General features: G+C 34.1%; 3 protein-coding genes and 1 long non-coding RNA gene across 7 annotated transcripts; 3 read left to right on the top strand and 1 right to left on the bottom strand.

Moving 5' to 3' along the window:
• The first annotated feature begins 4154 nt into the window (after nucleotides 1-4154).
• On the top strand, nucleotides 4155-8480 carry LOC131620398 (zinc finger BED domain-containing protein RICESLEEPER 1-like). Its single transcript, XM_058891467.1, has 4 exons — nucleotides 4155-4380; nucleotides 5699-7690; nucleotides 7778-7843; nucleotides 7937-8480. Exons 2-3 carry the CDS (start codon nucleotides 5725-5727, stop codon nucleotides 7831-7833), a joined length of 2022 nt encoding a protein of 673 aa, XP_058747450.1. The 5' UTR covers nucleotides 4155-4380; nucleotides 5699-5724; the 3' UTR covers nucleotides 7834-7843; nucleotides 7937-8480.
• Nucleotides 8481-15275: 6795 nt separating this feature from the next.
• Nucleotides 15276-30161, top strand: LOC131620399 (alpha,alpha-trehalose-phosphate synthase [UDP-forming] 1-like). 4 transcript variants are annotated; one of them, XM_058891470.1, is made up of 19 exons: nucleotides 15285-15370; nucleotides 21046-21309; nucleotides 24495-24843; nucleotides 25024-25121; nucleotides 25257-25645; nucleotides 25754-25868; nucleotides 26067-26168; nucleotides 26303-26453; nucleotides 26656-26744; nucleotides 27117-27165; nucleotides 27366-27466; nucleotides 27592-27779; nucleotides 28123-28240; nucleotides 28358-28525; nucleotides 28602-28724; nucleotides 28812-28905; nucleotides 28996-29126; nucleotides 29217-29315; nucleotides 29409-30160. In XM_058891470.1, exons 3-19 carry the CDS (start codon nucleotides 24504-24506, stop codon nucleotides 29814-29816), a joined length of 2763 nt encoding a protein of 920 aa, XP_058747453.1. In that variant the 5' UTR covers nucleotides 15285-15370; nucleotides 21046-21309; nucleotides 24495-24503; the 3' UTR covers nucleotides 29817-30160. The 4 variants fall into 4 exon arrangements, with proteins under 4 accessions (XP_058747452.1, XP_058747453.1, XP_058747454.1 ...); XM_058891471.1 differs by lacking the exon at nucleotides 21046-21309 and adding an exon at nucleotides 17801-17945 and having other exon boundaries at nucleotides 15315-15370; XM_058891469.1 differs by lacking the exon at nucleotides 21046-21309 and having other exon boundaries at nucleotides 15276-15370.
• Nucleotides 30162-34622: 4461 nt separating this feature from the next.
• Nucleotides 34623-39125, bottom strand: LOC131617039 (uncharacterized). The gene is made up of 7 exons (XR_009288400.1): nucleotides 38609-39125; nucleotides 38396-38475; nucleotides 38220-38282; nucleotides 37913-38081; nucleotides 37718-37808; nucleotides 36155-37222; nucleotides 34623-35662 (listed from the first exon to the last, which is right to left on the bottom strand). It is a non-coding gene; the product is annotated as an uncharacterized LOC131617039 (long non-coding RNA).
• Nucleotides 39126-40825: 1700 nt separating this feature from the next.
• Nucleotides 40826-42133, top strand: LOC131618774 (uncharacterized). The gene has a single exon (XM_058889935.1). It carries the CDS (start codon nucleotides 40826-40828, stop codon nucleotides 42131-42133), a length of 1308 nt encoding a protein of 435 aa, XP_058745918.1.
• Nucleotides 42134-72089: the final 29956 nt, after the last annotated feature.

Raw genomic sequence — 72089 nt, forward strand, 5'->3', positions numbered from 1 at the left:
ATAATCCACATCACCACGCCATAACACTGAAATTCTTCCAATCATGTTATAACAATATATAACAATATATATATATATATATATATATATATATATATATATATATATATATATATATATATATATATATATATAGATGCACTAACACTATGTATGTGGTACCAATCATGGGATTAATCCATCTCACCGATTCAAACACCACCAGGATACGGCTACCGCCAACTCACCAATTTTACATAATTAGAATTAGCTACTGCTGATCCAAACACCACCAGGATACAACCCCAAAATGATTATAAATGCACGCACCACCTATAGCATGCTAATCACCAACACCGATTAAATGAACATCATTATCATAATCCAACTCACCGAAACAACACCGAATAATGCATCCATATTTCAACACCGTTCAACAAATCATATTATGCATAAATAGCATCGAATACAACATCAATAGAGCAAATACATTGCCACAACACCACCACATCATTACATTTATCACTTATGCATACAATGTACAATTCACCATCATAAATTAAAAATCCGAGTTTTCAAAATAACATCGAGCTACTGCCCGTCACACCATTTAATTATATAGAATATTTAATTAACTTTACAATGCCCAAAATGGCGCTTAAAACGAATATACAGTTTGAAAGATATGAATTTTTAAATAATTTTTTAAAATGCATCAGGTGTAACCGGTTACAGCAGGGAGCGTACCCGATTACGCCTTTACCTAACTCTATTCGCTATTTTCAAAACTCAGTTGTAATCGGTTACTGCATGGAGGGTAACCGGTTATAGTACCTAAAAATGCCCAGATTCCTTATTTTTCAACGCGGTAACAGGTTACAGCCCCATTGTTACCCTGTTACAGCATACCCAGTAGCAGAAAATCATGTTTTTTACAGCACTTTCTCATTCCAATTCCAAACCAATTCGTACCAAACTCAAGACTTCACCAAAACAGAACCAATTTATACTTTCTAACACATTTCTAACATGATTAGGGATCAATTAGCATCAACCATGTTCCATAATTATTCAGATTCATCAATTTCATCCAAATTCAACTCTACATCCCAAAATTCCTAAATCTAACATACATCCAATTGAACTAACAACCTACATACTCAATTCTATCATCATTAAACTGATAATATAGGCTAATTAGATCAGTCATCCCTTACCTTAGCCAAATTCTTGAGAGCTTCCTCTCCCCCTTCCTCTGATTTCACGTACTCTTGATTCTTCCCCTTTCTCCTCTTTGCTTTCTCTCTTCTTTTCCTTTCTAATTTCCTTTAGTTATGAAAAATAAAATTAATTTAGTAAGACCCTTGCATACACGTCCCTTTTACTAACTATCACACTAGGCCCAATTAGTTTATATTTCATAATTTTCCAATAAATCATCAAAACTCCGATTAATCCAAATAAATAATTTAAATTTCAATTAAATTAAATAATGGAAATTATGGGATGTTACACCTAGAATCCAAAAATGCATCTACGGACGCTCCCCAAACACGCACAACCCATTCGTTTTTTAGTCATGCCCAAAATATTTGAGTGAATTCAATCAGGAAATGTATATCCGTAAACCTTACAGAGGTGTATTTTCGGAACATACTGAACCAAAAATAGACACAGAAACAAAAAGATGCAAAATGAAGATAAATTAACATATTAAAAAACGAAACATTACACAGTTAATCGTTAACATAAATCGAACATTACATTTCAACATCTAGACGAGCACTCCAACATTTTCATAATATCTTTGATCGATCTCGCAATCGTAGCATACAACTCGATCAAACATTTATTATGTAACAGAAAAATGTATTCCATATAATCCTCAAATATGTACCCGTATTCAGCTTAAAGTTACTGAACTCAATTTTCTCTTCGTTGTCAATTGAGGGTGAATGATACCCGAGCTTCACAATTTATTGATTGTCGGAGTATGGTAGGTTATTCTCAAGTATGAATTTCAGATCTACAAGGGAGTGTACTCATTGAACTTAAATTTAATTGAAGGTTTTGCCCTATTGAAGTAGACATATGCGACATGCCAATTGATGTTCATTATGGTATAATGTGATTTGGTAAAGAATATGAGATGAGAGCCTCATACTTATACAAGTTCTAGAATAATATGGACCTTAAAAATTCTATCTTATACCAAGGGAATTTTCAGAAGTGCATTTTCAGAACCAACCCATCCTGCGATTACGGATATGCATTTTTGGAACCACACAACAAAGAAGCAATTTCAAAAAAAATTAGAAACATAACCTATTTTAGATTGAAAAATGGAGAAATTTTTTAGAAACTTAAACTTGTATTGAAATCTTTTTAAAGTTTATATATTTTATATTATTAATATTAATTCAAGATTATATACAAAACATGTCTAACCACATAAGTACATCGTTGAATAAAAACTAAAATGAATCAAAACATGTTTCATCGGCTAAATCTATATCTATGAGTGATAACGCCTTTGACTTTTATTTATTTGATTCTCTTTCAATCTCGCTCTTGGTGAACTCTCGCATCCTTTCCAAAAAATGATCCGACCAAGTCTCAGCTTTTGTTGATGAATGAGTTGTCCACTCTAATGATGTGAGTGGTATATGGTATCCCGATTTCAAATAAACTTGAATAAAGCGTCGCATTTTCGAAAGTCACCCAATATATATAATACGATCATTTCAATTTGGAGGTGGGACAATGCACACTGGATTTTTTTTTTCCGAGAAACAATATCTTGTCAGATTAATACACACTCTTTCATATAGGGGTATTCGCGGTGCGGTTTGGTTCGGTTTGAGCATAAAAGTCATCCTAACCGCGAGATAAAAATGCATGCGGTTCGGTTTGGTTCGGTTAATTTTTAAAAAGTCATCCAAACCAAACCAAACCAAACCAATGCGGTTACGATCGGTTCAGTGGGCTGCGGTTTACACCATAAAATAAAAATGTACAGAAATAAAAAAAGGAAAATAATTCATTCTTTCATACATATATTACAGTACCATTAAAAAGAAGTTTTTCATACTAATTACCCCAAAATAATTCATTCTTCCATACATGTATTTTACACCAAAATTACTACCATATAAGTGTATCATGTATTTTACAGTACCATACTATGTATTTTACATATACTACATACTAAATTACTAATATATCTTCAGTTATTCATACTACATACTATATACAGTTTTTCATACAAATAAACTGCATACTAACTAATAAACTACATACTACATATACAAGTATCATATAACTTCAGTTCTAAATATTAATACAACATTACAACTTCAGGACTAAATATTATCAGTACTACATATACACCAAATGCTTCTCTAGAATGAGTGAGAGAGAAATCAGAGAATAAAGTTGAAATGTTGAATAGGAAGAAGAATGAAAGAATAGTGAGTCACGTGACGTGAGTGTACAATATTGCAATTGGATTGGAAATATAATAAATTAATTATATAAATTCAAAAGTTTAGTTAAATATGCGGTTCGGTTCGGTTTGGTTTGGTTTTGCAAACCGAACCGAACCGTGCGGTTCGGCCCAAAAATCATCCAAAACCATCCAAAACAAACGCGGTTTTTGCGGTTTTCGGTTCGGATTGGTTTGGTTTGCGATTTTCCGTTTGGATTGGTTCGGATACGATCACCCCTACTTTCATATGTACTTGCTATAAGATGATCTGTTTTCGAAAAACACATCCATTTATCATCCAGTGCCATCCATTAATGCCGGTCTGTAGGAATTCATACAAAATCCAGAAATTCATTTTTGGACACAACATAACTTTTATAGCTCAAAAACAAAATTAACGTGAGTAACGGAGAATGAAATAAATGATCTTTACCTTGAACTTCAATGTATTTTACTCTTTTAATATGATGAAACACAAGACAAATTTTTGTGTGGATATCTTGACTGAGAATGAAAGAAATTTTTTGATACGAAGAGAGCCTTGTTGTGAAATTTTTTTGGTAAACTTTATTCATTAAAAACGGTAAAGGTTAGAGAAAAAAAAAAAGTGTTGTTTGTAATAAAAAAGAATTCAATATGAACCAAGCGAGACATTCTTTATTTATTTTATTTTTTAAAAAGGCCAAACCCACAACCGAAACCGAATCCCAATTAATGGAACCATGTTTCTGATGCTCCGACCCGTTTTCCCCTTTCCCTTCAACAACACCAGCCCTATTCTAATCGGGTCCAACCCAGATTCCACCGCACCATAATCGGGTCGTCTCTGTCTCCCTCTCTCCACCTCTCAAAACCCTATCGTTTTCTTCCGGATCATCCGATCGGACCCAACCACCGTTCTTCCCTCGATCTAAGTAAGACTCCCTCTCTCTCTTTCTTCAATTCATCTTTCTCTTTTGCAATTGCATCATTTCGTTGTTAAATTTACGATAACTACTGAAACAGTATTTTAAATTGCAACAGTTGTATAATAACATGTGTTACAAATTTTTATTTTTGTTTTTGGTTTTTCTGTTATCTTTTTTTCTTGTAGATTGAGATTTTTTTGATGAACCTTTTCAGTTCTTGGTTTTAATTTGCAGGCATACGCAGTTTTTTTTTTTTTTTTTTGTAATGTCTATGTACCGTAATTGAGGATTATTGTGTTATTTTTGTTCAATTATTACTTGTACATTTTTTATCTGTTGAAATATTTGTAAGATTTTAAATTGAGGTTACTCTGGTGGTGATATTGTCCACAATTTCGGCTTTGTGGAGTTGTGGCATCCACGGCAATTAACAACATGGCTGTTACATTACAGTTGCATCATATGTTCTTGATTTGTAGTTTGCTTAGGTTTAATGTCTTCTTCATGGTGTGGTTCTTTTATTTTTGTATGGGTTTAGTTGACAAGGTTTCCCTAACCCCAAGGATTGGTCTGTTGGTGAAGACTTGGGTCTTGAGAGTATGCTTCTTTTAAGGTCTCAAGTTGGAATCCCACTCATGCTAACAATATTTGTGTTGGGCCAGTAACTACCGAGCTTTGCTCTGGCTTTAAAGGGGTCTCTGCCAGTGGACAATGAGATTGGTCCCCTTGGAATAGTCAGCCTCAAGGCCGGATACTAAGTTTAAAAAAAAAAACAGGGTATCCTTAGCTTCTGAGTTGATTACGTGGGTCTAGACTTTAAAGTTTAGTTAGTTTCAATCTAGATATGTCTAGTTGGTTCTTGCCATGTAAGGACTATGCTATCATTAATTCGATCTCTCACTTTTGAGTTGTGTTTTAAATTTCTGCCCACAATGTCAATGTTAAGTTTTCACAAGTTTCTTCTATTGTAATTGTATACACATTAGTCATATTTCCCCCTATTTTCTATGATTTCAAGGCTAATGGAACTGTGACTTGAATTTAAAATCTTTCTTTTGAGTGATGTGATGTAACTGGGTCAGCTTTTTAGTATCTTAATTCAGTGATTTTGACGGAATTAACTTAAAATTGGCTTATCACTTTATGTCTCCGTTTTCTCCCCTTCATTATTCACCAAAGGCTGACAAGCACTTGACTTTTTTTACTGGGTTCCATATACCATTTTTGTTTAATCCTTTGCTACTGCATTTTATTTTCAATTTGAGTTATTTCTTGTATAACTTTTTCTGTTTTGACGTGTCACTTTGTTTTGTATGACATGCAGATTAAGTGTACTCTCAAGCCTATCTGATGGAGGTATCAAATGATTCAGGCACTAAGAAACCAAAAAGATTGACGTCTGTTGTCTGGAATCACTTTGAAAGGATTCGAAAGGCTGATATATGTTATGCTGTTTGCCTACATTGCAACAAGAGACTTAGTGGATCAAGTAACAGTGGAACCACTCATCTAAGAAATCACTTGATGCGGTGTCTGAAAAGATCAAACTTTGACGTTTCTCAACTACTTACAGTAAAGAGAAGGAAAAAAGATAATACTGTCAGCCTAGCAAACATCAGTTTTGATGAAGGTCAGAGGAAAGAAGAATATATAAAGCCAGCATTCGTCAAGTTTGAACAGGAACATAAGAAAGATGAAATCATTAACTTTGTAAGTAGTAAATTTGATCAGGATAGGAGTCAACATGATCTTGCTCGTATGATCATATTACATGGATACCCATTGACTTTGGTTGAACAAGTAGGATTCAAAGTCTTTGTCAAGAACCTCCAGCCTCTCTTTGAGTTCTTGCCAAATAGCAACTTAGAGGTTTCTTGTATAGAAATCTACAGGAGGGAGAAAGAGAAAGTGAGTGAGATGATAAACAAATTATGTGGCAGGATTAATCTCTCAATCGAAATGTGGACTTCGGCAGAAAACACCTCATTTTTGTGTCTATCTGTGCATTATATTGATGAGAAATGGACATTGCAGAAGAAAATTTTGAACTTTCTTACACTTGAATCTTCTTACACTGAAGACTTGCTTCCTGAAGTGATTATCAAATGCCTTGATGAATGGGATATTGACTGCAAGCTATTTGCGTTGACTCTTGATGATTGCTCTGTTGACGATGACATCACTCTCCGAATCAAAGAGCGTGTTTCCGAGAAAAGGCCTTTCTTTAGTACTCGACAAATACTTGATGTACGCTCTGCAGCACATCTCATAATTTCCATCGTTCAGGATGCCATGGATGCATTGCATGAGTTGATCCAAAAGATTCGAGAGAGCATCAGATACATTAAAAGTTCTCAAGAGGTTCAAGGAAAATTTAATGAGATTTCTCAACGTGCTGGGATCAATTCTCCAAAGGTCTTAACTCTTGATAATCCATTACAATGGAATTCTACATATATCATGCTTGAAACTGCACTCGAATACAGGGGTGCTTTTTCACTCCTCCAAGAACATGATCTCTCCTACTCATCAAATCTATCCGATGAAGAGTGGGAATGGGCTAATTCTGTTGCTGGATATTTAAAACTCCTTGTTGAAATCATGAATATCTTCTCAAGCAACAGATTTCCTACAGCGAACATATTCTTCCCTGAGATCTGTGACATTCATATTCAATTAATTGACTGGAGCAGAAGCTCTGACAATTTTCTTAGTCCCATGGCTTTGAAGATGAAAGCCAAATTCGATAAGTACTGGAGCAAGTGCAGTTTGGCTTTAGCTTTAGCTGCAGTCCTAGATCCCCGGTTTAAAATGAAGTTGGTCGAGTACTACTACTCCTTGATATATGGAAGCACTGCTTTGGATCGTATCAAGGAAGTTTCTGACGGTATCAAAGAGCTTTTCAATGCATATTCTATATGTTCGACAATGGTTGATCAAGGCTCAGCCTTGCCTGGAAGTAGCTTACCAAGCACCAGTACTGGTGCCAGGGATAGACTAAAAGGCTTTGACAGATTCCTCGAGACATCACAGAGTCAGTCAATGACATCAGACTTGGACAAGTATTTAGAGGAACCGATATTTCCTCGTAATTCTGAGTTTAGCATCTTGAACTGGTGGAAAGTCCACATGCCCAGATACCCGATTTTGTCTATGATGGCACGAGATGTTCTTGGGACTCCAATGACAACTTTGGCACCTGAATTGGCATTTAACACAGGAGGCAGAGTGCTTGATTCTTCTCGCAGTTTGCTGAACCCAGATACACGAGAGGCTTTAGTATGCGCACAAGATTGGATCCGAAATGAATCAGGAGGTATGTTCTGCACCCGTAGAATAATCCTAAATTCCTAATTCATAGCTTATGTCTTATGCATTTGTGCTGTTTCTGACATCTTATCAGATTTTAATCCAACCCCACTCCATTCTGCTCCACCTCTTCTCCTTGAATCAAGTTAATGTTTCCGAGGTACTCTTCTGTGAAACTTGTATCATATGATTGAATCTCTCCACTTTCCGTTGTTAAACATTAATATTTCTACTTATTTATGATCAATGTCAGGAGGTACCAAAGAAGCTATCTTAGAATTGTTAACAGTACTGTTGTTCTCCTATGTCATTTCTTGCTTGGAGGTGATATACTATGTAAGAAGCAATGTATATTCTTAGAATAACCTAGTTTTTTTTATCGGAGTTTCATTCAGATGAATCCCATTTTGTATAGAGGGTTGCATACCCTTTTGTTATCAAAGTCTTCCCATGAATGCTTCATTGTTCCTGCAATAACGCTGCTTAAAGTGAATGATCTTAATGAATGAGATCTTCAACAATTGCATTATGGCATAGTAGTTCCATCTACTACTCTATTTACTCAAGTTAAACTTATATGCATTATGGCATAGTTCCTACAATAGGGCTGAAGCAAAATTATGTGTATATCATTGTTCAAAAATTAAGATTTTTTCTTTACCCACCTCCCTATGGGGGTCACCCCCAGCGAAAACTCCATTTTACCCTACTTCGAAAATGCATTTCCGAAATATTTTTTTTTAAAAATTTTTCCAGACTTCGGAAGTGCATTTCCGAAAAAATCCCAAAAATTGAGATTTTGACTAATTCGGAGATGCATCTCCGAAACAATAAAAAAAAAATCTAAAAAAATCCCAAAAATTAATTTTTAGAATATTAATTAATTCACATATCATAAATTTGATATAATTTATGAGTAATGAATAATAATAATTATATATTTTGATATAATTTATGAGTTATGAATAATAGCTATTATATATTTCTATCCTGATTCATATTTTAAAATTTAAAATAATTTTAATTAAAAAATTAAAATAATTTCACTTACAAAATATGTTATAATTTTTTATTTATATATTTATAATAATTGTTATATATTTATAAAAAAAATGAGTGTTTTAATTTATAATAATATATTAGTAATTTATCCTGTTTTTTGAATTAATATATCAGTAATTTGATTCAAAAAAAAAATTATAATAATTATTATATATTTATAAAAATTATTATATATTTATATATTTATATAATAATTATTATATATTAATTAAAAATATATTTATATATTTATATAATAATTATAAAAATTAAAAAAATGAGTGTTTTAATTTATAATAATTATTATATATTTATATATTTATATATTAATTATTACATATTTATATATTTATATATTAATTATTATATATTTATATATTATATATTTATATAAGTTAAAAATTATTTTTAACTTTAAAATTGTTTAGGAAATTTTGATTCACCTTGATTTTATTGATTAACCTTCATTTTATTGATTCACCTTGATTTTATACCTATTAATTGTATTGATTCACCCTGATTTTAATTTTTTAATAATTATTGAATTCTTTCGGAAGTGTATATCCGAAACATTCCAAGACCAATTTGGTCTGGGAATATTTCGGATATGCATCTCCGAAGACACCCCCTCCCAAAACTCCCAAAAGAAAAAGGTGTTTTCGGAAATGCATCTCCGAAAACCCAAAAAAGAAGTGTTTTCGGAAATGCATCTCCGAAAACACCTTTTTTTCGTGTTTTCGGAAGTGCATTTCCGAAATAAAACAAATTTTGAAAAAAAAAAAGCGATTCGGAAATGCATTTCCGAAGTGAGGGTATTTTGGGTTTTTCACCGGAGGTGATCTAGAAAAGAGGGAGGTAGGGAAAGAAATTTCCAAAATTAAATCAATCATGACTTTTAACTTGATTAATATTTTAATTATTTTTTTTTAGATTTACACACTTTTTAATCAAGCTGAATAAGTACTATATCGAGCGTTTGATTTGCTAAAAAATAGGTACTGGACATGACAATTTTTTTTGTACGCTGTTTGATGCAGAAATTAATCATGGTACTGAACATAGACAAAACCATGAATTCTTATCCCCCACTAAATCATGGAACAACTTTTTGTCCCAAGAAAAAATTATCAAAAAACTATCAAAATATTATTTTTTACTCTCTTTCTCATTTAATATTTTAATTCGAATATTAACATTTTATATATCAATAAAGAATATCATAATAAAAATTAAATAATTTTAATTCAATTCATCCACATATCAAACAAAATAGAGAAAAAAAATCTCTATTTATCTTTTATCCTCTCTTATTATTTAATATTTTGATTCATAAATATCAACATTTAATATATTAATAAAAAATTAGAATAAAAATTATATTATTGTGTCTACTGCAATAACATGTTAAACAAAGTGTGTAAAAAAATTATCTCTTCATCTTTTTTCCTCCTTATCATTATTTAATATTTTAATTTATAAATATTAATATTTTATATATTAATAAATAATATTATAATAAAAATTATATTATTTTATCTGGTGCATAGATATATTAAGCAAAATTGAAAAAAAAAATTATCTAGTACTTTAACCATCAAATACATGACAATACAAAATATTGTCTTGTACTATTCTGTACAGTCTAGTACTGTTCTGTTCGGTATTTCTTATTTTACAAATCAAACAAACCCTATAATCTTTATTGATTTTGTAATATTTAGACATTAATTTATATTCTAGATTAATATTAGACCAAGGCGACCCTACCAGCAAAAGTCAGTTACTTTAATAGGCCCAACGGCCCAATGTTACCCATTCCACATTTCTTATAAAAAGTGTTTTTTTTTTCTTAGAATTCACTTTTGCATAGATAAAAAGTGTTTTTTCTTCTTGAAATACTCATTTGGATAGGAAAAAACGTTATTCTTTTCATGTATACTTCCAAGTAATAGTGTAGGGTGAGAAAATTTGGACCTTTTTATAAGAGAAACTAGTTAGAGACCCGTGCTGTCGCCCGGGTGCATTATTTATGGTGTTGTATTTTTGACCGAATTGTATATGTAAAATAAAAATTAACCATTTAAAAAAATTTTTACTAATAAAATATTAATAGTGTGAAAATTAGTTTAATTTAAAATAATGATCCACAAAAAAATTTTAAGATATGTCAAGTAATGAAGAGCAAGGGAATCTATAAGAGAAATGCTAGAATGACACAAAAACCTACAACTACACTGTATATATCTACTTTTCAGCATATTTTTTTGTATTTTTTAATAATATTTTTGTTGCTTTGGTTTTTGTGTCATGGTAAAATAGTTTGAAATAATTGAGGTGTAGAGATTTCAAGTGTCAACGTAACAGATCTATTTTTATAATATTTAAAAATAATTTATAATATAAGAAAATTAATGGCTTTGGAAAAGTCTACAATACTCTTATTTGATTTTTTGCCACCACATTAAAATTGTCTTTATTTGGTCTTTGCATCATAAAGTTCTTAATTTTATTATTAAAATAATGCAACCCTTATATTTTATCAAACTTAACAAATCTCTTTCTATTCTCTAATTTTTTTTCTCCTTCATACTTTCTCACTTCTTTCCTCCACACAAATTTTTCTATTATTGATCTATATTTTTTTATATACGAAATATGATATTTATAATCCAAATATTTTATATTAAAAAATGGAATACAGATAAAATTTATTCAAAAAATTTATTATTGATCTAAATATTTTCATATACGAAAAATTTAATATTGATCCAAAACCCTAAACAACATAATAAGAGTATACGAAAAAAAATTTATTATTTACGGAAAATTGTATTTATGATCGAAATATTTTTTATTCAAAAATGGTATACGGGAAAAAATTTACTATTGATCTAAATAGTTTTATATACGAAATTTACTATTGATCCAAATATTTTTGTAAATGATACCTAAACAAAAATGGAGTCTATATACAAGAAAACAATATATTATTGATCTAAATATTTTTATATACAAAAAATGTTATTTATGATCCAAATATTTTTTATTCAAAAATGGCATAGGCCAAAAAATCTATTATTGATCTAAATATTCTTATATACGGAAATTTAATATTGATCAAAATATTTTTGTAAAAGATACCTAAACAAAAATAATATTTGTATACAGAATATAATCTATTATTTAAGAAAAATGATATTTATGATCCAAATTTTTTTTATACAAAAATGGTATACGAGAAAAAAAATCTACTATTGATCTAAATATTTTTATATACGAAATTTACTATTGATCCAAATACTTTTGTATATGATACCTAAACAAAAATAAAGTCTGTATATGAGAAAAATCTATTATTAATCTGAATATTTTTATATACGAGAAATGGTATTTATGATCAAATATTTTTGATTCAAAAATGGTATACGGGAAAAAATCTATTATTGATAAAAATATTTTAACATACGAAAATTTAATATTGATCCAAATACTTTTGAAAATAATACCTATACAAAACTAATATTTGTATACGGAAAAAATTCTATTATTTACGAAAAATGGTATTTATGATTAAAGTATTTTTTATTTAAAAATGGTATATAAAAAGTGGTATACGGGAAAAAATCTACTATTGATCTAAATATATTTATATATGAAATTTACTATTGATTCAAATATTTTTGTAAATGATACCTAAACAAAAATTAAGTCAATATACAGGAAAAAAATCTAATATTGATATAAATATTTTTATATACGGGAAATAGTATTTATGATGAAATATTTTTATATACGAAAAATGATATTTATAAGCTAAATATTTTTTATTCAAATATGGTATATAAAAAAAATTATTCCAAAAATCTATTATTGATATAAATATTTTTATGAACAAAAAAAATGAAGTTTGTATATGGGAAAAAAATCTATTATTGATCTAAATATTTTTATATACGAGAAATGGTATTTATGATAAAATATTTTTGATCCAAAAATGGTATACGGGAAAAAATCTATTATTGATCTAAATATTTTTATATACGAAAATTTAATATTGATCCAAATATTTTTGTAAATAATACCTAAAAAAAATAATATTTGTATATAGAAAAGAAATATATTATTTATGAAAAATAGTATTTATGATAAAAATATTTTTTATTCAAAAATGGTATATCAAAAATGGTATACGGAAAAAAATCTACTAATTTTTATATATGAAATTTACTATTGATTCAAATAATTTTGTAAATGAAACCTAAACAAAAATGAAGTTTGTATACGGAAATTTTTTTTATTATTGATGTAAATATTTTTATATACGAGAAATGGAATTTTCGATCAAATATATTTGATTAAAAAATGATAGATGGGGATAAATCTATTATTAATCTAAATATTTTTATATACGAAATAATCAATTATCTAAATATTTTTTTCTTTTTTAAGATTTTATTTAAAATAAATGATATATCCAAATGCGCATAACAGAACAGAACCCGTGCGTATGCACGGGTTTGTTACTAGTTTGTGATATGATGAATATTGTAAAAATAATAAAGTGAAATGGAGTGAAGCAGAATGAAATATAACGAAACAAAATATAATGAAATTAATATCTTATTTTATTGTTTGAGTATTTTATGGTAGAATAAACCAATTCTGTCATTTCGTTTGTATCAGATAATACAAAAAAATGATAGAAAATGATAGAATGAGATGAAATGCATTCAATGAGTTCTCCTCCATTTTATTTTTTAGTTAATTCAAACAATATAAGATAAGTTCATACTATTCTATCAATTCAAACATAACTTCGATCACCAAAATCACCTTGGACAATCACAAAACAAATATTTTAAAAAAATTACTAGAAAATATAGAAAAATTCTTCACCCACCTCCTAACCTTCTTGCCCACCCCTGGTGAATTTACCACACAACCCCTTGTTTCGGAAGTTCATTTCCGAAAAGGTACTTTTTTTTGTTATCCGAAAACGTGTTTTTTTTAATATAAAATATTGATTTCGGAGATGCATCTCCGAAATAAAGTTACTTTTCAAAAAATGTGGTGTTTTCGGAAGTTCATCTCCCAAGGCACCCCCTTGGAGGAATTCGGAAATGAACTTCCGAAATATTCAAAGAGCAAATTGGTCTTTGAATGTTTCGGATATACACTTCCGAAATAATTAATAATTATTAAAAAAATTAAAATCAAAGTGAATCAATACAATTAATAGGTATAAAATCAAGGTGAATCAATAAAATGAAGGTGAATCAATAAAATCAAGGTGAATCAAAACATCCTAAACTATTTGAAAGTTAAAAATTATTTTACTAACTTATATAAATCAAAAACATTTTAATTCCATAAGTAAATTTTGAATTATATAGAATTAAATATAAAATTTATTCATTAAATAAAATTAAGACAAATTTTTTTTTAATTTTTTTAAACTAAATAAAAAATTATCTCATTTTTAATTATGAATCAGAATAGAAATATATAAATATATAATAATAATTATTAATTTTGTAAGTGAAATATATAAATATATAATATAAAAATATATAATAATTAATATATAAATATATAAATATATAATAATTATTATAAATTAAAACACTCATTTTTTAATTTTTATAATTATTATATAAATATATAAATATATTTATAATTAATATATAATAATAATTATATAAATATATAAATTAAAACACTCATTTTTTTAATTTTTTTTGTAAATACATAATGATTATTATAAATATATAAATAAAAAATTATAACTCATTTTGTAAGTGAAATTATTTTGATTTTTTTAATTAAAATTATTTTAAATTTTAAAATATGAATCAGAATAGAAATATATAATAATTATTATTCATAACTAATAAATTATATCAAAATATATAATTATTATTATTTATTACTCATAAATTATATCAAATTTATAATATATAAATTAATTCATATCCTAAAATTAATTTTTGGAATTTTTAGATTTTTTTTTTCGGAGATGCATCTCCGAATTAATCAAAATCCCAATTTTTGGGATTTTTTCGGAAATGCACTTCCGAAGTCTGAAAAAATTTTAAAAAAAAAATATTTCGGAAATGCATTTCCGAAGCAGGGGTAAATGGGATTTTCGCTGGGGGTGACCCCTATAGGGAGGTGGGTAAAGAAAAAACCAAAATATATTACATCAAGATCAAGATTAAAGGAGAGGATGAGTATGTGATATTTACTAGAAAATATATTCTATCAATTCTTTTTTGTGCTTGGACCTCTTTATTCCCAACAAAAAATGACCTAGTTGAGAATAAAATAGAGAATGAGAATGTGATATTTAAATCTTAACCATTGGTGCATTACTTTTTCTTGGTGCATACCGTGTGTATGTTGACTCAACAATAATAAAAATGAATAGCTTTTGAAAAGGAAAAAAAAAAGATGGAACAAATTCCCTCTAAGTGATTGGGCAAAGAGAGCTTGAGCCAAAAGAATCCTGTTCGTGACGATATATAGCATAACATCAAATCCTTTCTTCCATTCATTGTTATCTCTTTGTTAACATTCTCATTTCTCACATACACACATTCTAAGGCCAAAAAACATCATCATTCTTCTTCACCTTTGTATTTTCCAGGTCAGTTTTACTCTTTCCTCTTTTTTTTTTCTGTTGTGTTTTTTATGCTTTTATTGAATTAAGTATGATTTTCTTAGACAATAGATATATTGAAAGTGTTTGTTGTTGCACTCTTGTTTTATTTACTTTTTAGATTTGGGTTGTAATCTTGTTGTGTTTTCACATGCTTTGATTTGACTCAGCTAACTCATTTTGTTTTCACATGTTTGGTTGTTGAAACTTTTAAGAGACATGTTTATCAAGAAGTCAATACTATGTTAAGAAAAAAATAATTAGTGGCTAGTTAAATATGGTTTAGTGACAAAAGTCAAAAGAAAAATGATGTCTGAAAATTCTTTGTCTAATTTGTGACTCTCATTCAACCTTTGACAACAGCTTTCCATATTTAATTAAGGGACTTATTAACTTGTTATAAAGAAACATGTTATAAATGTAAAAAAAAAAAATTAAATTTTGTATTTAAAATAACAATTTTTAAAATTTGAAAAAATAGAATGCAAGTATGTAAAGCCTAAACTGTCAATCCAAACAGATGCCGATGCAATAAAAACAACAAATGAAAAATTATTATAATTGTTTAAAAATGTCCTTAATATAAATAAAAATTTATTTTTTAAATTTATTGAAGAATTAATGTATTTAGACTACATATAATTCAAATATATTAATTCTTGAATGAACCTACAAAAATAAATTTATTTTTATATTAGAGAATGGGGAGTATAAAACAATCAAATATTAAATAATTCTCTCGATTAAATCAACTTAATTGTGCACACATTAGAATGCGAAACTCGCACTTCTCAATTATTCATGGAAATTCTGGCCATTTTTTTTCTTCAATTTACTAAATTATTATAGTAATTAATTTAATAATACATAAACATGTCAATTTAATTCCCCTACACAATGGTAAATTACAAAAAATATTAATTAACTTAATATTATTATAATGTATTTTAATTTCTACGATAGACCTTGATCTTTATAAGAGATTATTATTGATGGATTTAAGAATCGTATATACATTAATTTATAACATAATGAATAAAATATATCATACTAATTGTGGCTCATCTCCCAATGTCTATGATTATTGATTAATTCTACCAAATAAATATATTATTGTTATTATTATTATTATTATTATAATATCACACTCTCGTACAAATGGAATAACTATGGCGAAGATACTTGCAATTTGATGATACGAGATAACTTTAAGATGCGAACTTAGTCACAAGTTATTTTTTCCGGACGAAGTGAATGTCCATCTCATTATGTTTGGTATATTAGTGTTGAACTAATTATCAGATAAATATATTGCATTGATGTTATCACGATAGACCTAATAGCTTTGTGAATTGAGCAATGCAACTTTAGAAGCACATTATGTAACCAACAAGATTTAGACACCACATTTGCAACACCACAATATTCAACTTCAACATTAGAGCGAGATAATGTGAGTTGGTGTTTGGAGGACCAAGAGAGTATGTTGTCACCAAAAAGATGTAGTAACTAGAAGTGGATCTCCTAGCATCTGACCAACCTCCCTAATATGCATATGATTTATAAAGATGCAATCTATATTGACTAGTGTCTTTAATGTAGCGCAAGATACGCCTAAAACATGCATGTGAACATCCATCGAATTATGCATAAATAAACAATATTGTTGTATTGCATAAGATATATTGCTATGAATGTGCGATATTGTAAAGTGCTTTTAAGACTGCAATAAAGAAATAGACCCTCGTATTGAGTGATAGTTTTTGCACTAAGCTTTAGTTTTGCATCAAACAAGGTAGGACATGGTTGTCCCATTAAGGAAACTTAGTTGGTAGCTGTGTAGGGATATCACGTGTAGGGATATATTTGATAAGATGAATTCATGACATTGGACTACTTAACCAAAAAAAAAAGTAAGACATGGCTTACACGAGGACATATGAGCACATTCAAGAACTCTTCTAAATATTTTTTCTAATGTAAAAATAGATCCCCCAACATGTCGGGTAACATCAATGCCAAAAAAATAATTAAGATCTCCATGCTTTCATAGCAAATTCAAACTTGAGAAGTGATATGATAAATTTGCGAAAATTATCGGTAGAAGTGGTGAGAATGATGTTATCGACATAAATAAGAAGATATACCACATGGGTATCTTTCTGGTAGATGAAAACAATGTTACGAAACTTGCTTTGGAAGAAACCAATATATTAAACATAATTTGAAAATTGTTTGTACCAAACTTTAAAGGTTTTGATTGAGTTCATACAATGATTTGCATAGAAGACAAACATTATCTAGATGATTCAGATCCTTGAACCCCAATGATTGTTACATGTAGACTGCTTGAATGCACGATGCTTTAGAGAGAACACATATGAGTATGATTTGAATGTTTTTTTATTTAATAACCAGGATGAAGATCTCTCCACAATCCATATCAACTTGTTGACCTACACCATCACCTACAAATCGGGCTTTATGCCTCTCAAAAGAGTCGTCATATTTTTCAGTCTATAAATCCACATAGATCGAATAACATTAATATCGGGTGGACGAGGTACTAAATCCCACAAAATATTCTTACTAAGAGAATGATATTAGTCATATATAACCATTTTTAATTCGAGCCTTAGAGTGTTGACACTTGATTATGAGGGGGGGGGGGGGGGAGATTTTGTAATATGAGTGTGAAGGTCGTAGTATTTACGGTTGGGTTTGAAGATATCATGTTGGCTCACCGTGATAAGTTTAGTTTCTAAACTCAAAGTAGATTGGTAATTGGGAGGAAGATGTTGTGTTTGATCTAGATGTGGATTAGGATTCATAGGCAATGATGGTAGTGATTTACTAAGAGGGAAAAAATGAAAAACTTAAATTGATATGTTTGATTCTATTATATTGAATCAATTTCGCTTGCCAATTGAGTGACTTGTAATACAAGCAAAATGTCACAACTTGACATTTTTAAAAATTAGTTGATTATTTGACTTTCTAGCTATATATACTCTCGCTAATTAGTGTAATAAATCTAGATCAATTGAATAAACGCTTTCTTCACTCTAATTTTATTTTAAACCTCTCCAATTTTATCTATCATTCTTAATGCACACCACCTTGTATCATATATCCCAAATGATAAATGGAAAATGTAAGCACAACATCTAATCAATTTCCTACAAATAAACCAGTGTTTGAAGAGGAACATTGTGATAGATGGTGTGCGTAAATGAAAGTCATATTCAGATTTCAAGCTGTGCTTGAAATCGTGAATGAGGGCTTATCAGCATTGGAAGCCAGTGCAATGAGGCAAAAAAGGCAATTCATTGTAAATTAAGCAAGCAAGATGGAAAATGTTTCTTAATCCATCAAAGTGTGGATCCAAACATCTTTAAGAAGATCATAGAGGAATAAACGACTGAGAATGCATGAGATATACTCAAGAAGCTGCATGGAGGTGATGAGAAATTGAAGAAGGTGAAATTGAAATCTTTGAGGAAGAAATATGAGAATACACAAATGAATGATGGTAAGGCAGTTGCCAATTTCTTCTAAAGATTGGGGTTGCTAACCAATTAAATGAAGTCGTGTGGTGTGAAGATCACTGAATTGCAAAAGGTTGAGAAAGTTGTGAAAGCCTTAATTGCAAAATTTGGTCACATTATTGTGACAATTGAAGAATCAAAGGACCTATCTGAAACAGATTTTGAAGAGGCTAAAACATAAGAATTCAAATGAGGTTACAAAACAAGCTAAGGAATCCAAGTTCTTTAAAAAGATGAAAGAAGATGTCTTAAAGACCAACTATTGAAAAATAAAAATGTAAGAGAAAAAGTAGAATGATGAACGTGCTAGCAAGAATTTAAATATTCAAGAAGAGACAAACATGAGTGCCTTTCACATTGAGGAATAAAAATTTACAACAACTCAATTAGACCAAATTAATGGTTTGAAGGTTAGTTGACAACCAAAATATCTATCATATATTAAATTCTTATTTTATTAATTCAACTCTATCATAAACTTTAATAATCTCCTATTTTTTCATTTTTTAATCTATTTTATCAAAAAAATTATTGTAATATTTAAAATTATTATTACTATTATTATTTTGCTAGTGATTTAGTCGTCAACATATATTTAAATAAATATTTGAAGAGTGAAAAAAAATATAATAATATTGATTAGAATATAGTATAATTCTATATGAATGTCCTCTTAACCACCAAATCATTAGAATGTTAGGATGAATTTTTTTTTTAAATAAGTATTATTTGATTTGTTTAATTAACTTTTTGATTCTTAACTGTAATTTAATATTTCATCTACTATTTTTAAATTATTACAGTTTGCTTTAATATAATATGAGTAATCATAAGTAGTTAATAAAGATAATCTTTTATATAAATAATTATTATTTTAATTAAAGTGTCTGGGTCTCTATTTTATCTCATTCAAATAATTAGTCTCTCTATTTCAAATTTAAATAGTTTTGATATCGTTCTTACATTTTTCACCGAAAATTTACGACATACCCATTTTTTATTGACATGTAAGTCATACATTTTATTTTTAAAGTTTTACAAATGTATTTTTCTACCTCATTCTCATTAACGTGTCCATTTTCTAATAATATATCATTTATATTTTTTTTTTATCTTTGAAGATCTACAAATATTTTCGTGATAATATATCACATTTCACGAGTCACACATCATTTAAAAATAAACTCATTATCAGTTTTAAGTGTAAAAAAGTCAGAGTGATCCGAAATTGTTTGAATTTAAAATAGTAAGTTTAATTCCGTGAATGAGATAAAATTAAGAAATAAAAAATATAATTAAAAATATTAACTAATAAAATAAAAATATCTGCAACCTAGAATTTCGACTCCGCCACTGATTGAGAAATACAAATGATATCATAACTTAATATGAGGTCTAAATAATTCTTATCAATCAAAATATTTATAAATATTGATTAATGTAAAATTTATTATTAATTAAAATTTCATTTTATATCATTTTACTTAAGATTTGTCAGCTATAAACTATTCATCCCTTAAATATATTATCAATCATCCCTTGAAATTGAGTAGCTAATTAACCAAATTAAAAAACGTGTAATTTTAAATTTATGTTAAAATGCAACCAAAAAAAAGTGACATTAAAAGTTTTGAATGCTACAATGACTATAATAAAATTATAATTAAATCTTCTTACATACCTCAGCATAATGATATTGTTGAATAAAAGAATAGAAACATATTTAACATGACAATAATCTTGCTCAAAGAAAGACAAATTTCAATGCATTGACGGGGACAAGCAACTTGAACCACAATGCACATCATCAATATACTTCCAACAAAAACCAAGTACTTGGGCTCTAGTGGGAAAGGAGCTTCCACTAAGGACGAATCATTCGGGTACTATCCGAGTTCGATTCTTGGTGGAAACAAGACTTGGCCAGTGAGTCATCCCTCCGAACCACGAAACTAGATTAGTCGATTCACTATGTGGATCGGAACTGGTGTCTAAATCCAAGAAAAAATATATATTTTCAACAAAGAAGCTAATGAACAAGACACTATATGAAGCCTAGACATGTTTGAAGTCATTTGTTGCTCATTTCATAATTTTTTGTTCACTTTGCTTCAGGCATGTAACTGAACAATTAAGAAAGAAGTTGGATGATAAAAGGCAGGCCAATATCCTCATAGGCTACCACTTAACACGTGCATAAGAATTATTATCACCTAATAAGAATACAAAGGTAATAAGTAGAGATGTGCAATTTGATGAGAGCAAATGAGGGAACTGGCTGAAAGTTCCAAATGATCCAATGCAGAATAATGTAAACTCAAGCAATGTTAGAGCAATATTGCAAGAAGATCAAGTAGAGGAGGATGTCATGGACAAGAGGTAAGAATTTCAACTAGAGCAAAACCCCAATCAGTCAAGATAACTATTCAATAAATGAAGACGATAATATGAAAGAGTAAGCAATGATGGATGAATCAAAACAAATTGATCATAATTATGCCATTAAAGATGAGAGTTAGAAAAAAGCTATAAAGAATTAACTCAGGGAAATTCAAAAGAACCAGACCTGATAGTTGGTCAAACACTCAAGCATTAAAGCTATAAATGTAAAATGGGTTTACAAGATAAAGCTCAAGCTAAATGGTGAGATTTCCATGTACAAGAAAATGCTAGTTGCAAAAGGATTGCTTCTAAGGCCTGGAATTAACTTCAATGAGGCATATTCACTAATTATTATACTTGAAACCATAATAATAATAGTTGCCGCATACAAAGCGTGAAGATGCATCAATTGTATGTGAAGTGTGGATTTCTTAATGGCCCAATAGAGGAGGAGGTCTATGTCAAGCAACCAATAGTTTTAGAGATTAAATAGCAAGAAGATAAGGTGTACATGATGAGAAAAGAGTTGTATGGATTGATATAAACACCTAGAGTATGGAACAAATGAATTGACATTTTTCTAATCAAGCTATGATTCAACAAGTGCACATCAGAACATGGAGTGTATGTGGAAGAGTCTATTGAGCAGGATCAAATCATACTATGTCTTTATGTGGATGATCTATTGATCACATGGAGATACTCTTATAAGAATTGAAATTTAGTGAAAGTGTTAAGATTAAGTTGTTGGTAGACAACAAATCAATAATAGATTTAGGCAATCATCTAATGAGCCACGAGAGAAGAAAACATGTCGAAAGAAAGTACAATTTCCTTATGAGATCAAGTAAGCAAAGATAAATTCGAGATTGAATATTGCTAGATAGAGTTGCAACTTGTAGCTATTTTAACCAAGACATTGAAGAGAGCAAGATTTATGTCCTTAAGAAATTGATGGGAACGAGAAAACAAGTTAACATGAATTAGGAGGAGCATTGTGTTGTAGCTCAATTCTAGTAGCAATTTGACTGTGTTGCAATTGAGTGACTTGCAACGCAAGCAAACTATCACAACTTGACCGTTTAAAAAATTAGTTGGTTATTTGGCTTTCTATACCCTTTCAAATCATTGTAACAAATCCAGATCAATTGAATAAGCTCACTCTTCTCTCTTATTCTATTTTATGCCTCTCTAATCCCATACATCATTCTTTATTCTTGATGCACATTGCCTTGTGTGACAAGTTATTCCAACCATTATCTCTAACCCAAACTAATGACACACACACACACACGCACGCACGCACGCACGCACGCACGCACATATATATAATAATTAAAAAAAATTTAGTAAATTTTAAAAACAAAATGTGTAAAATAATATTAAGTAATAGTATTCAAATAATAATAATACACAAAAATCTAATTTACAAAAATGGTAATCGAGTTTCCATTTATAATAAACAGCTAAATAAGCAAACTATTAATTTATAAATTTATAATACGATAAATTTGATAATTTGACTAAAACATTGACATAAACAAGACTATTTAAAAAAAAATATGAAATTCCTTTTGCATGAAAATTCACCTTTAGAAAATTCTAAGATTATTGAAAATTAGAAAGAGTAAAGATTAAAAGATCAAAATTAATAATTTTACTCGAGTTCGATTCTTGGTGGAAACAAAACTTGGTCAGTGAATCGTTTCTCTGAACTAAAAAACCAAATCAGTCAGTTTTTTATATGGATCGAAACTGATCGACTAAAATAAATTTATATTGATTCAACCGAATCAACCTCTCTAACGTCTTAATCTAATCTCACCACCATATGTAGTTGGTGTTTATTCAGTATAATATTTCTCATCAATTGTTTGATGATTTTTTTTTTTTAAATTTGTTCAATTTCTTTAATCCAAGAACCTCGTAACCCATTAATCTTTAAGCCTTTAGTTGTTATTGCAAATCTTCTTCACTAAATTTTTACAAATTATACAGAAATCACAATTAATAATATGAATAAATAATTTAAATGTGAATTAATATTCGTATTAAGAGATTCAAATCTTTACCCTAAATATTTACTTGAAAAATCACGCATGAATTAAATCACATTTACCGTATATTTTTTCAAGTGATTTTAAAGTGTGATTCAAATTACATGTACTAGAAACTTTTTCAAGAATGATCTTGTTGTGTAACTGGAATTAACTAAAAGTGTGATTCAAATTGCCATGACACAATGCTCCAATAAACTATTGATAAAAAAATATGATTTAAATAATCAAAAACCAGGATTCAAATCAAGTGCATTATAAATTGAAAACGTGTATAGAGTCATTTGGAGATGCATAAAAAACTTATATTTAATGTTTTCAAGAATTTTTAATAAGATTGTACATGAATCGAGAAAATTAATTAGAATTTGGAGATGCATAAAAAAGTTAAAGGTATCACTAGAATTTTTAATATGATTGTATATGAAATTAAAATAATTAATTATATTTAATTAACTTTTTTAATCCATATAAAAATAATTATTTTATTTATAATTATGATCGGATAGAGTACAGGTAATATCATATCCTAATAGAGAGATAGGAGTTATATCATATCCTAATACTAGATCTAAATAATTGTTATCAATCAAAATATTTTAAATATTGATTAATATAAAATTTACAATTAATTAAAATATCATTTTGTGAGCTATAAACTATCCATCCCTCGAATATATTATCAACCAACCCTTGAATTAAGCAGCCAAGTAACCTAATTAAAAAATGTGCAATTCTAAATTTATCTTAAATTGCCAAAAATAAAAGTGACATTAAATTTTTAATGCAATAAAACCATATAATAAAAGGCAAATCAAGTATGGGTAGAATATAAGGATTTAATTTGCAATGGGATGAATGGCCATTTAAAAGGTTGCAACTCATATGAAAGTGTCTCTCTCACAAGAATCCACCTGTTAAGTTTGTGCTGTAACACTTTTCAGAAAATTGACTCACTAAACCTAAACCAGTGAGTTGAGTTCCTTTTTATGAGGACACACCTGTCTTCCCTTAACTCTCCGCTGATTTCCAACGTCACTCAGTTTTTGCATGTAAACTTTTCTCTCTCAACACACTCTATTCAACAAGTGTTACTAATATTAACTTCTTTATTCATATTTGTAGGTTTACTATATGCCAGGGACTAATAAATACAACGGTGATTCAAATCATATACCGGGACGTGTAGAAAGACGGTTGAGAGACAGAGAGTTGAGAAAAAGAGGAAGTGAAAACAATGAGTATTTGGAGCAGGATCATCAAGATAAAGATGATGTTGAGAAAGTATCATCTTCGTCAATAAGGGAGAGAAGATTACACGAAGGAGAAGATGTTGTTGGAAAGTATGATAGTAATAATAATAGACAGAGGCTTTTGGTTGTGGCTAACAGATTGCCCGTGTCGGCTATTAGAAAAGGTGAAGATAGTTGGTCTTTGGAGATTAGTGCAGGTGGCCTTGTTAGCGCTCTCCTAGGTATGTATCATCAATTTTATTTGTTCCAGCGATACCTCTGGAAAAAAGATATATCTATACGGTGTTGTGTATGTGTGTCTTGTGTATATGTGTCTGTGTCGTGCTAGTTTCTTTTTATTTACTTTACTTATGGTTTTAATATGTATGTCTTCTTTTTTTCAATATTGTGTATTAACAAAGGGGTGAAGGAGTTTGAGGCAAGGTGGATAGGTTGGGCCGGTGTCAATGTTCCGGATGAGGTTGGACAGAAGGCACTCACTAAAGCATTAGCTGAAAAGGTATATTCACTTTCTTTTTCGTAGTCTTTACATCCTTCAAATTTTAATGAAATAGAATATCATTTAATTATAATGATGTAAAAAATTTATGAAATTTTGTTATCTTGATCTTGCTTGTGCTATTAAACATTACAGAGGTGTATACCTGTATTTCTGGATGAAGAGATTGTTCATCAATATTACAATGGCTACTGCAACAACATTCTATGGCCCCTTTTCCATTACCTTGGACTTCCACAAGAAGACCGTCTTGCCACCACACGAAGTTTCCAATCTCAATTTGCGGCCTATGAGAAAGCAAATCAGATGTTTGCCGATGTTGTCAACCAACATTATGAAGAGGGTGATGTTGTTTGGTGCCATGATTACCATCTTATGTTCCTTCCAAAATGCTTGAAGAAATATAACAGTAAAATGAAAGTCGGGTGGTTTCTTCACACACCTTTTCCTTCTTCTGAAATTCACAGGACACTGCCTTCTCGTTCCGAGCTTTTGCATTCTGTTCTTGCAGCTGATTTAGTTGGGTAAGTCTTAATTTCTCCCTTATCCTGTATCCATCTTCGGTATATTAATTTTCATTTTTCTATTATATCATCGTTCTGATTTCGGTAAGTACAACTTTTCTTGCACAGTTTTCACACGTATGATTATGCAAGACATTTTGTTAGTGCGTGTACTCGCATCCTTGGACTTGAAGGTACACCTTACGGGGTTGAGCATCAAGGGAAGCTAACTGGAGTTGCCGCAGTAAGTGCCCAGAGAATTTTCTTATAAGCTTCATTTGCTTTATAATTTTAGCAGTTATTATTTACCTTGAATTAGTATTTCAACTAATAGAAGAGAAGGGTAAGGTATAAAGAAAAAAAATCTTTGAATAAAACTTCATTTTGAGTAACCAATAACCACAGCGAGCTTAAAAATTCTTTTGTTGCTTTTGAATGTCAGTTTCCAATTGGGATAGACTCAGAACGATTTATACGTGCGCTAGACCTTCCTCAAGTGCAGGAACATATCAAAGAATTGCAAGAAAGATTCAAAGGAAGAAAGGTATATCTAATCCAACCATCCCTATGTTGATTTTCAGCACTAGTAAAGTGAAGATGTTTCTTCCCACCCTTCTAAGTTGTATTTGTTTGATATGAAGAGCCATGATCCACATTTCATTTCTTCTGTCTTGACAGGTCATGTTAGGTGTTGATCGCCTTGATATGATTAAAGGAATCCCTCAGAAAATTCTAGCATTTGAAAAGTTTTTGGAAGAAAATGCTCATTGGCGCGATAAAGTAGTTTTGCTTCAAATCGCCGTCCCAACAAGAACAGATGTTCCTGAATGTATGTTACTAATTTTATTTGTTTCCGTGTCATCTCAAGTTAGATTAGAAGATAGTAGTCTTTTGAACTTCGAAATTGCAAAATTCAATAGAACAATTTCTTAGATCAATTGAATTATATACATTATGCATGAGGTATTTGGTTTACTTACTCTTGGTATCTGAATCATGACTGGCTTAACTTTGTTTCTTGAGTAACATAGATCAAAAGCTTACAAGTCAGGTTCATGAAATTGTTGGCCGCATTAATGGTAGATTTGGATCATTGACTACTGTTCCTATACACCACCTGGTACGCTCTTGATATGATGATAACCTGATCGAAGTTATATTATCGCTGACTGATAATGTACATATATTTCTTTTTCATTACGGGATATAATTTAGCAGTCATGATTGTGTATATTTTTGTTAGTTTCTTCAATGATATTTTTGTTAGTTTCAACAATGATATGTGTGAGTTGTGACTTGGGTTCAATGATTGTGTCATCAAAACTATTCGACCGAGGTGTTTTATCACACATCAAGAATTATTTGTATCGGATACATGTTAGACACCAAGACTTCTTATATTTGAAGTATCTGGCCTTCATTGATGAGTCTTCGACTAACTGAAGAATTTGTTATGTTTGACAATCTCATGATTTTTTGTTTGTATCTGCAGGATCGCTCTCTTGACTTTCATGAACTATGTGCTGTGTATGCAGTTACCGGTAAAATTTGTGTACTTTTACATTTTTCTTTTTTAGCTTTACCAGAACCTTTTCACCGAATAACTTGTAATATAGTATTCATACCCGCTATAGTTATGACTTCTTTTTATCGTCAGTGCATCAAAGTATATTGTTGATATTAAGTTCTTGTCATTTTAAGTTTTCTTCTAACTGTATTCACACTCACTATATTTACGCAGATGTAGCGCTAGTCACATCTTTAAGGGATGGAATGAATCTTGTGAGTTATGAATTTGTGGCCTGCCAGGAGAAAAAGAAAGGGGTTCTCATTCTCAGTGAAGTAATTACAAAAACATATTATTATTTAAATTTATTTAAAACTTTCAATTCAAACTATGATAAGGTTAGAATTTGCATTTTTTTTCTTGTAATTCTGGCTGATGATATTCGGTACTCTTCTGGTAGTTTGCTGGTGCAGCTCAGTCTCTTGGTGCCGGGGCAATTCTTGTCAACCCCTGGAATGTTACAGAAGTTGCTGCTGCAATTGCAAGGGCTTTGAATATGCATCCCTCGGAAAGAGAAAAGAGACATAAGCATAATTTTCTTCATGTGAAATCCCACACTGCACAAGAATGGGCAGCAACTTTTGTCAGGTACGCAGTTTTGTATTTAGATTTTGTTAATTGTGCTCTAAAAGGCATAGAATACAATAACAACAACAGTTTCAAACGATCTTTTCCGTTGATCTTGATTGGACGGTCAACATTGAGAATTGCGTGACGCGTTTACTGCATGGAATCCGTTTCCGCTTCTGTATTCAGTTGTCAACTGTTTTCTTGCTCTTATTACCTATTTTTTATCTCTAGACTTTATTGTATCTGAAGGCTTCTGTTGCCTATGATAAATCTGCAAATTTTTGCAGATAGATAGTCATGCTTAAATATGATGGTTAGTTACTTGTATGATGATACCATACTAATCTTTGAATGTTTGCAGCGAACTAAATGATACTGTTATCGAGGCACAACTAAGGACTAGACAAGTTCCGCCTAAGCTTCCAACAGAGATTGCAATTAGACGTTATAGACATTCAACTAATAGATTGCTCATTTTGGTATGCTGGCTCATACTGAATCTCATGACTTCTCTGTGTCTTGTTTCTTTGTCTTTTACTCCTCATTTGCGTCTTTCTTCATAAACGTTTGCACTGAGGCTGGTTATACACTTATAGGGATTCAATGGAACTTTAACAGAACCGGTTGAAAAAACTGGAGATCAGATTAAAGAAATGGAACTTAAGGTGCATCCAGAACTGAGAGAACCCTTAACTGCACTTTGCAATGATCCAAATACCACAGTAGTTGTGCTCAGTGGAAGTGGTAGAAAAGTTCTATATGATGTAATTCTTCGCACGTTTACTTGTTTTCCTAATGAACTGTTAGATGAATCCAGTAGTAACGTTTTCCTATAAACAGTGTTTCAAAGATTACGACCTGTGGTTGGCAGCAGAGAACGGGATGTTTTTACAACCTTCAAAGGGTGAATGGATGACAACACTGCCGGAGCACCTGAATATGGAATGGGTCGACAGCGTGAAAGTGAGTGCTAGTTTAGAAATTCCATTTCTTTTGATGTGAATTCCTTCATATATATCAACAACTTACGTTTCCGATCCTGTGTTACAGCATGTTTTTGAGTACTTCACAGAAAGAACACCACGGTCACACTTTGATTTGGAAGAAAGGGAAACTTCACTTGTATGGAATTACAAATACGCAGGTGCTTGCTTGAATTATTCATGTTGTAGATTGATATTTTGGTTTTCCAGCTATCCTTCAAACCTGTTACTGATTCTTACATTTCAAATAGATGTCGAGTTTGGAAAACTTCAAGCAAGAGATATGCTGCAACATCTCTGGTCAGGTCCGATTTCTAATTCGTCAGTTGAAATTGTTCAAGGCAGCCGGTCGGTTGAGGTTAGAGCTGTTGGCGTTACAAAGGTGATACAATCTCTTGTTTCTAATAATTAGTCGGTTGAAGATTTTTTGAACATACTTAACAGTTTATTCGAAATTTCTTTTTATCTTCAGGGAGCAGCTATTGACCGCATTCTCGGAGAGATAGTTCATAGTAAATCAATGACATCGCCAATTGATTATGTTCTTTGTATAGGACATTTTCTCGGAAAGGTGAGTTAAAGTTTCGTTTATCAGCGATGAAAACGTGCTCCTGTATAATATATTTAGGGGATTGAATTGAACATATTTTATTTTTTGTTACAGGATGAAGATCTTTATTCCTTTTTTGAGCCGGAGCTTCCATCTATCGGTGCTGGTCTTCCGCGAAGCAATAAGGTACCAACAGAAGCAGTTAAGTCTCCTGTTGAGAAGAAACCACCTTTGAAAATTCCAGCTAGTAGTAAAAATGGAGCAAAGTCATCATCATCATCATCTCAAAACAAGGGAGTCTCAAATTCTGATCAGAAAAAAACAAATAATCAAATTTGCAGTTCACCACGACGCCCGGCTCCAGAAAATACATCACGGAATGTCCTTGACCTTAAGAAGGAGAATTACTTCTCATGTTCTGTAGGGCGGAACCGAACCAATGCGCGGTATACACTTGCCTCACCGGATCATGTTGTTGAGTTTTTGACGGAGCTAGCGGATGGACTACCGCGCTCTAGTTAAATATATTTTTAGTCTAAGTAGGATTGAAGAGAAAAAAATTGTTTTAAATCCCTACATATAGACATTCTGCTGTTTTAGTCCTTCATAAGAGATTGATGAACAATAGGAATGATGAGAGTCTAAAAACAGGCTATTGTTAAATGTAGGGATTACAAACAAATAAAACTCTTAGAATAACTAAATTCAATTTATAGAGATAAAAAATATAGTTTACTCTAAATTACTAATACTGTAATTTGGCATGGAATGTAGTGAGTTTCAGAATTTGACATTTTCTGTATATGGATGGAATTCAAAATGAATGAGCAAGGACATACTCAAATTATATGGCTAACACATGTATTACTATTAGTAGGGCGATTGTTTATTATATACTGTATATGTTTCTTCCAAACTCAAGGAATTTTTGAAATTTTCTCTTTCGTCTTGTCCGAATACTAAAATCCGGGCGCGCATATGCTAATCAATTAATTATATTACGAAATACGGATTTACTATCCAGAGCGTTGCGATTATAGCAAAATCAATTTTTTTATTCAATAATTAGTAACTAATCCGTGCACACATGTGACGCGCATTTGTTTCAGATATACTTTTTTTAATAGAAAAATGTCTGATACCCGTTAAAAAATAATAATTGAATGTATAGAAATATGTCTGGTACCCGTGAAAAAAATAATAATGGAATGTATAGAAAAGTGTCTGGTACCCGTTTTAAATGTATAGAAAAATGTCTAGTAAAAAAATGTCTAGTATCCGTGAAAAAATAATAATTAAATGTATAAAAAAATATCTGGTACCCGTAAAAAAAATAATAATTGAATGCATAGAAAAATATCTGATACCTTAAAAAATAATAATTAAATATATAAAAAAATGTCTAGTACCCGTAAAAACATTTAGATCAAGATATTTTCTCTTTTCATATAGGGCCCGTTTGTTTTGCCTTTTTTTAAAAATGATTTTTACAGTGTTACAAAATTTTGTGAAAAAAATGTTTACAAAGAATTTTTTTATAAAAGCTTCAAATGAAAATTTTATTTGAATAGTTATTCTTAAAATGTGATTTTAGGTATTTTATCTATTTATGGAGAAAAAATTTGGATATCAAAATTTCAAAAAATCACTTAATTTTGAAGCTATTTCAAATAGATTTTTATAAAAATCATTTTTGAAATACAACTTTTTGAAAAAATTGCAATTTTGACTAAGTTTTGGTGTTCAATAATCTATGTTTATGTTCTAAGATGTCAAAATTAGTGTTTCATTTTAGAAAAAACGAATATAAAAAATTTATAATATTTTAAAAAACGGTTTTAGAAAATCTATTTTCAAAAATACAAAGAAAAAATCCATTTTTTTAAAGCTGAAACAAACAGGCCCATAATGTCCTGCCTTAGAATTTATAAACTAAAATCAAGATATTTTCTATTTATTATCAAAATGGTTTTATATGAATAATATATAGTTCAACATGAATAAGATATGAATGTTCTCCTGTTAAAATCATTTATTTTATTTTTTAATACATTAAAAAATTATTTTTAGATTTTTTTTAGTATTAGTGATATAAAAAATAACTAAAAAAAGAAATCCTAAATACTGAGATTCACTATTAATAAAATCATAAATTTTAATTAAACATTATATTTTTGTTCCTATCATGACTTTTATATTTTCAAATACTTTAAAAATGGTCAATAAATTTCAAATTTTTTGCATAGAGGAATATTTCCATCCAAATCTGGAATATTGTGAAATGGTGTCTATAGCTCAATTGTGCACCAAAATTCAAAGAAACTAAAAATTCATGAGATCTGCTATGTATCCATCTCAGTATCAGGCTGGACCGGGTTTATCAGATACATATAATCTTAAATAAAAAATTGTTTTTATATGAAATTGAAATATAAAAATTATATTGTTTAAATAAAACTATTAAATTGATAAAAAAAGTTCAAAAGTAGTATTTATTTATAGAAAATGGTTTATTTATAGATCAAAAGTTATATTGTTCACACATAATTTTATCTGGTTACCCGTACGTTCATACGGTACTAGTGTGTTACCTGTGAGTTCACACAGATTTTGACCTGATTACCCGTGCGTTTATACGGTATGATGTGTGACTCGTGTGTTCGCGACCCACGGGTACTGGTGTGGACCGGAGATACGTCACCAGTTTGTCATGAAAATTCAAACAAATTAAAAAAATCAAAATATTATTGGAAAAAAAGAAAAAATGAGACAAATAAATATTCAAATAAATATGTGCATTCACACGGTACTGGTGTGTTACATGTGTATTCACACAGACTTTGACCTAGTTATCTGTGCGCCTACATGATAATGGTGTGTTACCTGTGCGTTCGCACGGGTACTGGTGTGTTACGCGCATTTATCTTCAAAAATATAATAAAAATAAAATGAAAAGAAGAAAGACAAAATTATATAAGCAAAATAGTTTATTATTATCAAAAAAATAATAAATGAGTACTTATAAAAAAAATTTAAGTTGTGATACGATGGAAATTTGTTTTTTATTAGAAAATTTCTTTACCCACCTCCTAACCTTCTTACCCACCTCTGGCGAATTTCCCAAAATACCCCTTATTTCGGAAATTCATTTCCGAAAACGTACTTTTATTAAAAAAAAAAAGGTGTTTTCGGAAATGCACTTCCGAAAACACAAAAAAAAGGTGTTTTCGGAGATGCATTTCCGAAAACACCCCCTTTTTGAGTTTTCGGAGATGCATTTCCGAAAACACCCCTTTTTTGGGAGAGGGAGGTGTTTTCGGAGATGCATATCCGAAATATTCCAAGAACAAATTGGTCTTGGAATGTTTCGGATATACACTTCCGAAATAATTCAATAATTATTAAAAAAAATAAAATCAAGGTGAATCAATACAATTAATAGGTATAAAATGAAAGTGAATCAATAAAATGAAGGTAAATCAATAAAATTAAGTTGAATCAAAATTTCCTAAATAATTTTAAAGTTAAAAATTATTTTACTAACTTATATAAATAAAAAACATCTTAATTTCATAAGTAAATTTTGAATTATATAAAATTAAGTATAAAATTTATTCATTAAATAAAATTAAGACAAAATCTTTTTTTAAATTTTTTAAACTAAATAAAAAATTATAACTCATTTTTAATTATGAATCAGAATAGAAATATATAAATATATAATCATAATTATTAATTTTGTAAGTGAAATATATAAATATATAATATATAAATATATAATAATTATTATATAAATATATAAATATATAAATATATAAATATATAAATATATAAATATATAATAATTATTATAAATTAAAACACTCATTTTTTTAATTTTTATAATTAGTATATAAATATATAATATATAATAAATTTTATAAATATAGAATAATTACTATAATTATTATATAAATATATAAATTAAAACACTATTTTTTAATTTTTTTTATAAATATATAACAATTATTATAAATATATAAATAAAAAATTATAACTTATTTTGTAAGTGAAATTATTTTAATTTTTTAATTAAAATTATTTTAAATTTTAAAATATGAATCAAGATAGAAATATATAATAACTATTATTCATAACTCATAAATTATATCAAAATATATAATTATTATTATTCATTAATCATAAATTATATCAAATTTATGATATGTGAATTAATTAATATCCTAAAATTAATTTTTGGGATTTTTTTAGATTTTTTTTTGTTGTTTCGGAGATGCATCTCCGAATTAGTCAAAATCCCAATTTTTGGGATTTTTTCAGAAATGAACTTCCGAAGTCTGAAAAAATTTTGAAAAAAAAAAATTTCGGAAATGCATTTCCGAAGCGGGGTAAAATGGGTTTTTCGCTGGGGGTGACCCTCATAGGGAGGTGGGTAAAGAAAAAATCTTTTATTATTGATCAACATCAAAATTATTAATAAATATAAAAATTTAAAATTGACAAAAAAACATTAAATCATTAAAATATTTAAATTACCAATACTTTATTTTTTGGTATATAAATAACATACATAATTAAACCCACATTTCTAAAAGTCACCGAAAATTATACCAAAAATACTGCTATAGTTATTCTTCTATAGTGAAAAGGATTTATGTTTATTTCAAATAAGTTTAACTGATACATATACCCTTCTGCGTTAGATCATGGATGCTATCGGTGCATAAGTAAGTTTAATAACTTAAGTGAAACTGATAAATATACCCTTCTGCGTTATATATATTAGTTTGACTATTTGCAACATAAAGTATTCAAGTGTTTAACTACCTAAATTTTATTGAATGAAACTATTAAAATACAATCTCAAGCTGGAAAAATATTTAATGGCCATAGGAGAGACTGTGCCGCCATAGAGTGTAAAATCTTAGTATATCAGGGAGGTGATTATAAGCGTCTTGCTATGTAAATCTCAACGATGCTTTTGTGCTAACTACCACCCAACCTGTTAATGATTTATTTGGGAGAGAAGAGCAGGGAAGCTTATGCTAAGTATTTTCCATGTTAGTAATATTTAAAGTGGGATTTAATAATGTTAAAGATAATATAAACCTTCGTAAATTAATTTTTTAGCGTATAGATGCAATGCACACACGTCTAGAACATGAGATTCTTAGACATAACACATGCACATATGCAAAAGTATACCCATCCGAGTGAAGTGCATGAGGAGAATATTGCACATCTAAAACAATGCTCAAGCAGTAACGAAATTATAAATCTACTTTTATAGAGAAATGCATAAAATATTAGTAAACTACAATCCATTCTCTCAATACATAAGACATCATTCATCAACATGAAGTGGTAAGCAAAAACTAAAACGAATGATTGATTTCTCTTTGAAAAGTAAAGCATACTAAAGTAAAACATGTAAGAATACCCTCCAATCCAGCTATTCCATTTCCAAGCACAGAGTTTTCCTTCACAGATGAGTGGTATACCTAGGCCACCATTTCATCAATATTGTGCTGCTTTTCCGGCCAATTTCCATTTCATCAATATAGTCTGTGGCGAAACATATCTCTTTGGCTGGATCTAGATAACATATCTGCTGCTGATTGTTGCTCTCAATTGCTGTCGAATGTGAACTTGCTGTCGGCCAGACTTCCAACTAAAACGGCGTCGGCAATTTGGTTGACTATTTGGTGGTGTATTTGGAAGTCGAGGAACGACATGATTTTCAATAATGCGGTATTTGACGGTGACGAAGTTTTCTACTCGATTCTTTGGTATACGTGGTGGTGGCTTGCAATTGTAGCAAAGGATAGAATTAATTGTAATTTCTATGAGTGGTTTAAAAACCCTCTTTTATGTAGATGATTTTCTGTTATTGCAGTTCAGGTTTTACCTGTTTCTCTTGTAAGGGATGAGTACCCCTAGTACTCTCTTTTAATCCAAGAGTTATTTATGAAGAAAAAAAAACTCTTCCTACTGTTCTAGTACCTGATTCTCAACCTTCCAGTGTTACTCCTGTGGGTCCTGTTGGTATTTCTACATTTTCTGCGTCCAGTAATCAGGTGAGGTGAGGAAGTTGAGAACAACACAACAACTTTTTTTGCCAACACCACCTTAACAGCAAGGGAATATATAAATACAACAGTCAGAGAAGCGGGAAAAAACTCTTAAATCACTATGCCTATTATCTGATATATAAATATAGTGCAAGTAAAAACAAAAACCCGATTGGCCTGCAGCATCCGCTTAACACATTCACTATTAACATAACAATCAGCAAGATCCATACGTCTTGCTTCATCTGCAAATCCAGCAGCGACATTCAAATCACCAACATGCTTCAATATCCAAATCTGTTATACAAAAACAATCATAATTCTTTTAGTTTTGTAATTAAATGTGAACAAAAGCACCAGTAATCCCAATCTAAACTTCTATTCATTTTATCCATCTGTACACTCTTTCATGCATAACCCGCAAGAGACTTAATCATATAATTTGTTTTGAATTTTAATAATAATGTGTTCACACTCAAGCATAGAAAAAGGTTAGTTGAGATTGAAGTGCTTTCTTATGTCAAATCAAGCTTTACTGAGCACAAATATCTTATTTTTTTCTTTTAACACAGAAATGATAAATTATATGGCATTTAAGCATTTTGAATTGAATAAAGCAGTATGATAGTCAGTTCAATTGTCATGAAGCAATCTCTTGCATCAAGCAAACCTTATGCTCCAAGGTAAAAGACTTTGGATTCAAACTTGCAGCAAACTGACAATTAGCCATTTAATAGTCAGTTCAATAAGTCATAAATGTGTATAATTGTAATGATATAAAAAACTCACAGTGACCTCCTGATTCACATACTCCATATCTCTTTTGAAATATTTGTTGAAGGTCGCGTAACTCTGGTAGATTGGAAAATCTAGCAGCAGCAACAATCAGAGACGCTATAGCTTCCCTGCATTCCTCGGGGCATCCACTGTAAAAAGAATTGAAACAGTTTAAGCACATCAATTAAGGAATATTTAGACACTGCATGTGTCCAAAATTTCACATCAGCATACAAAAACAGGCTCAACAACAACATTTTACAGGAAATATTTGATAACGACACGCCTTTTTCGCTGTTGCTTTTTTAAATCATAATCTCTCAAAAGCAAGTTAACCTGTGGCTTCTTCCCTGTTGAGCTTTTGCTGAGTGTAAAGCACGGTGTCAACGATACCGATAACATCTATACAAAATAAAATGTGTTAGGGAAATACAAAGACATAAATTGTAGAATGCTTTCAACTTAGTTTGACATGACATAAAAGACAATACGATAAAGAACATTCCTTTTCGCTCTCAGTATCTCGGCAGACTTCCTCTAGAGTCCTCTCTTCATCTTTGCCTTATCCAATGCCATCATCGTTGCACTCATCTTTGCCTCACAGCTAAAACTCACATCTTTAGTTCAATGTGTATAATACTAAGCAAACTATCATTATGGTACATAAGTGCAAGAGTGAATAGAACATTGTATAAAACAGTGAAACCAATAAAAGCTCATACACCTATCTAGTACCAGCCAAAGGTGATGCACCAGAGAAGAAAAGGGGAAACTCTGCCCTTTCAAATATGAAACTCAAACACATGAATTTAGTAACTGAAGTGAAGCATATTAAACATTGGCATAAGCGCATGATTTTGTGTCCTAGATAGTAGCAATAACAATTAACAACAGCAATATGATGTATCTAAGAAACTTAATCCGAGAGGCTTGTTGTGCTGTATGTTTTCAACCATTCGTACATACATATCAACACACATAATGTACCCGACATACTTACCAGCTCCAAACTAACGGTGATAAGTTCACCATATCATCGACCGTTCTCATGACGAAGTCTCTGCTCCGTACCCACCATAACTGCACCATAGGAAATCAAACCAGAAAATTAGAACAAACAACAATTCTAAACCAATAACCTGCAGCATAAACCGAAGCTCATATGTATAATGGAAGCGAGTCAAATATTGGAATAGCAAAGCCGTGTAACCTGTCAAAAGAATTATGAGTAACATGGAGAAGCAGAAGTTGAGTCAAGAAATGGAAGGAAATCCAACAGAAAAAAAGCTTGCACATATTCAATCTAATTGAATTACATTCTGAATTCCCAATGAGAAATCATATCAACCTTTCAAAAACATATTCAAATTAACTATAACAGTCTTTTTTCTAAACCAACACGGCAAATACCTAAACCCGTGTGTCCTCTGCTATCTACTTTGACTAATCCAAAGTCTGATGTGCGGCTAAAAATCGGACAAATGAATATGAAGTGTTTGAGTACTATGTATATCATTACAGAATGAAATCATTTCCGAATTTTGAATCAACAAAGAGAATGGTTTGTGTACTCACAGCTGGTGTTGCAACTCGTTTGCAGCCCTGCATAAAGCTCAACTGAAACGAATAACAAACTGGTTCCCGTAGAAATCGAGCCAGTTCAGACCTGCAAAAATGCCATGAAGGTTTATCATTGATATCAAATATGCAGAAAAGGAAGGACGGACGAATCATGCAGAATAAACCAATATGTTAATTAGAATTACATACACTGTTCAGACTCAGCTCCCTTTTACCTCCCTCTCCCTTTGTTTCCTTCAATTTCGAACACTCCGTTTTTCTTCAAATCATTAATCAAACCTGCATGAGTGAAACCAAATTGCCATCAACTTCCCACAAAATTCTGCTAACCAATCCGCATAATCACCACAAAAAATTCCTGCAAAAAACAAAACCAAACAGAAACCAAAAGCCGGTTCAGCCAAACTAAAGAGTCTTTGTACCAAGATTCATAATACAACAATCTAACAATGAATATTATAGAACAACAAAACATTGGTTGGAACTTGAAACATACCATATTGGAAAAGACCTTGCAACTGAGATCTCCTGAAACCTTAAGCCCATGGAAGGGTCAGATCTGGAAAAAAAGCCAGCTTCCGTATCTCAGAGTCCTCTTCCAGATTCTACTGTTGCACAAAATATTTCAAAAAAATCAAATCCGGTTATTGTTGATAGCAAATCATCGCTTACAAATATCAAAATCTCCACCGGAAATGCGTTGCCGCCACGACAGATCTACCACCGCAAAACCGCACGTCGATGTAAAACCACTTTCATAAACAACAAAATTAATTTTTAACGAAAACTCTTCCAGATGCTTAACCGTCCTTGAGATAAAATCTCCAAACAGTTTAAAACAATTAGACCCAGATCTAAAATATAAAAAAGTGAAGCTTTTCTTACCAAACTGCCGCAAATCTCCCCCTTTTTTTGCTTGAGCCAACACCATTAAACCTGAAATAACAAAAAAAAAACTAAATCTAAATCTAAATCACTAAATCACCAAATCTAAGAAGAAGATCTGTTATGTAAAATCAAATATTTGTGAGTAATAACAAAGGTCGACGACGAAGAACAAATACCGTCGAAGTCCGCTTTGTCCGAAAGTAGAAACCATCGCATCAAAATTGTCGAAAACAGTTTGAAGAAGAAGCAGAACGATAGGATGGATGAGGAGAGAAAAATGAGGCAAATTTTGTGATTAAGGGAATTAGGGTTTGTTGTAGAAAGAGAGATGAAGAAAGAGAAGAGAGAGATAAGAAAGATGTAGAGAGAGATAGAAAAGAGAAATGAGATGGTGGAAGTCGTTTGCTGTAGCATAGAATAGAAAGAGTAGGTATTCAAAGAATTGCAAAGAACACATCCACGTGGCAAGCCATATAACCAAAGGGGCATTCTGGTCCTTTCCAGAACATCTAACTTTCTTATATTCTAGATTGTGTTTATTAACACAATTAAATTGTATTTCGATGTCATAATTGTCGTTAAATAAAGATAATGTTAACATGCTTAACACATTTTGTTCTGGATTGGGTCTTGAGTTAGCCTATCGTCGGGCAGGGACCAATCTACATCCGCGTTGAGGATGGTCCATAACACTAACCCAATCCGCTAGAGTCAGTAAAGTAAAGAGAACGTTTCACATGTGTTTCTCTCCTGAAGACACGTTATCAACTGTCTCCCACGTCTTATGTAACACCCCGATAATTTAATACATCCGCGTTGAGGATGGTCCATAACACTAACCCATTCGAAGCATAAAACGAAAGTCGAATGTAAAGATTCCATACTTAGAAGATTTTCAGACCGAGCCTTCGATTGTAAAAGAGACGTCGAAACTGGAGACGGTTACCAGAAGTTGCTGAAGCGTGAGAATTCAAATTTCAAAGTTTGAAATGATTAAGGGATGGTTATCAGGCTAAGGTCGTGTGTCAAGAGCGCCAAACACAGAAAAAGGATCTTACGAAGCAGTTGGTGCCAACTCAAATCTTAGCCGTAGATTATGTTAGGTAGTTATTTCATGTAAATCCTATAAATAGATCAGAATAATGTAGAAAAAGTGTGTTCACTATTACAATCAAACTGCTTGCTTACACTCTGCCCAATTTCCGCCCTTAAGGAAAAAAGAGTTGCTGAAAGTCTTGATGTATGTGAATCACCATCTTTATTTTCAATGCAAACCCTTTATGCTTTAATTGTATGTTTCGAAGCTTTTACTTATGTTGTGTTCTTTAACCAGCATTTGCTTTGTCTTCTTGTTTTTACTTTAACCAAATAGGCTGAGACCGATTGTTGCGATAAAAAACAACCTCTGAGCCGACGCTGTCTGGTGGTCACGAGTCACCTCAGAAGGTCAAGGCCATAACGTTCATACTTTTACCAAAAAACCTTAGGTCTAGGTTCGTCCCGTTGGTCACGAGTCACCTGTCGGTCAGATCTAGCATTCTGTGTGGAAAAACATTGTGTTTGTTATCAGTCTTAGAAAACCATTTCTTAGGCAGACACTTCGACAAAACAGATACAATTCAAAACTTTAGCACGTGGTCTTAAGATCAACTGGTCGATCTTGCAAGTAACCCTTAGTTTAAGGCTTTGGAAGGACCAACGGTTGTTTACCAATTTCCACAGTAAACAAAATGGCACGCCCAGTGGGACCATCGTGCTAAACTTTTTCGATTTATATATGTATGAAACTTAGAAGTGGGAAATACACCAAACAATATCAAAACCCACCCAAAATGGTTAGGGCTAGGATGACAAACCCTCCTAACCCAAATAACGTAGATGAAGTACCCCCTCATTCTCTGGAGTCTTCAAATACGGTGATCAGCCCAGTTGAGCAAGTGACTGGTGCAGGGACGGAGGCACCGGTTACAAGAACAGGGAGGCACTAGAGCAAAGGGAACTGCTTTCTCACCATTTCGACCTAACTTGCCCCGTTTTGGGACAACTGACCCCTTGTATGGAATGCCGTATTCCTTAATGGTTGGAAGTCGGTCGACATCGAGTCCTGCGTTAGTATCGGACACACAAGGATCTACGCCAGGCACCCAGAACAGGGCAAACCAGAACAAAGCTGTGCCTTTGTCGAATACGTCCGTGGCTGTGCTTAGGCAATAGATGGATGATAGCAATCACGAGTTGGTGAACATGTTAACTAACCAAATGGGAACTGTTTTTAATCCTATAGTGCAGGAATCAGCGGAGTCGAACAGACAGGTAGTCGATCAACTCACTCGACTGTGCAACTTCCTAGGGGCACCTCAGACGCCTGGTCGACAACCCCCTCAAGCCCATAGGCAGGTTGTTGTGCATACACCTGCAGGAGAAGATCAAATAGATGATGAAATAGCACAACAAAATCAAATTCCCAGACTACGACCAAATCAAGGTGGGATACGAGGGAGACACCAGCAAGTCTTGATGGTGGGTCGACAACAAGACGCTGATCAGTTTGTCGAACAATATCAGCATGAAGAAGCGGCCATAGAAAATAATCTAACTACGATTATCGAAAGGATTATGGCCAGAAATGAACTGAATACCCCACTACAAAGGCCAACATACTATTCCCCGATGGCTGAATACATCGTGCAGACAGAAAACCCTAGAGGTTGGAAAATACCCAAGTATACCAAGTTCGGAGGAGAAACAGGAGAATCGACAGTCGAGCACATCGCCAGATATCTGACTGAATCAGGAGACATGGCGAACAACAAAAGTCTCAGAGTGAAACATTTTCCATCATCTCTCACTAAGGCGGCGTTTACATGGTTCACTACGTTACCTCCAAATTCTGTCGACTCATGGCCAAAATTAGAAAAACTCTTCCACGAGCAATTTTATGAGGGACATTCAAAAATTAGTCTGGTCGAATTTTCGAACATCAAAAGGAGGGTTGCCGAGACCATTGACGACTACCTAAATAGGTTTCGTTCACTTAAGGCAAAATGTCTCACGCAGGTACTTGAACATGAACTAGTTCAGACGGCTGCAGGAGGTTTAGACTATTCCATTAGGAAGAAAATAGACCCAACTTTTGTCAAAAGTATGTCGCAGTTAGCTGATAGGGTTCGACACCTCGAACGCCGGCGATTAGAAAAAGTCAGACATACTAAGGCCAAGGCTAAGAAAGAGAAAGTAGCATATGTCGATTACGATGACACAGACCCTATATATGAAGCTGATTACATCTCACCAACAGAGGCAGAGATTGATCTAGCCGAAATGAAACTAGGGCCAGCGTACGAATGTAAATCGCTGTTTCCGTCGAAAGGAAAGAATGTCTCTTTTGATAACAATTCGAAATTTCCTGTGAAAACTTATACTTTTGATATTAGTAAATGCGAGGAAATTTTCGATGTCTTAGTTAAAGATGGTCAAATTTTAGTACCCCCAAATGCTAAATTTCCACCATTAGAACAATGACAAAAGAGAGGTTTTTGCAAGTATCACAATTATCTTGGGCATTCAACCTCTCAATGTTTTCTTTTCAGGGATCTGGTCCAGAAATCGCTGCAGGAAGGTCGACTGAAGTTTGCTGCCAGAAGGATGAAAATCGACACTGACCCACTCAAGCAAGAGGACACTCTGTTTGCTGAACCTGTCGACATTAATATGGTGGAGCTGTCTGAGCTACCTGATGATATGCTGGAAGAAAGCACTGGGGAAAGTCCCCAAGTTCGACTTGCTGATGTGTATCCTAGGATGGACGAAGATCTGTTAGAATTCTTGTTTCGATGAAAAAACAAAGATTCCCAAGTAGGATTATGTCCTAGGTGCAGTGCTTTAATTGACAGAATTGCTGTAGAAAATTTCCAAAAGCTACAACTGGAGCGAGGCAGAGCCCAATGGAATAGGAGAGACCCTAGGAAAACGTCTCAAGACAGGCCAAGGAGCTATGTGCCTTCAGCTGCTGCGCCAAAAGGCACCTGGATTAAGCCTCAGATGTCAACAGAGAGGCCTGAAGCTGTCGAAGCTGAAAAGGATAGGAAGGGAAAAGCTCCAATGAACTACCACCTGGAAATTCGTTATGAGAGGAAAAGCCACATATTTGTGAATTACATGGGTAAAAATCCCATGAGTCGAACTCAACGGAGGCGTTTCCAAAGGCGAAAACAGGCTGAGAGGCAAGCTGCTGCTGCTGCTGCCAGACAGGCTGTAAATGACCATATTTACAAAAGGAAGCAGTATAAGGTGAAGCTCGATTCATCTGTTAAGCAACAAATCAAGGAGTTTGTTGGTAAGCCTGTGGCCAAAGATCCAGAGGAAGCGACATATGACTTTGCTTCTGACTCAGGAGACAGTCTCGACATCTTGGTCAACGTAGTGTCAATTCTTCCTCAAGAATTCAACGTCCCGACTGAAGCTAAAGATGTTGATGAAACTACTGTTGCAGAAATGGCCTTACATAGGCCAACGTGTTATTTTGTGTTGAACAATGGCTCCATAGAGAACCAAGATGCATTTTTCGAGCGCCCGGACATGGCAATGAGAGGCCATTTGAAGCCCTTACTGATAAGAGCTAAATTAGAGGAAGTGGCTGTGAACAGAGTGCTAGTCGATTGTGGTGCGACAATAAACATTATACCACATCATACTCTGAGGAAAATTGGGATGTTCGATACTGACATCAGATCCCATAACGTGGTCCTTTCGGACTATGAAGGAAACACCAAAAATACAATGGGTGTTATCTAACTTAACATCACTGTTGGTTCAGTAACTCGACCGACCATCTTCATGATCATCAAAGGAAAACCCAGTTACAACCTGCTGGTTGGGAGAGAGTGGTTACACGGTGTAGGGGCTGTACCTTCCTCCATGCACCAACGGTTAATCATCTGGAGAGAAGATGGTATTGTCGAAAATATTGAGGCCGACCAGAGATATTTCATGGCTAATGTTAACAATATTCGTCAAAAGCAATTCGACATGAAGCTGGCTAATATAGCCCCTTGTCAGCCAGCTAAGGATGTATATCCAAATCTGATTGAAGGATTTGTCTTCTTGAAGTTGCATGAGACCCATTGCTTTATTTGGGACGTGGAGCCTTTAGAGGATCCATATGTGTCAGACCTCGCGCCATCAGGTTAGGGTAACTCAGATAATGATGTCTGAGCTAGAAGCTCTAAAAAGGATTTCGGAATACATTGCTGAAAACAAAATCAATTCGGCTTTAGAAGCTGAAACCAACATGGCCGACGAAGCAAGTAAAATTCAAACCACAGAAGGTAGTTCAACCATAAAAGCGACAATGTCGAGAGGAGACACATTAGAAGACATCGATAATCAGCATTTCAACTGCATATATGACGACGAACCTTTGGGGTTCGAAAAAGACCCTATGGTGTCAGAGAAAATTCAACCACAAGATCCTATAGAAGAAATCGATCTTGGCGAAGAGGGAGATAAATAACCCACATTCATCAGCGCTGTCGCACGCTCGCGAAAAATGACCAGAGTCGCCACTAACATATCTATCCTAAAAGGAAAGGAACGTTAGCAAACCTAATAAATAATAAGAACAAGGTCTTTCGACCAGAGATACGGGAGTCGGTTACGCAAGGGGAAGGTACTAGCACCCCTCACGTCCATCGTACTCGATGGTATCCACCTATGTTTGTTTCTATTTACAGGGTGTGTCTAAAGTCTATGCCTACATGCGAATGAATGCAAAAGAAATACGGGGAAAAGAAGGAATTATTTACAATTGTGCTCGCTTAGGCCCCACGACCCAATGCCTACGTATCCTTTTCAGGAATCAGAGTGTTGTAGTTCGGCTCAATAGTTTTTATTTGTTTTTGTGTTTTTTAGTTGGGCGGAGTTAACGTTTGCACTCTTGCATAAGGGGACAACCTACGATGCGTTCGAGCGGAAATAACATTGCCCTTAAGAAAGAGAGAAGAGAGAGAGAGAGAGTTTGAGTGTTTCGAGTGAGACCCTTAAGCAATGGAGACTCGAGTTACTCTTTGGTTGGTGTTTTTTAGAATTGGGAACTTCTGCTCAAGTGGGACCCTTAAGCAAGGGAGACTCGAACTTTTGTTTCCTATTTATTATTTTTATCCTTTATTAATGTTTTTAAGTGTTTTCTTGGTATCTTTTAAAAGGAATTAGTTTTGAGTATTCATTAGGTGTTTTAATGTTGAAAAAGAAAAAGAAAATGAAAAGGGGAACTAAATCTAATATCCTAATCTAAGTTGTGTAAGGGAAGTTCTAATCTAATAGGATTTATATACATTGCATAAATGCATCAAAATATTAAACAAAAAAAACTATACAATTCATCAAAGTAATATGTAAAACAAGTAAGAGAAATTCAATATAAGGCTATTCAAGGATTGAGAATTATAACAAATAAAATTGTATATACAAGCACACTTATACTAACTAAATCTATGTGAAAAAATGGGACCAAATTTAATTCCTATGTCTATTAACAAAATTGTTTACAAAGAGGTATCAATACAAAGAAAATTCAAGTATATTATAAAAGAAACGATTTATTAAGAGTACCAAAACCATTAGAAAAATTAACAAAAATCATGGCAATTATTTACACATCCTATAATATCTAAAATATTTTTTTATACATTTTTTATTTGGAAGAAAAAGGAATTGTGAAGCAAAAATTAAAGGAAAAAAATTAGAATGAAAATAAAATCTAAACTACCAGGGGGTGTAACCATATTTTTAAAATGAACTAAAACTATGCCATGAGGCAAACTGGGCTAGAAATAGGGGGTGGAAACAGCAAGGCGCCAGGCCCAGGTTCAATGAACTGTTGGTGTGTTAGTGAAACAGGGGTGTGATTTCAGAAAAGAGGGCAAGGCCCATGCGCGCGTTGTAACACCCGTATAATTTTAATATTAATTTAATTGGAACATTGAATTAATAATTAGAATTATTAAGAATTTTGTGGAAAATAATGGAAATAATGGTTTATGGCATTTGGGCCAGGTGAGTAAATAGTAAAAGAGGGAGGGTGATTCTATAATCCTTTTTACTAAATTATTATTATTTTTTCATAAAACAATTGGATTTGGGAAGAAAGAAAGAGCGTGAAAGAACAGAGGTTTGGAACGAAAAACGTGAAGGAGAACTGTAGAGGGAGAGATCAAGGATCAAGAACAATTGTCTAAGGTAAGGGGAGACTCTCCATTTAATCTCTATTATCGTGTTGTGAATGATAATGTTGATTGGGAATATTGTTTAGATCAATAGGTTATGTATTCTGATTTTACTGTTGTGTTCATCATTGAATTGAATCTGAATTCCCTAATATTTGAGTAGAATTAGGTTGTGATGAGTAAAATCGAATAGAGGATCATATACTATTGATGTTGGATGAATGTTGTGTGTCTGGATATGTGAAATTGCTGGTTTTAGACCCAAATCGCAGACTGTGCAGGTGGATTCGCGAGGAAGAAGAATGGGTAAGTTGCAGGTTTCTGTGAACTGCTGCCCATTTGCGTATGATACGCGTACAGTACGCGTATGGAGGGGACGATACGCGTATGATACGCTCCCCAAGTGTGCATCAGGTTGCACCATCTGCTCATACGCGTATGGTACGCGTATGGTGACTGGCAGGTACGCGTATGGCAGGCTGATACGCGTATGCTTGTGTTTTTTGTGTGGAAATGTGGTTCTGCCCATACGCGTATGATACGCGTATGGTGTGTGTTTTTGTGAAATTCTGGCTCTGCTGGTACGCGTATGGTACGCGTATGGCCAGCGTGACTTGCAGAGTTTTGCTGTTTTGTGAGTTTAAGAGTTCGGTAATGAGTAACTTTTAAAATGCTGATCTGTTTTGGAATAATGTTTGATTTATGATGATTAAGATGAGATAAATCGTATGATTGATTGATGTATGATTTTATTGAATGATGCAATTGTATATATATATATATATATATTGAACATACTTATTAACGATGATGATGATGAATGATGATGATGAATGAGTATAGATGATGCTACTCATATTATGATGATGATGATAGTATGTTATATATATATATTGTTGCATGCATTCATAATCATTGGTGAGGGCTGTATCCTAAAGATGAGAGGATTCAGTGAAGGGCAAGATTCCCATTGTGTGGAATCTGTGCTGGCAGGGCCGTATCTGGATGATGATAGATCGGTCGGTGGATGATTTCCACTGGTGATGTTTGGTACCACATGCATAGTGTCAGTTTCATACATGTGCATGATTGATTGTAACATGGTTATATATGTTATGTGATGATTATCTGTTATCTGTGGATGTTTAGTGATGATTATTTGAATAAGAACAATTGGGTGAATGATATAACTATGAAATGTTATTATTTATGATGCAATAACATTGGTTAACTGTGATGAGACTCACCCTTACCTGTTGTCATTTTCAGATTGAGGATAGCGGCGCGACTTGGTGAGGATTAGCTCATAAGTCGGTTTTTAGTTATAGTATCGGTGTCATGCTCTGGTAGATGTAACACTGGGAACACGTTTGTTTTGGAGTTTGATTATAACTCTATTTGTTTTGTTATTTGAAGTCTTATACATTGATGATGGATGTTTGACTTGATGAAGTATTTCCGCTGTGTAAAACATGAAATTGATTAATGAGTTATGATCTTAGGTGTTTTTCAGTAAATGCATGACAGGTGCCGAACGTGTGTATTATTTATTAATTTATGCAATTGTGATGCCTCTCTACATGTTTACTCTGATTAATAATTGTTTAATTGCCGCGGGTTATTAGAGGGGTGTTACAATAGTGGTATCAGAGCATAGTCGGTCGTTGTGACCAGAGTCTTAGTGTCAGTGTCAGTCTTTCTGTGTATGCGACTAATACGAGTTATTTGTCGATACTTTTGTTCTGACTGGATTGTTTGTGTTAAGCAAAACAATGGCTGGAAGAGGAGGAAGAAACGATGATGCTATCGCTGAGGCTCTGGGCATGATTGCTGGTGTGCTGGGAGGGAATGCCAATGGAGCTGCGATTGGTGCTGACAGACAACTGAACAGTTTTCAGAGGAACAATCCTCCATTGTTCAAGGGCACGCATAATCCTGAAGGTGCTCAGAAATGGCTTAAGGAGATCGAGAGGATTTTCAGAGTCATTGACTGTGCTGAGGATCTCAAGGTGAGGTATGGTACTCATATGTTATCTGAGGAGGCTGATGACTGGTGGATGTCAACCAGAACTGAGCTGGATGCTGGTGGTACAGCAATTACCTGGACTGTATTCAGGAGGGAATTTCTGAGGAGGTATTTTCCTGAAGATGTCAGGGGCAGAAAGGAAGTTGAATTTTTGGCACTGGTTCAAGGCAATATGTCAGTACCAGAGTATGCGGCCAAGTTTGTGGAACTGGCAAGGTACTATGTGCACTATAATGATGATGAAGCCAGTGAGTTCTCAAAATGTGTCAAATTTGAGAATGGTCTTCGTGATGAGATCAAGCAGGGTATCAGGTACCAGAGAATCCGGAGGTTTGTTGATCTGGTAGATTGTAGCAGGATTTTTGAGGAAGATAACATCAAGCTGAGGTCATCTCACTCTCGCGAGTTGGTTGACAGAAAAGGGAAGAAACATATGGATAGAGGTAAGCCATATGGTAGAGGTAAACCTGCTGATTGGAAGAAACCCAGTGGGGGAGATTCCAGTGCTCGTATCAGATGTTACAATTGTGGTGAGATGGGACATCGTAGGAATGAGTGCAAGCTTGATCAGAAGAAGTGTTACAAGTGTGACCAAGTGGGTCATATTGCTGCTGACTGCAAGAAGAGGGTTGTGACTTGTTACAACTGTGGTGAAGAGGGTCACATCAGTCCTAATTGTCCTAAGCCAAAGAAGAACCAATCGGGAGGAAAGGTTTTTGCTTTGACCGGGTCAGAGACTACTCCAGAGGACAAGTTGATTAAAGGTACGTGTTTCATTCATGGCACACCTTTGGTTGCAATTATTGATACTGGAGCAACTCACTCTTTTATTTCTTTGGATTGTGCTATGAGGTTAAATCTTGAGATATCTGACATAAATGGAAGTATGGTTATTGACACTCCTGCGTCGGGTTCAGTAACTACTTCGTCTGCATGCTTGAATTGTCCGGTTGATATTTTTGGTAGAGAATTCGGGATGGACTTAGTGTGTCTTCCGTTGAAACAACTCGATGTAATCCTGGGAATGAACTGGTTGGAATTCAACCGTGTTCATATCAACTGTTTTGCGAAGACGGTGATTTTTCCTGAAGAGGTTAGTTCTGATAGTCTGGAAATGACAGCTAGACAGGTGAATGAGGCTATCGGAGATGGTGCAACAGTGTTTATGTTGTTTGCATTGATGAATGTGAAGGAGAAAGTGGCGAGTAGCGAATTGCCTGTTGTGTGTGAGTTCCCAGAAGTTTTTCCAGAAGATGTGAATGAATTGCCACCGGAAAGAGAAGTGGAGTTTTCTATTGATTTGGTTCCGGGAACTAGTCCAGTATCGATGGCACCGTATCGTATGTCGCCGTCTGAATTGGCTGAACTGAAGAAGCAGTTAGAGGAATTGCTTGAGAAGAAATTTATTCGTCCTAGTGTTTCGCCGTGGGGTGCGCCTGTGTTGTTGGTAAAGAAGAAAGAGGGTTCGATGAGGCTGTGTGTAGATTACAGACAATTGAACAAGGTTACTATCAAGAATCGGTATCCATTGCCGAGGATTGATGATTTGATGGATCAGTTGGTTGGGGCATGTGTATTTAGTAAAATTGATCTGAGGTCTGGGTATCATCAGATTCGTGTGAAAGACGACGATATTCAGAAGACTGCCTTTAGAACGAGGTATGGACATTATGAGTAGTCTGTAATGCCGTTTGGAGTTACTAATGCACCTGGTGTTTTTATGGAATATATGAACAGGATTTTTCATCCGTATCTCGACAAGTTTGTGGTGGTATTTATAGATGATATCCTGATATATTCTAAAAGTGAGAAAGAACATGCGGAACATCTCAGAATTGTGTTGGAGCTGTTGAAAGAGAAGCAACTTTTTGCCAAACTGTCGAAGTGTGAATTCTGGTTGGAAGAAGTCAGTTTTCTTGGACATGTGATTTCTAAGAATGGTATTGCTGTTGATCCTACAAAGATAGAAGCTGTGTCTCAGTGGGAAGCTCCGAAGTCAGTGTCAGAGATTCGTAGTTTTCTTGGTCTCGCAGGTTACTACAGAAAATTCATTGAAGGGTTTTCAAAGTTAGCATTGCCGTTAACTAAACTAACCAGGAAGGGACAAGCTTTTATTTGGGATGCAAAGTGTGAGGAAGGATTCCAAGAGCTGAAGAGGAGGTTGACTAGTGCTCCTATCTTGATTTTGCCGAATCCGACAGAATCATTTGTGGTTTATTGTGATGCGTCACTGATGGGTTTAGGTGGTGTATTGATGCAGAATCAACAAGTGGTCGCTTATGCGTCTAGACAACTCAAAGTGCATGAAAGGAATTATCCGACTCATGATTTGGAGTTAGCAGCTGTGGTTTTTGTGTTGAAGTTGTGGCGACACTATTTGTATGGTTCGAGATTTGAGGTGTTCAGTGATCATAAGAGCCTGAAGTATCTCTTTGACCATAAAGAGTTGAAAATGAGGCAGAGGAGGTGGTTAGAATTTCTGAAGGATTATGATTTTGGTTTGAATTACCATCCGGGCAAGGCAAACGTGGTTGCTGATGCTTTGAGTAGGAAGACCTTGCATATGTCTATGCTAATGGTGAAGGAATTGGATTTGATTGAACAATTCAGAGACTTGAGTTTGGTATGTGAAGGTACTCCTGTTAGTGTCAAATTGGGTATGCTGAAGCTGACTAGTGGTATTCTTGAAGAAATCAGAGAAGGTCAGAAAGTTGATGTGGAATTGATTGATAAGTTGACTTTGGTTAATCAAGGCAAGAGTAGTGAATTCAGAGTCGACGAGAATGGTATACTGAGGTTTGGTGACCGAGTTTGTGTTCCTGATGTTGATGAACTCCGAAAGCGTATTTTGGAAGAAGGACACCGTAGTGGATTGAGCATTCATCCTGGTGCTACCAAGATGTACCATGATTTGAGGAAGTTGTTTTGGTGGCCGGGAATGAAGAAGGAAATTGCTGAGTTTGTGTATTCTTGTTTGACTTGCCAGAAGTCAAAGATTGAGCATCAGAAACCGTCTGGGTTGATGCAACCGATGTATATTCCTGAGTGGAAGTGGGATAGCATCTCAATGGATTTTGTGTCGGGTTTGCCGAGAACTGTCAGAAATTGTGAAGCTATCTGGGTCGTGGTAGACAGGTTGACGAAGTCTGCACATTTTATACCAGTGAGAATGGATTATCCGATGGAGAAGCTGGCTCAATTGTATATTGAGAAGATAGTGAGTCTGCATGGTATTCCTTCAAGTATCGTGTCAGACAAAGATCCGCGGTTTACGTCTAAGTTCTGGGAAGGTTTGCAGAAAGCTTTGGGTACTAAGCTAAGATTGAGTTCTGCTTATCATCCGCAGACTGATGGACAGACTGAGAGGACAATTCAGTCATTAGAGGATTTGTTGCGGGCTTGTGTGTTGGAAAAAGGAGGTACTTGGGATAGTTATCTGCCTTTGATTGAGTTTACCTACAACAACAGTTATCATTCGAGTATCGGTATGGCTCCGTTTGAGGCTTTGTATGGTAGGAGGTGTAGGACGCCGTTGTGTTGGTACGAATCTGGTGAGAGTGCGGTGATTGGTCCAGAAATTGTACAACAGACTACAGAGAAGATTAAAATGATTCAGGAGAAGATGAAGGCTTCTCAGAGTCGTCAGAAGAGTTATCACGACAAAAGGAGGAAAACACTTGAGTTTCAAGAGGGAGATCATGTGTTTATGAGAGTTACTCCTATGACGGGGATTGGTCGAGCATTGAAGTCAAAGAAGTTGACTCCGCGTTTTATTGGACCATTCCAGATTTCTGAAAGAGTGGGGGAAGTGGCTTATCGTATCGCTCTACCGCCGATGCTTGCAAATTTACATGATGTATTTCATGTGTCTCAGTTGAGGAAATACATTTCGGATCCGTCCCATGTGATCCAAGTAGATGATGTACAGGTGAAAGATAACTTGACGGTTGAGACTTTACCTGTGAGGATTGAAGATAGAAGACTGAAGCAATTGCGAGGCAAGGAAATAGCTTTGGTCAGAGTAGCTTGGGGAGGACCAGCTGAAGGCAATGTTACCTGGGAGCTAGAGAGTCAGATGAAGGACTCTTATCCAGAACTTTTTACCTGAGGTATGTTTTCGAGGACGAAAACTCTTTTAGTGGGGGAGAGTTGTAACACCCGTATAATTTTAATATTAATTTAATTGGAACATTGAATTAATAATTAGAATTATTAAGAATTTTGTGGAAAATAATGGAAATAATGGTTTATGGCATTTGGGCCAGGTGAGTAAATAGTAAAAGAGGGAGGGTGATTCTATAATCCTTTTTACTAAATTATTATTATTTTTTCATAAAACAATTGGATTTGGGAAGAAAGAAAGAGCGTGAAAGAACAGAGGTTTGGAACGAAGAATGTGAAGGAGAACTATAGAGGGAGAGATCAAGGATCAAGAACAATTGTCTAAGGTAAGGGGAGACTCTCCATTTAATCTCTATTATCGTGTTGTGAATGATAATGTTGATTGGGAATATTGTTTAGATCAATAGGTTATGTATTCTGATTTTACTGTTGTGTTCATCATTGAATTGAATCTGAATTCCCTAATATTTGAGTAGAATTAGGTTGTGATGAGTAAAATCGAATAGAGGATCATATACTATTGATGTTGGATGAATGTTGTGTGTCTGGATATGTGAAATTGCTGGTTTTAGACCCAAATCGTAGACTGTGCAGGTGGATTCGCGAGGAAGAAGAATGGGTAAGTTGCAGGTTTCTGTGAACTGCTGCCCATTTGCGTATGATACGCGTACGGTACGCGTATGGAGGGGACGATACGCGTATGATACGCTCCCCAAGTGTGCATCAGGTTGCACCATCTGCTCATACGCGTATGGTACGCGTATGGTGACTGGCAGGTACGCGTATGGCAGGCTGATACGCGTATGCTTGTGTTTTTTGTGTGGAAATGTGGTTCTGCCCATACGCGTATGATACGCGTATGGTGTGTGTTTTTGTGAAATTCTGGCTCTGCTGGTACGCGTATGGTACGCGTATGGCCAGCGTGACTTGCAGAGTTTTGCTGTTTTGTGAGTTTAAGAGTTCGGTAATGAGTAACTTTTAAAATGCTGATCTGTTTTGGAATAATGTTTGATTTATGATGATTAAGATGAGATAAATCGTATGATTGATTGATGTATGATTTTATTGAATGATGCAATTGTATATATATATATATATATTGAACATACTTATTAACGATGATGATGATGAATGATGATGATGAATGAGTATAGATGATGCTACTCATATTATGATGATGATGATAGTATGTTATATATATATTGTTGCATGCATTCATAATCATTGGTGAGGGCTGTATCCTAAAGATGAGAGGATTCAGTGAAGGGCAAGATTCCCATTGTGTGGAATCTGTGCTGGCAGGGCCGTATCTGGATGATGATAGATCGGTCGGTGGATGATTTCCACTGGTGATGTTTGGTACCACATGCATAGTGTCAGTTTCATACATGTGCATGATTGATTGTAACATGGTTATATATGTTATGTGATGATTATCTGTTATCTGTGGATGTTTAGTGATGATTATCTGAATAAGAACAATTGGGTGAATGATATAACTATGAAATGTTATTATTTATGATGCAATAACATTGGTTAACTGTGATGAGACTCACCCTTACCTGTTGTCATTTTCAGATTGAGGATAGCGGCGCGACTTGGTGAGGATTAGCTCATAAGTCGGTTTTTAGTTATAGTGTCGGTGTCATGCTCTGGTAGATGTAACACTGGGAACACGTTTGTTTTGGAGTTTGATTATAACTCTATTTGTTTTGTTATTTGAAGTCTTATACATTGATGATGGATGTTTGACTTGATGAAGTATTTCCGCTGTGTAAAACATGAAATTGATTAATGAGTTATGATCTCAGGTGTTTTTCAGTAAATGCATGACAGGTGCCGAACGTGTGTATTATTTATTAATTTATGCAATTGTGATGCCTCTCTACATGTTTACTCTGATTAATAATTGTTTAATTGCCGCGGGTTATTAGAGGGGTGTTACACGCGTGGCCCAGTTGCATTATCATCCAACTTCCATATTTTGTTCCATTTTATTTCAATGACTCAGCATGTATTTATTTTATCCTATGGTTTTTATTTGATAAGAATACGTGACATAAGGATAACATGGTATCAATTGGTGCATGGAGAATTAAATCACTACGGGACAAAACAACTCCCAGCCAATCAGGGCCCATCTTCGTGCATACTAATCATGTGGATAAGACAAAAGGGCTCCAAGATAATAGAACATTAACAAACCATGAACTGCCACGTACGCAAACAGAAAGAGAATATGTAGACATGCAGACGCCAGAGACACCATCTCCGGTCGTCTTCCCCGATCACTCCCACGGTGGAGCTCCATCTACTTTTCCAGAAATAAGAAAAGCCAACACTTTCTCGCTTGAAATTTCACCACGAATCCAAATCCAACCTCAGTTTCCATTGATTCTATCTCTATTCATCAAATCGAAAGATTTTGCAAAACCCTAACTGACAAAAACTCACCTAAGCTTACATTAAAGCACAACAAATCATTCCTCTGCACGCACAGGACTTAAACGTGACACCATAACATAAAGAACTAGAGATTAAGGATCTTCATATAGCATAGTTCAAGAACTTGCGTAAAACCGAAGTGACGCAACAAACGCGATTGGCAACATCAACATGACCTATCATGCATTTCTACGAGGCTTAAGGAGATCAAAATTCGTACCTGAAATGGATCTTAATCTGAAATAGAAAGAAGACTCTACTGCTTCGCATGAGGTTGAATGATGTGAACTCTGAGGAGATCTTCCTTTTCACTGAGAAATAAACTCAGGCTTCCAAATGAAAACTTCGATCCTGAGCCAAGGATGATGATGATGCTGTGAATCAAGAGTTGATAATGGAGAGCAAGGTTGGAGAAGATGATTATGGAGGAAGTTTAAATCCGTGGCTTGATGATGGAGGTTGATGAGGATGTAGTGATGGTGGTTGTAAGGTGGTGATGGAGATGAAGGTGAGAGGAGAATGGTTATGGTGATTGAAGGTGAAGGTTAGTTAGAGTTTGTTACACAATGTAACAAACTTTTTCATGGTGAGGGAGAGTGAAGAGAGGTTTTGAAGAGAGAATGAAGAGGAAAGTGAAACGAGGAAAAACAAGAACCACTCTTCTGCTTCTTCGGCCAATATGAACAGGAACATTCTCAGCTTCTTCGCCTCTTCTGTATGCCCTTCAATTTTTAGAGTCGTACTCATGGTCAGAAATCTCTGTAGGTGCTTGTTTGCATCTTCATTAACCTTTCCGTTGAAAGGTTTTCTTTTCAGTTGATTTATTGTGCTCAGATGCAATTGAAAATTTGCCGCATTTACCGGTTGGTTGACAATTGTTAGTCTACCACCCGGTGTGTTCGTTGCACCATAGTCTCCGAGAAGTCTCTCAGGTGGAGGTGGATTTTCGCCCATAACTTCTTCTTCACTTTCAGAACCTGAACCTGAATGAACTGTAACAATTTCTTCTTCAGATTCCAGCGTAGCCAACCGAGCTTGTCTACGCCTTGCGTGCAAGGTTCTTTCAATTTCCGCGTCAAAAAGAAATTCAGCTGAGGCCTTACCTCGCATACACAGATTAGACAAATATTAGAATTAGGAGAAAAAATTAAAAAGTGCAGAAAATAAAATTTTAGTCGCAGAGCAACAAAATTCTAATTGAAATAAATCTAAAAACTCTATAATCTGGCAGTCCCCGGTAACGGCGCGAAAAACATGATCGGTAAAATAACAAGTGTAGTATTTTGCCTCTATAGTAATAAAGGGAAAATTCCCCGAATATCGAATCTCAAGGACTGCTTGACGATACAGAGTTTTATCAGTATTTCAATTAAACAAAAGTTCAAAAGGGGTTTTGGTTGGTTTTGCAAATAAAATAAATATACAGAATATAGAACGATGAACAGAGATGAGTAGATTGCTAGGGACGGTGAATGATTCTTCATGCAACGAATTTCCTGTCTCAATGCAACAACATGCTTTTCATAGTTAATTACCGGTTCTTTAGAGTATCTAATCCTAAGGCCTTAGTGAAGAGATCTTTTACCTCACAACCTAATCACTATGTCCATAGATAATTACGGCTATGATCAAGCATTCCAATAACAAGAATTTCCGGTTACAATATGCAAATGCGAGAGCAAACAGATTGTCAAACAACTGAGCTTTGAAACTTTCCATACAAGCAATGGATTCAATGAGTTGACAGGCAAGCAATGATTAGAATACCAAACAAGTATTGACTAGAGTATCAAATAGGCATTGATTTTCCGAGAGAAACTCACCAGGAAGTGGGCTTAAGGGGTCAAGCAAGTGTTGACTTCAAAGAGACCAGACAGGGATTAGCTTTCATAGGGGTGCCACCAAGAAGCGGGCTTTATAGATTCACATTGATTGTGAGGATGCCAACAAGTAATGGGCTTACAATCTCTGATCAATGTTGAGGGTGACGACCCTGACTTCTCGGCGGTCTTCAAGTTCATAAGTAGTTTAGTTCACGCTCGAATTTTAAACTGAACACCTCTTGATGAGGATAACATGCCAATGCATAGTGTTTTGCCCCATCCTGTAGGGACTTTGAAGAATTCATCTGGTAAGCTACCATAGGTGATTGGCCCCAGTATCATGAACTTTAGAACCACTCCCCTGATTGACCAGTGTTGTAGGTAGTGATCGGTAAAATAGCAAGTGTACTATTTTGCCTCTGTAGTAATAAAGGGAAAATTCCCCGAATATCGAATCTCAAGGACTGCTTGACGATACAAAGTTTTATCAATATTTCAATTAAACAAAAGTTCAAAAGGGGTTTTGGTTGGTTTTGCAAATAAAATAAATATACAGAATAATAGAACGATGAACAGAGATGAGTAGATTGCTAGGGACGGTGAATGATTCTTCATGCAACGAATTTCCTGTCTCAATGCAATAACATGCTTTTCATAGTTAATTACCGATTCTTTAGAGTATCTAATCCTAAGGCCTTAGTGAAGAGATCTTTGACCTCACAACCTAATTACTATGTCCATAGATAATTACGGCTATGATCAAGCATTCCAATAACAAGAATTTCAAGTTACAATATGATATCCCTAGTCCTAGGTGATATAGATATTATATGTTCTTAATCATGTCCACAAATAATATGCCGTCCAGCTACACTATTCATTCATATTCAGAATCCGTTTTTTCGACGGATAAAGCATTACTAACAGATGAAGAACAAATTAACAGATACGAAAAGTAAAATAGTTATTGCATCAATTGAACAAATTCATCACAATCAGAATCAGGGTCACCCCCTAGCATTGGGGGGTTTAGCTACTCATAAAAATAACAGAAAACATAGTGTTAATTGTAGTCATTACAGATAAATGAAGGAAATCCAATCTTCAATGGCAAAAGCTCATAGAATTCTTCACGAGGGTCTCTACAGAGTATAATATAATAACATAGCATTGTTACAGTTTTGGTTACTTTCTTTACTTGAAGTGAAGTCCCAGAGTGAAAGTTAACTAAAATCTAAAGGGAAAGCAGGAACGGTTAACTAGATTGTAATTCCGTTGAGGACTTACCCGAAACAGTCTAATCTTTTGATTGGGACTCATCTTTCATATTTAAGTCCATGCATCAAATCTGAGTTCTCTAGCCTCCTACAGTGTATCTTTGCTCCCAAATTCGTCGAACCCTTGTTCAAACGCATTCTCCTTCTTTTATTTATGCAAAACTGGGCTTTTTAGCAAGAAAGTCCAAAACTTCACGTGTACACGCGTCCAGACACGCGTCCAGGAAGATGACACGCGTCCAGACACGTGTCTGAGCAGAGAGACACCTTTCTTTGCAATTTTGGATGTCTGGCACGCGTTTTGGGACGCATCTGAGGATTTGGAACGCGTCTGGGCACGCGTCTAAGCAGAGAGGGAGATTTTTGGCTTCATGCATTTCACAGGACGCGTTTGCTCAGCAGACCTCAATTTCTCACTTCCACACGCTTATGGGGACGCGTTTTAGCAGCAGGATGCACTTTTACAAGCTCCACACGCGTGTGGAGACGCGTCTGGCCAGGCCATGTGCTTTTTCATCAGTTTCTTCATGTTTCGCACTGATTTTCTCCACTTCATTCATTTGAGTCTGCAAACACTTAAACATACAACCAAAGCATAAACTGACGAATAAAGAAATAAAACATAAAATAAAATACTTCAAAGACAACTAAAAACAACTATAATTATACGTGTGAAAACCACTGATCAAACTCCCCCAAACTTAAACCGTTGCTTGACCTCAAGCGACAATTACAAGAGTTGATGACCTTCAAGGCACACCGGTGTTCATACGTGAGATATTCGTTTGTATTGATCAAGAAACAGTTGGTCTGGCATTCACATGACGCGACGAGTTTCTGCTACAACATTAAACCTCAAGCTCCTCTTTCGGATACCTCTACAACTATGCTTTGCACTTAAGTCTCTTTCCGATTTTCCTCCTGTTTCATTCGGACAATCACATTAAGGCACTGTATTTCCTATAATAATCATCACATGCATGAGACAAATCAAGGCTTTTTATTTTCTTTTTCTGGCACCAAACGAGCAGCATTGGCTACCTTTTTATTACCGATGAAATTTTCAAACTTTGCAGTTATATATTGTCCTTTTGGACGACGTTTGGGGATCAACCTCCATTGGGCTGAATAACTGGGTGAGGGTTACCCAACTTAGCGAACCGGTTGCCTTTTACCGCCTTTTCATCATCTGGTGCCAACGTTTTATATATTTTTTTTCTTCTCAACCAGTCATCATGCACGTGAATCTGAATTATGCCAGATTGTATCAATAAATTTCTCGAGGAGTACTTCTCAGGAGGCAAGTACTATGGTGCAAATCTACACGATAGACTCGTATTTCTTTTAGGGAACCAAGGGTGCTTAAACAAACCTCTTCTTGCCACATTGTTCCGAACTTCCTGTCCTTAAAAAATCCTCCCTTCATCTCTATATACTATTCTCGATCGCTCTTTAAGATCAAGACTCTTCAAAAATTAAAAATTTCGGTTAAAATTTGGGACAAGTATGATTCTGTAGGTCTCACATATATTATAGCAGCAATATAAATTAAAATGCTAAAAGTAAAACCTCCCCCAAACTTGAACGAAACATTGGCCTCAATGTTTTAGAACAAGCCCGAGAAACGTGACTCGCAGAGGGTAATGCAGCCCATAGCTTCCACTTGAAATGCCCCTTTTATTTCCTGAAATAAAATAAACAAAAAGACAAAGTAATTATTAAAAGTGTGGGTTGCCTCCCACGAAGCGCTTTGTTTAACGTCGCATGGCTCGACGGTCCATCACCCTTTATTATGGAGGGTATTTTCTATTCCACACCTGGTTGCTTTTCACCTCCTCAACCAAGAACTCATGAAGATGAAAGGCATGGACAACTTTTCTCTTCAATTCACTTCCCACATTTTTCTTGACTTTCTTAGCCTTCTTAGGACTTTTGATAGCTCCATGAGTTGTTTCTACCCGAGAGGCTATGCTTGAAACTTTTTCTTGGAGATGTTTAGGCTTTTTGTCTTTTTCCTCACTTTCTGCCATACCACCAGAAGTTTGATCATTTACCACCGCCCTATGTTTCTTAACTCCTAACATCTTCAAGGTTACTTCTTCATCAAATGATTTCAGCGTTAGTGTCCCTTTTTCAAAGTCGAAGTTGCAGCGGCCTGCCGACAAAAATGGTCTCCCAAGAAGGATAGGAGTTTGTTCGTCTTCCGGAATGTCCATGATGTGGAAGTCAACAGGGAATACAAACTTATCAACTTCCACTAGTACATCTTCAGCTACCCCATATGATTTCTTAATGGTGTGATCGGCGAACCTTAAATGTGTCTTACTTTCACTAACCTTTTCCAATTCAAGCTTTTTGAAAATGGACAGAGGCATTAAACTCACACTAGAACCAGAATCGAGGAGTACCTTTTTAAATGTTATATTCTTGATAGTGCATGGTATCGCCACCGCTCCAGGGTTTTTCCTCTTTATTGGGATCTTTCTTGCTGATGAGACTATACCACACTTCTTAGTTGCAATTTTTGATTCCCCTCCCAGTGATCTCTTTTTCGCCATCACCTCCTTCATAAATTTCCTATACAAGGGCATGTGCTCAAGTGCTTCGAAGAAGGGTAGATTTACCTCTAACTTTTTGAACAAGGCAGTGAGCTTCTCAAAGTCTTTCTCTTTTGAATTCTTCTTTTTCACTCTGGAAGGGAAAGGTAGTTTGATCACCGGTTCAACGTCTTTCTTATTTTTTTCTTCAAATGGTTTAACCGGTGATATCACGACTTCTGGCTCTTTCAGATTCTCTCTTATTTCCAAATCCACCTCTATTACCATAGGGTCATCTATTTCCTCTTTTTCTTTTTCCGATTCTAACACCTTTTTACTCCTTATTGTAACAGCATTAATCTTCTCTTGGTCTTTCGGATTTTTCACAGTTGAGCTCGGAAAGGTACCTTGTGCCTGTAGAGTGAGATGCTGTGCTATTTGACCCACTTGAACTTCCAGATTTTTTATTGAAGCTGTGGTGTTCCTGTGATTGTTTCTTGTCTCTTCTTAAAACTGAGAGCATTTTCCAGCCAATCTCTCAATAGCTACTTCCCACTCCGCCTTCTGAGGACCTTGTTGTTGTTGATCTTTCCATGAGAAATTTGGATGATTCTTCCACCCAGGATTATAGGTGTTAGAATATGGATTGTTTTGCTTCAAGAATTTTATTTCTTCAATCTGTTTTGGAGTAGCAACACAACATACAGTTTGGTGAGGACCATGGCAAATTTCACAACTTACAGGTTGAGCTTGTTGAACCTGAGCCACTTGTTGTGTACCTATGTTCATAGCTTTCAATTTCTTTTCAACTTCTGCAGCTATTGCATCTTCAACCCGCATTTTTGAAGTTTCGAGCTTAAGATCAATGATTCCTTCCGGTTTGCTAGTACACCTGTCACACAACTCTAAATGCTCATTTGCAGCTATTGCTTCAATGATTTTTATGATGCCGGAGGCTGTTGTGAAATTTGTTGAACCTCCAGCTGCTGTATCAATCAACTGCTTTGTTTTCATTCTAAGCCCATTGACAAATACTTGCATCTGTTCAGTCTTGTCCATATTATGAGTGGGACATGCTACTAAAATTCTTTTGCATCTTTTGTAGACATCTCCTAAGGGCTCACCTTCCTTCTGCTTGAAGTTCAGGATGTCATACCTCTTCCTTATGAATACAGATGCAGGAAAATACTCATTCAAGAAAGCTTTTTCCATCTCTCCCCATGATGTAATGCTGCCCGCTGGAAGAGAATAGAACCACTCTTCTGCTTCTTCGGCCAATGTGAACAGGAACATTCTCAGCTTCTTCGCCTCTTCTGTATGCCCTTCAATTTTTCGAGTCGTACTCATGGTCAGAAATCTCTGTAGGTGCTTGTTTGCATCTTCATTAACCTTTCCGTTGAAAGGTTTTCTTTTCAGTTGATTTATTGTGCTCAGATGCAATTGAAAATTTGCCGCATTTACCGGTTGGTTGACAATTGTTAGTCTACCACCCGGTGTGTTCGTTGCACCATAGTCTCCGAGAAGTCTCTCAGGTGGAGGTGGATTTTCGCCCATAACTTCTTCTTCACTTTCAGAACCTGAACCTGAATGAACTGTAACAATTTCTTCTTCAGATTCCAGCGTAGCCAACCGAGCTTGTCTACGCCTTGCGTGCAAGGTTCTTTCAATTTCTGCGTCAAAAAGAAATTCAGCTGAGGCCTTACCTCGCATACACAGATTAGACAAATATTAGAATTAGGACAAAAAATTAAAAAGTGCAGAAAATAAAATTTTAGTCGCAGAGCAACAAAATTCTAATTGAAATAAATCTAAAAACTCTATAATCTGGCAGTCCCCGGTAACGGCGCCAAAAACTTGATCGGTAAAATAACAAGTGTAGTATTTTGCCTCTGTAGTAATAAAGGGAAAATTCCCCGAATATCGAATCTCAAGGACTGCTTGACGATACAGAGTTTTATCAGTATTTCAATTAAACAAAAGTTCAAAAGGGGTTTTGGTTGGTTTTGCAAATAAAATAAATATACAGAATAATAGAACGATGAACAGAGATGAGTAGATTGCTAGGGACGGTTGTGGACCTCCGTTTTTTATCCCGGGCCATACCTCTGTTCTGTAGAGATACGTGAACTGACTCTTTTTATCGCTTAATGCTTTCGCATTTTTGAAAATTCACAGAGTCGCCACCGACCTTTTATTTTATCCAATTAAGGAAAGGTTTATAAAAGAAACAGAAAAAAGACCTTTAAGAAATTCTGGGTAAGGGGGTAGGTTATACAAAGGGAAGGTGTTAGCACCCTTTGTATCCATGGTTATCCATGGGCTCTTAAGTTTGCTTAGCTCACTTGTTTTTCGATCACTTTTCAATTGCTCTGAAATTGCTCATATGTGGTTTCAAATACCTCTGTAATTTGAATTTTGTAATGATCCGTGTGTGGATGTATACAAAATGCTTGTTTATCTTTCGAAAGATGTTTTGAAAAGAACGTTAACTTTGTAATAACCCGTGTTTGGATGTATACAAAGTATTGTCTTTTTTGGAAGTTTTGTTTTGAAAAACAACAGTGTATGAGAATTTTGTTTGTTTTGATTTGAGCAAGCAAACTAGGAGGTCTACCCTGAGTTGTAAGGTCTTTATCCTATTTCCTTTAAAAATCTATCCTTTTACCAGATATAAACGCAAGGTTCGATTTTGTACTCAAAACAGTGGAATCTTGACTTTGATTTTGAAAAGAATGAGAACGGGATTACCTGAAGAGGTGCAAGTGTGATTGTGATTGGGTTCAGATATTTATCTTTGAAGTTAGTGATCTAACGGTTCAATTTTATCTTTGACATACACGCAGTTTATATTTGCTGGAAATTAAAATGCGGAAATGTAAAGTGCGGAAAGTAAATATACGCTATTACATCGATTGTGCAGGAAATGTAAACTAGCCTATTTACATGAATTTGACATCCTATACATTTATCTAGGAATTTAAATTGCAAGAAAAATAAAAGGCATGCTTTTTTGGATTTTTTATGATTGATTTTAACTATGATTAATGCATGATTAATTAAATTAAAATGAAGAAAAAAAGATGAAAATAGATTTAAACCTAAAAATTAAGTTTAAAATATGTACAAAATATTTGTCAATTAATTTTAAAACAAAACTAATTTTTTTGGAATTTTTGAAATTTATTTGAAATTGATTTAAGCTAATTAAAACATAATTATGCAAATAATTATACAAATAATTAAAACTTAAAGATAAAATTATTCAAAATATGTACAAAATTAGTTTATAATATATAAACAATATTTAACATGAAGAACAATTTTTTTATGATTTTTTGATTGGTTAGAATAATTAAAAAGCAAATATATAAATATATACTAATTAATTATGCAAAATATTGAAATTATGAAGAAAAATAAAATATTTTTATTTCAGAAAATAATATATTATTTTAGAAGTCTAAAAATATTTTTTGTGTATTTTTTGGATTTTTAAAACTGTTTTTAATTAATTTAACAAAGAAATTAAAATAAAAATAAGAAATAAAAGGATACTGATCAGATGTGGAAATTAAATGAGGGAGTATGATGCGCATGCGTGTTCTGAGGCGTTGGATGAGCTGTTAAGCAAGATCAGATGGTCCTGACTTTGAGGCACATGGTACACGTTACACCTGCAAAACACTTGATTAGAGATAAATTTAAAAAACACGCGCGCGCTTCTGAACCAATGGGAGGAAGACACGTCTTCGTCTTCAACCTTCAGACAAGGCCTTTAACAGCGCTTTTGAAAAAAAGCGCTATAGTAAGTGAACCCTAAATCTGCAAAATAACGAATAGGGGTAAACAAGCATAAAAATCAGGCGCGATGGTACCATTGGATTCGTCTTGTTCCACTGAATGTAACCCTGCCCTTAATTTGTTTTAATTTTGGCCCTAATGAAGAACCCTAATTTTGAGCTAAGAAAACCCTAAAATGGTATATGCTACAAACAGCCATTAAAATCCAATTGAAGCTCCAGAAACGACCAGAGCTTCAAACCAAACACAATTATGCATCTACATCTTGTTAAATATGCGTGTGTTATGAGATATAAGTTGGTTTTAGTTTGAACAAACCGTGGCCTATATAGCTCGATTCAATGAGGTTTAAGACTTGCAATCGATTGGAATAGTTTCAGTGAAGCTCAGAGATGATGTTTGAATGCTTAGTTTGTATTGAAATGGACTGAAATTAAAAACTCGAATTTGAATTTTCTTTGAATTTTTTCAAGTGGTTACAAGTGTATATGAGCAAGGCTTTGTTTCTGATTCGTGTCTCTTATGTTACTGAAGCATGCTAGCCTATTTATAAGCATTGAGTGCTTAGAATTGAAGCTAAGAAGCAACTAGTTGCCTTTGTGGAATTCTTGCATTTTTTATATTAAAAAAGCTTTGAATTATTGACCAAGTCATCTTGTCTTCAATGCACCTGCCTTGCTCTTCAATTCTCTGCAGAAAGATGAAGATTCCTTGGGTGAGTCATGCTTGGAAGTTAAGCTACCATTTATCCATCCATTTTCCTTTTAATTTTAATCTTAAAATAAGATAAAATCATGCCAAAAATGGATAAAAAAGGTGTGGGCTTAGTCTTGGTCGTGGGAGGCCCATAACATCATGGAAATGATGTTTGAATGCTGAAAACTTGGCCCCATTTGGAAAAAATACATTTTTGAGCAATGTTGATTTCATGCATTTTCCCAAAATTTAGCCAACTTCAACAAGGTGTAAATCCCTCAATTTTTGTCATATGAAGGAGATCTTGCACTTTTTGGAAACCTCAAAGAGTCCTCTAACCAATGTCTTTGGTCTCATGTCAAAATGATTTTTGGTGCTCCTTGTGTGTCCTTTTGAAAAAAGTGTCTTTTTGTTGACTTTGAAAATGACCTGTAATGTCTTTGATCATATTTTTCAAATGGTGAATCCAATGACCATGGGATCAATGGCATTTGAAAGATAATTGAATTTCCTTCAAAATAAACTTTGGTTTGAATTTTTTGGATGAAGGATGAGAGAGTTATGATCAGTCAAAGTTGAGTTGACTTTTCAGGCAAAAACCCTAATTTTGAATCTTAGGGTTTTGTTGATTTTTGATCTTTCCTTGATGAATTATGATCATCCAATGATCAAATGATGAATCCTTTGACAAAATATGGACTTTGACAAAAAATTTCATTTTTGACTGTCTGTTGACTTTTTTGGTCAAACGGGTCGTCTGTTGACTGTTTGAGCTGCTGACGGTGCGTCTGAGTGAATTGAAGTTTGAAAATTTGTATGATGGTACTTTGAGATATATGGATGTGTATGAAATCCATTTGAGCTCTCAAAAACTTGTTGCTCCTGTAAAAACAAGAAAAAACCCTGATTAGGGACTGTTTGTGTAGGAGACAGTTAAGCGTACCTGATTTTTGTGCAGTGTTGAGTCTCTGCTAATCGCGTGATATTCAGAAGACTTCTAGAACAAAAATCTTGGAATTTTGAATTGTGAAAGATTGATTTGATTGATGGTACAAAACACTGAGAATTGTACTGCCAGCAGTTTGGCTGTCAACTGACTGTTCAGGTATTGACGTAGCAGCTAGAGTGAAAAATCAACAGTCAAAGTTAATTTTCTTTTTTTGTTGTTTTTGTTTTTTGTTTTATGTGAAAAATGAAAGTTTATTTACATGACTTGTTAAAAACACAGACATAATAAATAACTAATATTTACGGTATGCGGGCAAAATTACCGATAATAACCCTGAAAATCATTTAATGCACAGAAATAGGAATATTTGACTGGCAGAAAACACACAAAATATTATCTTAGTAATTAAGCAATATTATGACAAATAGTACAACATTTAATACTGACAGTACAAATATTACATACTATATTGAACAGTACGACGAATAAACGGTACATTTAAGAAATAAGAAATACGGCAAATTTTAAGAATGACGGTTAATGACCCATGCTATGAATAATAACATGTAGATGATTGGGAGTGCAACTATTGCAGGTCCACACTCTTCAGGACTATGCAGGCAGAAGAAAGTCATGATCACCGTAGCAATGGTGATGACTGTAAGAAACAGTGTCTCTATCCACTTTGCCATTCTTGTCAGGGAAGAAGAGAAAATAGATATGAGGTGGGAATTTGAAAGATGAGTTAGAATTTGATGTGAGATTTTATGGAAGAAAATGAGAGGTATTTATAGAATGGAAAGAAGGATAGAGACGTTGGGGAATGATGTGATTCCGTACAAAAGGAAAATTTGAGTGGAAGTAAGATTTGAAAGAAAGTGGAGATAGTGTTGGGAAAAAGAGAGATTTGATTTTTTGAAAAAGAGATTTGAAAAGATTTTTGAAAATAATGGAATATAGTACAAAAATTAGTGGGAAACAAAAGATAATAATAATCTACTTGTTACCAGTACAGTCTGGGTTTCCTGATTCTGCGCCTGCAAAAAGATTTAACTCTGTACCAATTGTGTCAGTACTATTTATCTGTAAATAAATAAATAGCATGTGTGAAGTAATAAACAGTATTTGGCGTTTGCGTGAGAATAAATTCAACTGCAAGCCAAATTACTGTATAAGAAAAATTCTGAAAACTAAGTGTTTCATATGTTAGGATATTTGTTGAAATAATCCATAATTATATGAGACTCTTAATTTTCAGATTGGAGTTTTCTTGAAAAAAGATGTGGGCAAATTTTGGGGTATAACAGTTGCCCCTATTCAATCTTCTTAAACCTGAAGAGATTGTCTGAAATCTGAAGGTAAAAGATGATTGAATATTTAGATGCCCTGAAAATTTGCACTTACCTTGATCAGAAGAGATGTTGGAAGTTGCATTTGAATGTCGTCTGCGAAATGTTGTTGGCAGATTGGAACATTACCTGAGATGGGCCTTCAGATACCACCTGGTAAATGTGTTGATGGTTTGTTCATCAGAATGAATCCATTGATTATATCTTGATGAAGGATTTGAAAGTCTTTGCGTTGACTGTTTCGGAACCGTCCAAGGTTACCGCTTTAAGTCTTGGAGGATGATTGCTACGGAACTTGTCCAAAGTTTTTTCTGCTTTAGATTTTGAAAGTTGATCATTGTGGAACCGTCTGAGGTATCAGCTTTAGATCTGTGATGCTAGATCGTTCTGGAACCGTCTGAGGTATCAGCTTTAGATCTGTGATGCTAGATCGTTTTGGAACCGTCTGAGGTATCGCTTTAGATCTGCGATGCTAGATCGTTTTGGAACCGTCTGAGGTATCGCTTTAGATCTGCAATGTTAGATCGTTCTGGAACCGTCTGAGGTATCGCTTTAGATCTGCAATATTAGATCGTTTTGGAACCGTCTGAGGTATCGCTTTAGATCTGCAATGTTAGATCGTTCTGGAACCGTCTGAGGTATCGCTTTAGATCTGCAATATTAGATCGTTTTGGAACCGTCTGAGGTATCGCTTTAGATCTGTGATGCTAGATCATTCTAGAACCGTCTGAGGTATCAACTTTAGATCTGTGATGTCTGTTTTTGAGCTGGTAAGTGATCAGAATGAATCTTCGGCTTGATTATATCTGAGAGAACCATTCATGGAACTCAGGTGAACACTGCATGTGATTAAGAATATCTTTGTTGAAGATATCTGTCTACCTGAAAAATCAAGTTAGTGATATGCAATGTTTATGATGCATGTAAATGTGAGATATTCCCGGAGAAATATGCATGTGATGTTGTGTATGAATATGCGCATGAATATGCGCATGATGCATGATGTATGATGTATGATGTATGAATATGTGATGTATGAATGTGAATGTGAATGTGTGATGTATGAATATGTGAATGTATGAATGTGTGATGTATGAATATGTGATGTATGAATGTGAATGTGTGATGTATGAATATGTGAATGTATGAATGTGTGATGTATGAATATGTGATGTATGAATGTGAGATGTCGAGCTTCTATTTGGGAAAATAAATTTCCGCCAGTCATCTGGATATGACTATATTGTGATCGTTGATGATCTTTTGTCTTGTTTGAGTACCCTCGGCTGGGGAAATTCTTTGAGAACCCTGGTATTCTGTTGAAGGATCTTTGAATATCTCTTGAGAATGAAAGGTAGCTGGAAGTTCTGATGCCCTTTCAAATGGGAATGAGGAAGATGCATAATCCTCCGATGCACTATCTGACCAAGTCCGGGTGCGGGGATCACACCTTCTGAAGATAGTAATCTGGAACAACCCTGCTGGGGGATAAGACTTCTTTTGAAGAGAAAATCTTTTTGAGGAATTTGCTGAGAAATGCGTTTCTCTTGGGGATTTTCTTCTGATGGAATGATGTCCAGATAATTAGGACATTTCCTGAATGCTATTCCTGTTTTTCCTGGTAAACATCAATCATATTCAAATGCACATGTTCATTCAAAATTATCATTGGGACGCTTACGTATTTAAAACAGAAAAAGTGAAAATAGTGATTTTTGAGCCTAAGCTGCATTGATTTTTGAAAAAGAGCCATGATAGGCTGGTTAGCACAGGGAGACAACAATCCTAGAAGTAGGAAACTGTCAGAAAGTTTTGGAAAATATTTATAGAGATAAATAGCTATGTGAAAACAATCCAGTCAAGTTTCAAATCTGCTATTGCCAATCTGTCTTCGAGCATCTCATCCCTCACTTGTTGGAAGAAAGTGATTGGACTGATCGGTGTCTTTGAGGTGTTGAATCTTGATGGTGAGTAGGCAGCTGAACGGAACACAGTTGTATGCTTCATTCCCTAACTTTTGCCTAGGCTGCCCATTCAGGTTTTCAGCCTACCGGGATAGTATTTGTTTAGTCTCTAATTTTTGCCTGGACCGCCCTTTCGGGTTTTCAATCCACCGAGACGCTCATTTTTGCCTAAGTTGCCCTTTCAGGTTTTCAACTTAGCGAGCTGTTTTTTTCTTTTTAAGAGAAGTATTTTTTGACTATGTCAGCATTCACAGGATGTGGGAAATCCTCGCCATCCATGGTGGTAAGCAACATGGCGCCGCCGGAGAATATTTTCTTGATTATGAATGGTCCCTCGTAGGTGGGAGTCCATTTGCCCCTGGGATCACCTTGTGGTAAGATGATGCGTTTGACAACCAAGCCACCAGTTTGGTATGCTTGACTTTTGACTTTTTTGTTGAAGGCTTTGATCATACGCTTTTGGTATAGCTGACCATGACAAATAGCTGCGAGCCTTTTCTCATCAATCAAGTTTATCTGGTCCAACCGTGTTTGAATCCAATCGTCTTCGTCTAGATTAGCTTCTTTCATAATCCTTAGGGAAGGAATCTGAATTTCAATTGGAAGAACTGCCTCCATACCATAGACTAAGGAGAATGGAGTTGCCCCTGTTGAAGTACGCGCAGATGTGCGATAACCATGAAGAGCAAAAGGTAACATCTCATGCCAGTCTTTGTAGGTTACTGTCATTTTTTGTATGATTTTCTTGATGTTCTTGTTGGCAGCTTCCACCGCGCCGTTCATCTTTGGTCGATATGGAGAAGAATTATGATGTTTGATCTTGAACTGTGTGCAAAGTTCAGTAATCATTCTGTCGTTTAGATTTGTGCCATTGTCCGTGATAATCCGTTCAGGGATGCCATACCGACAAATGAGATTGTATTTGATGAACCGGGCCACCACATTCTTGGTAACAGAAGCAAATGAAGCTGCTTCTACCCACTTTGTGAAGTAGTCAATAGCGACCAGGATAAAGCGATGTCCGTTGGAGGCAGTAGGTTTGATTTCTCCAATCATATCAATACCCCACATTGCAAAAGGCCAAGGAGCCGTCAGGACGCTTAATGGAACTGGAGGTACATGTACTTTGTCAGCGTATATCTGGCATTTGTGACATGTTCAGGAGTGATGATGGCAGTCTGTTTCCATGGTAGACCAGTAATAACCTGCTCTCAGGATCTTTTTAGCCATTGTATGTCCACTGGAATGAGTACCGAAGGTACCATTGTGTATTTCTTCCATGATCTGTTCTGCTTCCTTCTTGTTTACACAGCGAAGTAAAGTCGAGTCATGGTTGCGTTTGTATAGGGTTCCATTGCTTAGAAAGAATTTGGCAGCAAATCTCCTTAGAAACTTTCTGTCGTTAATGGATGCCCCTTCAGGGTACTCCTGAGCTTCGAGATATCTTTTTACTTCATGGAACCATGGTTTTTCCTCGATTCCTTCGGTATTGATCTCATTGCAATAGGATGGTTCATCTTGCCTGTAAATGGTGATCATAGGCGCCTCGTTGTCCCACCTGACTTTGAACATGGATGACATGGTAGCTAAAGCATCAGCTAGTTGATTTTCCTCGCGTGGGATGTGTTCGTGTCATACCCTAATTTTTGACCCCCCCTGAGATGACATATCTTCAGGATTTTCATCAAGTCAAAGTAAGTACCCAGGGCAGTCTGGCATTCAATCGAGGGTGTTCAAAGACAAGAAAACTTAGGCAAAGGATCAATCAATAGTGGGATTAGTCTCTAATACAATCATAAGACTCAAAAGCCTCATTATTACACCTATGATTGATTAAGACACCCAGTCATCTAAGTACAGGATTACTCAGATCAACAGACTAGGGTTTGGAGCCTATCAAGGACTAAAATCAGAGATCACCTTTGGGAAACCCTAAAAAGCCCAAAGAGACCATTCAAAGACATTAATCATCTTCAAATAACTCTTATGACAAGATCCACTGGACATTACACCTCAATTCAAAGTCTACAGTCATTATTTTCACATGGTCGACAAATTAGGGTTTTTGACCTAATTCACCAAGATAGTTGACTTTTAATCAGGGCATGAATCCAAAACTCAAGACATGATTCAAGAGTCTCTACTACCTCAATATAATCCATTTACATCATTCATTTGAGGATAAGATCTTGTTTCTACACAAAAGTCCAAAAATTCACTTTGTCAGGCAAAAGTCAACTGTATGGGATCACCTTTGACTTTTAAGGTTTTTGGTCAAAAAATGACTTTCAAAGATCAATATCATCAATATATGGATATTAAAGTCATTTGACCAAAGAAATTCAAAGAAATTCATCAAGGAGCAAAAAGTCGGGAATTAGGGTTTTTGAGGGCATAGTGAGAACTCAAAATTTCACCTACACAACTCAAAAAACTTCCAACATGAAAGTTGTAGATCTTGCAAAATAAAACAACATCTCACATAAGAACTTTTTTCAAAAGATCAACCATTTAAGGGTTTTGAAAATTTTGAAGTTTTAGGTCATAAACACTTAGAAAATTTTCTAAGTGTTTTAACCTAGTTTTCATCCAACTTTGGGCTCATTTTTCACAAATTTCCCAAACAATTCTGAAGAAACTCCAAACTAATGATTTAAAGTAGATGTTTAGGGCTTTCCAAATTGTGTTCAACCTTCTCCAAATTCAATTTGAGCTAGGAGTTATGCTTGTTCAAAGTTGGCCTCATGAAGTGAAATTATAGGTCATGAACACTTTTGGACTTTGCAAATTTTGTGCAAATAACCTCTCTTATGGATGCTACACGACCCATAACACATCTGAAAACATGCCATGCATTCATTTTCACCATGCCATAAGAATTGAAGAAGATTCTAAAAACAAGAACATGTGATTATGTAATGATTACATTTGTGAATTTATGGCAAATTGATGAATCACCCAAGGAATCTTCTCACCAACCAATTAGAGCTCATTTCTGGCTCAGAATTGTCCCCTAAGATTAAACAAAATCGAGGGCTAGGGGATTGATCAAATGGAATCAAAATTCTCATCATTGCATAAGAGATACTTGCAAACTTCCTTCATGGCTAAGAAAGCAAATCAACTTCACTAAGGAAGCTCACTCCTCTGCAGCTATACTGATCCATTTGCCTATAAATACAGATGCATTCCTCATTCAAAAACACACCAAAGCAACCATATTCCTTGCTTTCTCTTTCTCTTCTCATGTTCATTGTTTTTCAAAG

Source organism: Vicia villosa, linkage group LG7 (assembly GCF_029867415.1).
Source record: "Vicia villosa cultivar HV-30 ecotype Madison, WI linkage group LG7, Vvil1.0, whole genome shotgun sequence".
Lineage (NCBI taxonomy): Eukaryota > Viridiplantae > Streptophyta > Magnoliopsida > Fabales > Fabaceae > Vicia > Vicia villosa.

Bases quoted from the DNA above. Each gene is read 5' to 3' on its own strand.
- LOC131620398 (XM_058891467.1), top strand. From the start codon at position 5,725: ATGGAGGTATCAAATGATTCAGGCACTAAGAAACCAAAAAGATTGACG. The intron at 7,691-7,777 runs GTATGTTCTGCA...ACATCTTATCAG, and splicing joins GATCCGAAATGAATCAGGAG to ATTTTAATCCAACCCCACTC.
- LOC131618774 (XM_058889935.1), top strand. From the start codon at position 40,826: ATGGATGATAGCAATCACGAGTTGGTGAACATGTTAACTAACCAAATG.
- LOC131620399 (XM_058891468.1), top strand. From the start codon at position 24,359: ATGAGGACACACCTGTCTTCCCTTAACTCTCCGCTGATTTCCAACGTC. The intron at 28,906-28,995 runs GTGCTTGCTTGA...CATTTCAAATAG, and splicing joins ATGGAATTACAAATACGCAG to ATGTCGAGTTTGGAAAACTT. The intron at 29,316-29,408 runs GTGAGTTAAAGT...TTTTTGTTACAG, and splicing joins TAGGACATTTTCTCGGAAAG to GATGAAGATCTTTATTCCTT.